This window comes from Daucus carota, chromosome 8 (genome assembly GCF_001625215.2).
Source record: "Daucus carota subsp. sativus chromosome 8, DH1 v3.0, whole genome shotgun sequence".
NCBI classification, from domain to species: domain Eukaryota; kingdom Viridiplantae; phylum Streptophyta; class Magnoliopsida; order Apiales; family Apiaceae; genus Daucus; species Daucus carota.
The window spans coordinates 11,067,045-11,138,720 of record NC_030388.2 but is presented as its reverse complement, the minus strand read 5'-3'; the positions used below and the strand labels follow the sequence as shown (position 1 = coordinate 11,138,720).

At 36.2% G+C, this 71,676-nt stretch overlaps 6 protein-coding genes across 10 annotated transcripts in view; 3 read left to right on the top strand and 3 right to left on the bottom strand.

Annotated features, from left to right (window-relative positions):
- LOC108197608 (lysine-specific demethylase JMJ32) overlaps positions 1–693 on the top strand; it is a 4,904-nt gene extending 4,211 nt beyond the window's left edge. Inside the window, exon 4 of the mRNA XM_017365270.2 lies at positions 1–693. This exon is cut by the window's left edge and continues 275 nt beyond it. The gene's annotated coding sequence lies outside the window, so the exon portion shown is untranslated.
- A 629-nt stretch (positions 694–1,322) lies between these two features.
- LOC108199383 (protein root UVB sensitive 1, chloroplastic) lies at positions 1,323–9,098 on the bottom strand. The gene is made up of 7 exons (XM_017367170.2): positions 8,346–9,098; positions 6,796–7,071; positions 5,864–5,920; positions 5,593–5,791; positions 3,929–4,044; positions 2,352–2,528; positions 1,323–2,154 (listed from the first exon to the last, which is right to left on the bottom strand). Exons 1-7 carry the CDS (start codon positions 8,967–8,969, stop codon positions 1,870–1,872), a joined length of 1,734 nt encoding a protein of 577 aa, XP_017222659.1. The 5' UTR covers positions 8,970–9,098; the 3' UTR covers positions 1,323–1,869.
- A 29,026-nt stretch (positions 9,099–38,124) lies between these two features.
- On the top strand, positions 38,125–38,847 carry LOC135148467 (uncharacterized). Its single transcript, XM_064083696.1, has one exon. The coding sequence runs from the start codon at positions 38,125–38,127 to the stop codon at positions 38,845–38,847; it is 723 nt and encodes a 240-aa protein (XP_063939766.1).
- Positions 38,848–39,779: 932 nt separating this feature from the next.
- On the top strand, positions 39,780–44,496 carry LOC108199421 (uncharacterized). Of its 2 annotated transcripts, XM_017367226.2 has the most exons (9): positions 39,780–40,282; positions 40,407–40,527; positions 40,683–40,760; positions 41,704–42,067; positions 42,223–42,335; positions 42,499–42,663; positions 42,801–42,940; positions 43,767–43,859; positions 43,934–44,496. In XM_017367226.2, the coding sequence occupies exons 1-9, from the start codon at positions 40,188–40,190 to the stop codon at positions 44,091–44,093; spliced, it is 1,329 nt and encodes a 442-aa protein (XP_017222715.1). In that variant the 5' UTR covers positions 39,780–40,187; the 3' UTR covers positions 44,094–44,496. The 2 variants fall into 2 exon arrangements, with proteins under 2 accessions (XP_017222715.1, XP_063939416.1); XM_064083346.1 differs by lacking the exons at positions 43,767–43,859; positions 43,934–44,496 and adding an exon at positions 43,028–43,189 and having other exon boundaries at positions 39,781–40,282.
- Positions 44,497–44,739: 243 nt separating this feature from the next.
- Positions 44,740–47,841, bottom strand: LOC108199422 (U-box domain-containing protein 36). Of its 2 annotated transcripts, XR_010286516.1 has the most exons (5): positions 47,461–47,841; positions 47,078–47,196; positions 46,898–47,013; positions 45,584–46,093; positions 44,740–44,816 (listed from the first exon to the last, which is right to left on the bottom strand). XR_010286516.1 is itself a non-coding variant. In XM_017367227.2 (4 exons), the coding sequence occupies exons 1-4, from the start codon at positions 47,738–47,740 to the stop codon at positions 45,823–45,825; spliced, it is 786 nt and encodes a 261-aa protein (XP_017222716.1). In that variant the 5' UTR covers positions 47,741–47,841; the 3' UTR covers positions 45,462–45,822. The 2 variants fall into 2 exon arrangements, 1 of the variants encoding a protein (XP_017222716.1); XM_017367227.2 differs by lacking the exon at positions 44,740–44,816 and having other exon boundaries at positions 45,462–46,093.
- A 1,186-nt stretch (positions 47,842–49,027) lies between these two features.
- Positions 49,028–53,648, bottom strand: LOC108199423 (uncharacterized). 3 transcript variants are annotated; one of them, XM_017367229.2, is made up of 7 exons: positions 53,407–53,648; positions 53,181–53,302; positions 52,082–52,217; positions 51,933–51,991; positions 51,628–51,847; positions 50,964–51,079; positions 49,028–49,386 (listed from the first exon to the last, which is right to left on the bottom strand). In XM_017367229.2, exons 1-6 carry the CDS (start codon positions 53,465–53,467, stop codon positions 50,970–50,972), a joined length of 708 nt encoding a protein of 235 aa, XP_017222718.1. In that variant the 5' UTR covers positions 53,468–53,648; the 3' UTR covers positions 49,028–49,386; positions 50,964–50,969. The 3 variants fall into 3 exon arrangements, with proteins under 3 accessions (XP_017222718.1, XP_017222717.1, XP_017222719.1); XM_017367228.2 differs by having other exon boundaries at positions 51,628–51,862; positions 53,407–53,596; XM_017367230.2 differs by having other exon boundaries at positions 51,628–51,862; positions 53,181–53,315; positions 53,407–53,573.
- Between the last annotated feature and the right edge of the window lie 18,028 nt (positions 53,649–71,676).

Genomic DNA, 71,676 nt, shown 5'->3' with positions numbered 1-71,676 from the left:
ACTAGTGGCTCTTGCTGCGCAGTACAAAGAGATAATTGGTTTTCCAGGACGAATGTTTTTGTGCACACACTAACCTCATGGTAGAATTACTACATCATCTACACCCGTAATAGGTGTTGCCTCTCAATCCAAAGAGGTGATATTAGTTTTTTGGAAAGTCTTCAGGTTCAAAATTTGGTTTGCATTTTATGAATTGCTGATGGCAATGAACCAGGATTAGGTAGTCTAATCAGACATTGACATTTGACCAGCATACAGAGAGTTACCAAGATTTTATATAGTTTGAGGATGTTAAAGTTATATATATTGCAAGGGACTGAAGAACCAGGCAAAGGTGTTGCGCGCAGACTGGAAGACTCCTGCACTCGGAGGATCCTTAGAAAGTCTGCTGAATATTGCAAACCTTCAAATTGCATGCGTATGTCTTCTAGAATCGTCATACTTAGGGTGATTTGTGTATGTACCATCGTCAATGTAAGGGTTATGCATGTGCTAATTCAGGTTACAGTTTTAAAATTTCAGGTGTGAATACAAAAGTGACTTCTATTAAAAATACTATAGAGCAAAAGCGTGTACAGAGGCTTGTTAGTTGCTTAACATTAAGGATATGGGACTGTTTAGCTTAATTTAAAAGTACATTTTATTGTTTATAATTAAGAAGTTATTTATAAATAAAGAGTAATTTTTATGTTGTGTTTTTGACTAATTTTTATGATATTCACAATTTATTAGATATTAAAACTATTAGTCAAATAACAAAATGTTATAAAATAGCTTTTAATTTGATCTTATACCGGTTTGTAAATTCAATTTTCAAAAATAATAACAAATAATTGAAAGAAGTTACCATTTCAAATTCTCATATACCGATTTACCTTTAAGTTAGCTTATATCTTCTTTACATATAAATGAACCAAATTCTAAACTTATAGTTCGGGCTCATATCTTCTTTACATATAAATAAAAGAAATAAACCAATTCTCACTTGCAGGTTCGCGTACATGCACTATATATTTATGAAGTGGCGTAAGCAGCTGATAAGTCATAAGCACATGAACTGAATTTTTACGAAGAGTGGCTGCGGCACAACAGTGGGGATGTCTGGCTCAACATTTTAATGGAAAATAAGTTCTAGAGACCTCCTTTAAGTATTTAATAGGAGTTTGCATTAATAAGTCACTTTTTTTAAAAAAATAAAATAAGCCGGAAAGAGTCTTAGTACACTCTTAGTTGCTTGCTTTGTAAATTGTACTGCCTGTAGACTCAGTTTAGATGCTCATCTTTTTTAGTTTTAGCAGCTATTAACAAGGACTGGATGAAAATTGGTAGCGCAAACACTTGGTATCGAATGGGTAAATATATGACATCTTCCCTTGAGAGTGAACCCTGCCACTAGACCATAAACATATAGAAAATTTTACAATGGACAAGATCTACATAGATAGGATACTTTCCGAATAATTCAAAATTGCGCCAAGTATAAACCCCAAGCATAACGAGGAATATTAACTTCCTGCGATGCTGCCTGCAATAAACCAATGGCCTCTTCAGTGAAAATGCAGATGTTGCCGAAATCTTGCATGTATCAGCACCATAAATCTTCCACATAACAAGCAATGTCCCATGGGTTAACTTCAAAGTGTCAGAGATGACTGAATTAGTTTAACAAGTTCAACCACCCTTAAATCTTCTAATGGAACTTCCATTTCTTTAATTCCATTACTCAAGGGTCATGTATGCCGAAACTTAGTTTACTGTTAGAAAGTTTTGACCACAGGGAAACTATGTAGGTTGTCATCTATATCTCCAGAAATTTACTTTTCACTACTTGTCAAGATAACTAAAGACAGGAAATAATCTAGTTCCATGTTAGCATTTAACAGCAGAGGATAGATAGCCTGGTCGGATCCTATGAGGTGCTGGTCTTGCTATTAGACCTTCTGTTACCCAACCAGCTAGCTCTCCATCACATTTGACATGGTTAAATTCACGTTGGACATACTCCAGCGAAATCTGGAGCTTCCCCCCTGGTCTACAATCATCCGATGCACCAAGTGATTTAATTCCAACATTCTTCTCCAACCAATACAGATAATTGACATGAAATAATGACTTCAGCATATCATGTGAAGAGGAGATCTCTTTCAACACCACCTAAAACATGCCAAGATCCACAAAGTAAGAAAATAATCAAATGAAATCTCATGTGATTATGTTTTGCTAGTTTTTGGAGTATACTCAACAATTTAGGTACCAACTACTTCCTCCAGTGTATTTACATACCAGAAGATCAACCACCTTAAACCAAAATGACCTAGTTTTTAGATAATCTGCAAGAACTTTGTACTTACACAAAATTTTCCCTCATGCTCAGTAAGAATGTAGCCTTCCTCTTTGTACAGGTCAAACAGTGCAAGTGCGTCCTCCTTATTTCTCACCAAACCAGATAATTTAGAACCTAGATGCAATCGGCGTTCAATATCAGCAGCTGCAAGCTTAGCTTCAGCTGATAGTACTGTTGGTTGTGCCTGTAAGGAAAAGAAAACATGATACATAATGATCAGCTTTGGACAGGAAAGCTTGGTGTTAAGCCAATCCTCTGATAAAAAGGTTAATGTGTTGAAAAGAAGTTAGAATTAGCCAAGTAACAAGGCACCCCTACCCATGGCCCATGGGCAAGGCAATGGGATTAATTACCCACTTCCTCCACACCTATACTAACAAAAATTATGTGACCTCTCAAAAAAAAGATACAAAGAGAGAGGTAACAAGGAGTACAGCCAAATCTAATATGTTGGAAAAATATCACAAAAGAGAAGCTCCACTGTTTTTTCTCCCAGTTGGAACAAAATAAATAAAACAAACAAGCTCTGCAGCATATGAAATATCCAATCCAACGCCATGTTGGAAAAATAATCACAAAAGAGAAGCTCCACCGTTTTTTCTTTAGTTGGAACTAAATTAATAAAACAAAAAAGCACTGCAGCATAAGAAATCTCAAATCAACACAGCCTCACATTAGCACCAAGGACCAACAACAAACTAAAAAGAGTGATACCTTGGTCCATAGTTACATAGGACTGGGTTCGATTCGAAACGGGGAACGAAATCGGGTACGTGGAACATTAGTTTTAGTGAATCTGGTACGATGGAACGTATAGGTACGATGGAACGTATGGGTACGATTGGTCCTTTTAAAAAGAATTCTATAATCATATATATAAATTCCATTATAATATACAATTTTAGTTGATAATTTATAAATTTATAATTTTTTATAAAGAAAAAGATATTGAATAACAAATAAAAGTACACATTTATTGATAAAATAAATTACTTATCATATGACATAGACATGGATCTATTGTTCAAAACAAGAATGAAGTGTGTTCTTGCGGGTCGTCACTTCCGGCGATCTGGGTCGCGACCCTGAACGTTTCCGTTCGCGTTTCCGACCGTATCGGGTACGAACGATCTAGATCGCGGTTCGTGGCAGCGTACCCGTTTCCTTGTATCTATGCCTTGGTCCAAAGTGAATCTCAGTGTGCATGAAAAATACCTCATGAGGACATATTGTATAAGGAATTGTGTTACCCCAATTATGTAAAAATGTGTATGGCCCATCACTTTGAAATATCATGAATCCTACATACCATTTAGAATTATGAATTTAAGTGGACGATTAGGTTAAATACACTGTCAGCAGTTTTTTTAAAGAAACAACTTCCACCTCGTCTGTAACATCATATTGGATAATGGGTGGCGCTCTTTAGATAATTCAGAATGCAGGATTTCAGACTCAATGACAATTCTAATATCATTACTGACACTAAGTGATATGCATAATGTTGTTCATTAGTTCTCCATCAAAATCAATGCAAATTTATATGCACTAAAGACTACATAAAGGAAAAGGGATAACAGATACCTTATATTCAGATTTGACATTAAGAACTGGAACAGCAGGAAAAAATGGTTCTTCAGCATTGACTTCTTTTACTGAAGGTACTAAACCACTGAGCAGATATTCACCAAAGACCAAGTCTGTAAGAAATAGGTTATTTAATAAATATTTTAACTTAAATGAAGAACAAGGAAATGTCTAAATTCGTAAGCAGAACAAATATGCGGTCTGTAAATTTGCAAAAAGATTTATAAAAAATATAAATGTGCAGTCTATGATTCTGAGTCCAGTCAAATTGGACTTAAATATGCATAATATTAACTCAAGATTAATAACAAAGAAGATCACTTATTCAAAAATTTCAGTTTTTGCAATCAAGTCAAATATTTGCCTACATCAGAACTTATAGTATATCATCAAAGGGTATAGTTTCCTAGTTGACTTTAGAGCGATAATGGCTTCAGTAATAGTCGACTAATCGACTTTTCATTTTGCTCGTCTCTTTTGTTAAAAATTCTCATTTTTCTGTCAAACGTCCTAGAGAAAAAATGGAAATGATACCAAAGGTGAATCGCATTACTCAAGTTTTTATTTAATTATCAGTCAACATGTCATCAAATGTCCATGATGCAGCACCTGCATTAGAATAGTTGTCCTACTTACCATTAATAGGTGGACCAAGGGCTGGAAATAGAAAGGTAGAGTTGTTGAGCTATGGTGCTTGCTTTGGATCCCTACAGACCCTAGCCAAATAGCAAATAATGCTAAAAAATCAAATAATCCTCTTGTTACCTGGTCAACACGTACGTCTTACATGACAGCTTTCAAGTCATATTTTTGAATCCTCTATTAATGATATTCACTAACAATACCTACAGAAACAGGGAAACTCTTCACATCCTACAAAACAGTACAAGCTGACAGCACTACATCAGGGACGCTACATATTAGATTCATGCACTTTTTTACTCCTTAATCCTAAACTCTTGGAGGCCTACTTATAATATGACCTGTCAAGGAAATGAACATTGATTAACGAGAACCGAACAGAGGTCCTACATGTTTGGACTGTTGCTTATATGTGCACAAGCCTTCGAGGAAACTTGGCACGTATAAAAACAAAAATCAACTAGATCAACAAGCACTACCTTAAATACAATCTATAAATATGCAAATATGGCAGTGAGGTTATCTTAAGCAGAATCAATGGGACCAATTTTCAGTATACCTTTATGTAACTAATAGTCCCCAAACTGGCAAGGATCAAGCAGTTATAGTGTTATACATTCAGGTCTATAAATCTTGAATAGATGCATACATTACAGAGAAGTTACTTCACCAGAATTCATGTAATCATTAGATAAGGTACATGTAATTTATTTTCAAAAATATTAAAATATTAAATAATTACAAAATTTTCAAATTAAGAGTATGTGGTTTTTACAAAGTAGGAGTCAAAGGTAGTCTTCTTGGATAAAAAAAATTGCTTTGCAACAATCCATGTCAACAACTAAGTACAAATTTTGATACTTGAGAGTCAACAGTGAGAGTTTGAGCAAAACAAGAGGCACTCAGCAGATTTTCACCATTGATACCTAAGCAAAAGCTACTTAATACAAGACCAATATACCAATTATGTAAAACGATATAAACAATATCAACTACACTGAGAGAAAGAAGATAAGTACTTGCTCGATATGGATTCAGAGTTCTAAGTTGGATGGACTGATATGACTTTAGATTACAGAACATGTGGATCCAGGTTATAACACCGAAAGATGCAAGAGAAAGACTGGTCGAAGACTGTATGCAGTTAGCAATTGCTATGCCAAGCATTATGCCAACAAATTTGCTGACCATACCCTGAGCTTCGCCCTTTGCTATTACCTGCCATTAGTTGTCTCTTTAGTTTCATACATGCTAATATGCATGACTGGAAACGGGTATACTAGAAATTACCTCTGCAAAATTCCTCTGAGCAGCAAAGCCTGCATAGAAACAGCTTCTTGTAGCAGCCTGTCATGAAAACAATCGCAAGAGATTAAAGTCTTTACTTGTGCATTTATGAAAGTGAGAAGTAATAAAGTTTAGAAAGGATAATGGTAATAATTTTTCAGAAAAATATACATATGTCTTCACCTGAATATTTAGCAACACAACACACCAGGTCCTAATCCCAATGAAATATACAAGAGCAAAAAGGTTTACTTCTTTTGTTTTTATTCAAATAGGGAAAATCGTGCAAACGAAATTTGCAGACAGAGAAAAATGCATAACAAAGATGGACAATCTGTAAAATCCTACATATATTGAAGACCTAACATTTCTACTTGGATCAGCAAAAAGGTAATTGTGATAAATATGCATAGCAATGAACCCAAAATGAGGCATAAAGTGAGAGTATAATGTGTAATTTAGGGCTGGTGAAGATCCTATATCTGTTCGGTAATTACAAGATGTTGTAACCGTTATTCTTGCTCAAGCCACAGAATTGGCTATGAGGCTTCAACCACAGAAGGAGTATTAATGATTTTATAAGAGACCAGAACAGAGTTTAATCTGTAAGCAGTACTGCAAGAAATCACTGAACAGTGGGAGGAAAGCACGTTTATGAGTCTCCACTTCCCATAAACTCACCATACACAATGCATTGGAGATGCAAAATTTAAATGAGCTTCCACCTTAAATACACAAACATAACATACCAACAACTACAATAGCATCGCTGATCCAGCATATACTTCCAACTGAATGTCTGGATCTACACAGACTTTACGAATCTAAACGGCAATGTGGGCCCAGAAGACATAAAGCTAGCACCACAGTTAAGACTGTAGAGCCCTATTGAAATACTATGATGCAAACAATTTGCCAACAATTATCCTATATACCTGGATCAGAGCAGCTGCAGATCTTCCAGCTCCAGCAGCAGCACCAATAGGAACAAACAAATGGGGAAATGCTGGAGTAAGAATCTCTAATCCATACGCAGCATTTTCTAGCAGGTCAGCAAACAACCTCCAGCCCTTCGGATTCACATCAAAATGACGACCGAACTTTGACAAAAATATTTTACTGAGATACCCAATTCCATCCTTCAGCACCCAATTGACAGCCGCAGCAGTTGGAATAGCCCCTTTACCCAATCCAACAGCGTAAAGCAAAGCCTATGTTACAGGCATATGCCGAATGCAAAACCATATAAGATCAAAGAAACATAACAGCAAACAAGTTTCTCCAAGAAAATGTGGCTTCAGCTTTAAATGATGTAAAAGGAAGACAAGTGGAAAAATAGGGTCACCAAACACCCTCGTGAAAATTGTCTGTCTAAAATAATTAAAAGTGGTCTTATATATTTAATATCTGGAACTCAAACTACACGACAAGCTTACATGTAAAGACAGTAGAAAGTTTAATATATAAAACTCAACTATATTTTACGAATCTGGCTTTAATTGTGTAAAACGATGATATATATCAGTTCAGACGATAAAAATATGAGGACAAGGAAGAGGTTTTCCTCCAATTAGCTTATAAGTAACTACCTTATATATAATCATCTCCCATACAATCACACTTGCAATACACGTCCACGACAGATTTATTTGTGTATAGTTCCTTCCACATTAACTATGACGTGGATCACCATGTACAACTCATTAATGTGTTTAGTCTCATTCATTAATAAGTTTGGTCTCATTCTACTCATTTGCACAAAATAGATATCACCGATTAGTTTCTAAAGAAGAAATAATAAAAATTATAATTTGTCATTTAACATGTACAAAAAATTGGTAGGTCAATAATAGAGGTTGGATAATAAATTTTAGAAACAAATAGTAGGCGAATCGTTGCCGCATCTATTTGACACATAAAAGCCACATCATTATCTTGCTAATTATTATTAATTAGATGTTATCTTTAAGGGTAAAATCAAAATGAACCAACATAATATTTGTTTTGTATAAAGCGAGTGGGACAGTGCATACTGCATATAGCCGTTGGATCACATAATCAAATTGATGAGAACCGTTAGTTTGAAATTTTATATTTCGGTAAGATGCTACTAGAACTGTAGTTGAATCCCGCCAACATACTAAATTAAATTACTCCCTATGTCTCATTTATATCGGCTCCAAAATTATGGCCAAATTCAGTGTATAGAAAGTTAAGTGTTAATTATGTTAAGTTATTTACAATAGAATATAGTTCCTTAGTAACTATTACTCTATTTGTGTGTTTAAGATGATTAAATAAAACGTGGAATTCGATTGATGGATAAAATAAGTAGGATGGAGGGAGTACTAATTCAAACACAGATAAAAAGAAGTATTAATTAAAATACAGCGTACATGGCATGGATTATAGGCTAGTATTAACAATTTAGACAAGCCAAAGTGTTGTGCTATACTTGTTTCGCTCAGTCGAGATTTGAATATACCTGAGTAGCAAGGACACTGCTGACTTGAGCAGCCACACCTTGAACACTTCTCCAAAGAGAGTAGTCCAAATAGTCACTAGTGACACTAACAGGAAAGCCTTCAGGCAGCATTAATCGCATAAACAAAGAGCGACATTGCAACCACACATTCCCTAACGACACCGACGTGGTAAATTTGGTAGCAGGAATAAGAAACACATCTTTGAAATAATCAGGTATTAGCCTAACTCTATTTCCTCCCTTGACTTGATACAACATAAATTCATCATCCTCTTGATCATCATTATTATCAGCTGCTTGTGCAGCATAAGCAGAAGCTAATTGAATAGACGAACAGATGAAAAATATAGAATAATTGTGGTTAGGAGAGTTTTCATCCGAATCACCGTGGTTATCGGGATTAGAGCCGCCGTCATCTCCGCCACCGCCGAAAAAACCGCCGCCGCCGTGGTTATTGAAGAGAAGAGTTGTGTGTGAATGTGAGTGTGAGAGCGATGAGTTGCGGAGGCGGAGAGACGGCGGGGGGCGGTGGAAGAGGAGTGATGTGAGTGGTGGCGGTTTGAAAAGACGGGGAGGCGGAAATGAAATCGCGGGAGAAAATGATGGTGCGGAAATGAAGTCCATCGGAGCTAGGTTTTCATGTCCTTTTGTGTTGAAAAATGAGTCAATGTTTTGCAGTGGACTCGCGCTCCTTGATATCTTGGCAGGCCTGCATTTTAGGGAACCTTGGTTTTGGGGAGGAGGGTATATTTTTTGGGCTTAAACCACCGTCCACTTGAGTAGTGCATACTTGCACACCCGGTTGATTTTTGTTTGTTTCATCCCAATTTATTGACAATATATATTTGTCCAAATAAAATTTGAAATAATATTAAAAACAGAAGAGTATGGTGTATTTTATGTACTTGCACTTAAGCGATATGCCGCTTGCAATAGTGCATTTTCAAAATTACCACATATAATATCATAATTATTTTTTGTTAAACTTTATGACAATCCGTCAATCTTCTCTCACGTCGTTATTTGTCTCCCCAAATATAAGGGTTAGACATGACTATACAACATTAGCATTTCGCGGGCTTTTACTAATCAGATATTAGTCGCGTTTCCTTTTTCATCATATAGCAATTGTTTTAAACTGCCACACCAACCATTCAACTACTCCCTCTGTTTGGATATATTAGTTTCTTAACTTTTTTGCACGCACTTTTAAGAGTTTTGACCGCACATCTAAAATTATTATTTTTAAAATTTTCTTTTTATGAATAAAAATATTAGTGATATATTTTTATTCACAAAAGAAAAAATTTAAAAATAATAATTTTTTATATGTAGTCATAATGAGAGGATGAAAGATCAGGATATATCAGTAATATCAGTAAATGTTAGAGGTAACAATGTACATTCAGTGTGAGAAGTTTGTTAGAAGGTGGTGGTGTTAGCTGTTAGTATAAATACATTTGTGTGCTTTGTTAGAATCAGAACAGTGATGCTATCATGAAAGTTTGTAACTGAATCTCAGCTCATTTCTATAAATCATCAATGGCTTTTGTTTTCTTTATGGTATCAGAGCTGCAATTGATTGAGTAAATAGATTGAGCGAGTGATAAGTACATATCTCTGTGTATCAGCATCGTAATTTTGTAGTCAATTTACATCTCAGAGCTAAATTGAAGCTTCACAGCTTGATAATGGCGTCGAGTAGTAGATTTTCGTTTACGGATCTTCAGAATCCACTGTTCATGCATCCAAGTGATGGTCCTACATCAGTAACTGTAACGAAATTGCAAGGAGCTGATGACTATCGAACATGGAGGCGATCGATGGAGATTCAGCTTTCATCAAAGCGTAAACTAGGGTTTGTGACAGGTACCGAACAACGGAGCCTAACAGATGCTACAGATGCTGTGCAATGGGATACCTGCAATAATACGGTAATCTCGTGGCTTCACAACAACATTTCTGATTCAATTAAGAATTCGATCTTGTTTGTTAACTCTGCTTCTGAAGTTTGGAGGTTATTAGAATCTCGTTTTCATGTTGTTAATGGATCTCGTAAGTATAAGCTGAATAGAGATTTATTTAGACTGAAACAGAGTGGATTGTTTTTAGTTGAGTATTATACTGCAATCAGTACTGTTTGGGAAGAATTGGACAATCTCAATACATTACCTGTTGTAACTGTGCTTAGTGATGAGATTAAGGTTTTCCTTAAGGCTCTAGATGAGCAGAAACAGGAAGCATCAGTTGTTTCAATTTCTGAATGGACTTGATGATGTGTATGCTCATCAGAGAAGTCAAATATTGATGATGAAAAGGTTACCTAGTGTTGAAACAGCTTGTTCGATGATTCAGCAAGAGGAGTCTCACCGTAGTACACTCAAGCAACAAGACACTTCTACTAGTCATGAGATTGCAGCAATGTACAGTAAAAACACTGGTTCTGAGCAACGATGTTATGAGTGTGGAGGCAAAGGTCACACTAAGGCATCTTGTTGGACAATTATTGGATATCCAAAGTGGCATAGCAAGCACAAGAAATCTGTTTCAAACAAACCTGTAAGCACTGGAAAATGGCAGGGGAATAGGAACTCTGTTAATCCTAAAGTGGCAAATAATGTTGTTACTCAAGAATCTGAAGACAATAACATGACATTGTTAGTAAAACAATTTGAACAACTTCTCAAGCTTATACCACAGGAGGAGAGTTCTGAGCTTGATAGTCCATTTTCTGGCATGGCTATTGGTACTACTGGTGTAGTTATGTGTAATTCAGCTGCTTCTGTAAGTGAAAATGACTGGATAATTGACTCAGGGGCGACAGATCACATGACAGCAGTTCTGGATTTGCTGATAAATGTGAAGAAAATGTCAACCTATACAACTATCAAACTACCTACAGAAGCAACTGCTGAAATAACTCATATTGGAGATGTTTGTCTGAATAATGGATTGAAATTGACTGGTGTGTTATATGTTCCACAGTTCAGTCACAACTTGTTGTCAATACATAAGCTGGCACAGGACAATGATTGTCAAGTGATGTTTTATCCTGACAAGTGTTTGATATTGCAGTCAGCAACCAGAATCATTCAAGGTACTGGAGTGCTTAAGAATGGACTGTATTATTTGACAGACTCATCTTCCAATGAGTGCAATGCAGTGTCAAAGAAGAAATCTGATTATGAGATGTGGCATAATCGCTTGGGACATGCTCCAATGGCAAAAATATTGTCTATTCCTGAAGTCAAGAAAGAGGTTCAACCTGTTGATTCTCATATTTGTGTTACTTGTCCAATGGCCAGGTTTGTTAATCTGCCATTTGATCTCAGTACTTCACATGCTGCAGTTGCATTTGATCTGGTACATGCTGATATTTGGGGACCATATAGAGTAAATACCAGGGGTAAATATAGATATTTCTTGACTTTAGTTGATGATTACTCTAGAATGGTATGGATTTACTTGCTTCAAATGAAATCTGAGTTTCTGATGAGCCTGAAAGCCTTTTATGCCTATGCTGTAAAGCACTTTGAGGGATATATCAAAACTCTAAGAACAGATAATGCCTTGGAATTTCAAGATCAAGCTTGTAATGTGTTTTATGCTAAAAAAGGAATTTTACACCAAACTTCTATTCCTTATAAACCTCAACAGAATGGTAGAGTGGAAAGGAGGCATAGGTACATTTTGGAAATGGCTCGAGCTCTAAAATTTCAGTCAGGTTTGAGTAATGAGTTTTGGGGAGAGTGTGTCTTGACATCAGTGCATATTATGAATAGGTTGCCTTCCTCAGTTCTAAAAAACAAGTCACCATATGAGGTATTGCACAAACAACCACCTGACTATTCTGAACTGAGAGCATTTGGATGTTTGGTGTTTTCTGCTAATCCTAAAAACACAACAGACAAATTGGAGCCTAGGGGAGTCCCTTGTGTGTTTTTGGGATATTTACCTTCACAGAAGGGGTTCAGATTGTGGAATTTGGCAACAAAGTCAATGTTTGTATCCAGAGATGTTGTGTTTAGGGAAGATGTATTTCCTTTCAACAAAAATTCACAGTCTGCAGCATACTTGAATCCCCTTCCAATGTCAATGCCAGATTCTAAACCAGTGTCATCAGTCTGCCATGATTTTGACTTTGACTATGAGATGATTGCAACAAATGATTCACAGGCTGACAATTCTAATGGTAACTCTGAAGAGTCAGAAGCCTCTACATCTGAGAATAATTCAGATTCTGCAAATAATTCAGATTCTACAATTTCAGTGGCTGTTAGAAGATCTGACAGAATCAAAAAGCCTTCTGTGTGGCTTCAGAATTATACTACTAATCTGGCACAGTCAGAACCTTGTAATGTATCTGCAGTTATTGATCAAGAGGTGCAGCAGGATTTTTGTTGCTTCATGACATCAGTGACAACAAATGCAGATCCCACATCATACAAACAGGCTGTAAAATGTGAACAATGGGTTGAAGCTATGAATGTGGAACTTGAGGCATTGGAAAGGAATGGTACCTGGATAATTACATCTCTTCCACCTGGGAAAATTGCAATAGGATGCAGATGGTTATATAAAACCAAATACAAACCTAATGGTGCAATTGAAAGGTTTAAAAGCAGGCTTGTCATTGTGGGATGTAAGCAACAGCAAGGGATAGATTATGGAGAGACTTTTGCTCCTGTTGCTAAGATGGCAACAGTAAGAACTTTACTTGCAGTAGCTGCTGTACAGAATTGGCAGACTTTGCAAATGGATGTTACAAATGCATTTTTGCATGGAGATCTCTCAGAAGAAGTGTATATGGCATTCCCTCAAGGTTATACTGGTTGGGTAGCAGAATTCAGGTGAATAATGGTACAAACTCAATCTTGTCTGATGCAAAAGGTCAGAGATTGGTATGTAAACTTATCAAAAGTTTATATGGATTGAAGCAGGCTCCAAGATGTTGGTTTGATAAACTGTCCAGTACCTTGCTAGCCAATGATTTTATTCAGTCAAAATCTGACTACAGCTTGTTTACCAAAGTTACTCAAAATACCATTGTCTGCACATTGGTTTATGTAGATGATTTGTTGATAGCAGGTAATTCATCCACTGCTATTTCTTGGCTGAAGAACATGTTGTCTGAGAACTTTCATATGAAAGATCTAGGGGAAGTAAGGTACTTCTTGGGACTGGAAATTAGCAGGTCACCAGATGGATTTTTTGTGTCTCAGAAGAAGTATTTACTTGACTTGCTTAAAGAGTATCATCTGTCTAATGCTACTCCTAGCAAAGTACCAATGGATACACAGTTTAAACTGGAACCAGAGAAGGGGGAATTGTTGCCAGAAGCTCAACCATATCAGAAGATCATGGGTAAACTGATATATCTGATTGTCACCAGACCAGATATTGTGTATGCTGTGCATATTCTAACTCAGTACATGCAACGTCCTACAACTGAGCACATGACAGCAGTAAAACGATTGTTGAAATACTTGTCTGGAAATCCAAGTCAAGGCATTTTACTGGCCAGTCAATCTGCTGCACAGTTAACAGCTTATTGTGATTCAGACTGGGCTAGTTGCTCATTCTCAAGACGCTCCACATCTGGGTATTGCATTATGTTGGGTGCTTCTCCTCTGTCTTGGAAGACGAAAAAACAGAATGTGGTAGCACGTTCAAGTGCAGAATCAGAATATCGTGCAATGGCTTTAGCCAGTTGTGAAATTACATGGCTGAATGCACTGCTTAAAGACATGGGATTGCAGGATCTTCCTCCAACTGTGCTCAACTGTGATAATCAGGTTGCGTTGGCTATTGCAGCAAATCCAGTGCTTCATGAACGGACTAAGCACGTGGAGATTGACTGTCATTACATTAGAGATAAAGTGCGTTCAAGTGAGATTGTGGCTCGACATGTTCCTTCATACGCACAGGTGGCTGATATGTTCACTAAGCAGCTTAGTGCTAAGCAGCATGCATATCTCATGGGAAAGCTGGGCGTTCAGACATCCAAGCTTGATGTGTAGCACTATCAGCTTGCCAGGGGAGTAATGAGAGGATGAAAGATCAGGATATATCAGTAATATCAGTAAATGTTAGGGGTAACAATGTACATTCAGTGTGAGAAGTTTGTTAGAAGGTGGTGGTGTTAGCTGTTAGTATAAATACATTTGTGTGCTTTGTTAGAATCAGAACAGTGATGCTATCATGAAAGTTTGTAACTGAATCTCAGCTCATTTCTATAAATCATCAATGGCTTTTGTTTTCTTTAAGTCAAAGCTCTTAAAAGTACGTGCAAAAAAGTCAAACGACTATTAAATCCAAACAGAAGGAGTACAACAAAAAAAACACCAGCATGACCTAAAACCTAGACATGGCCTAAAACCAAGATAATGCAACACCAATAATAATATGCACCATTCATAGTGACTTACACAGACTCTGGAGAGTCTTCATTATATATATAGACGAGCCAGGATTTCTGAAAACTGAGTTTCAAGAGTCATATCCTTAATCACATCACATTAAGCATTCAAACCAACAAGCGTGTTCTCATGTTTATGTTTTTCAACACTCAACCTAACTTCATACCAAGCAAACAATCGATCTTGGCGATGCCGCGCCTGACCGATATTCTTTGCATTGCGCTTTGTAGTTCTTTGATTATCTTAAGTGTACGAGCACACGGTGGTTCATCAACCCATTTGCAATGTTATGAAAAGCGCAAATCGGTTTCAAGTGGTGAAATGACCTTCTAGTGCTTAACCGGTAAAGCGGATGCTTAAATAAAATTTTAAGCGGATCCATAAGCGGATTAATAAAAAGGTTTGTCTAGTGTGTGCCCATGGGCACATGCTAAACACTAAAATTCATAATTTTAGAGAGTTTTGATTGGTGTGGTGGTTGTAAATGCAGGGGGGTCGACCATTATTAGAGAGAGTAAGCCAATCAAAACCCTCCAAATTGATGGATTTTAGTGCTTAGTATGTGCCCATGGGCACACACTAGAAAAACTGTTAATAAATATAATTAAATATTTAATCATAATATTAATACATTTTAAAATAATATTATGTATTTAAAATTTTAATTTTTTTGATAAAATGTATATTTTAAATTTTTTAATATAATTTTAGTTATATTATAAAAAATAATATTTAAAAATTAAAAAAAAAATTAAAAAGTCAACATCATTTTGACAACTTAATCCGTTTAATAGTCCGCTTAATTTTCAATAACCCGTTTAGTACAAATCAAAGCATTTTAGGGCTGACGGACGCTTAATCGGCCGCTTAATGCGCTTTTTTTATGCGGCACTGTCCATTTGTGAAAGCCGTAATCGTCATCAGAACATTCTCTAAACCTCCTCCCTGCGTTTGGGCCATGCCACCTAGTTCTTTCAACACTCATACGAATACAATTACACATAAGATCGAGGTTTACATCACATTCTTCAAGGGTGCATCTCATTTTTAGGTTTGGGGATTCAACTGCTTGAAAAATTAGGGTTGCGTGAGGTTGTCGAATGATGTGGGGCTGCAGCTTCGTTAAATAGCAAAAAGAAGCACAGGAACACACAACCTCAGTTGGTGTAACTGATGGATATGAACACTGGTCAATCACCGGTTTTTTATGTGCGAAGTTCAATTGTGATTCTACTATTTTCAGTGATGTTGGTGTCGACTAGATTGCTCGAGAAACTTTTGTAATCATTTTTATCATCAAGAATATTTATATTCTATCTCTTAAGCAATCTGAAAACAAAACGGCTATTTGTTTAGCTCGATTTTTGTTTCACAATCAGTTGTAGTTGTCAGTTTGGGGGTTTGTGCCGACTGTATTCTTATGTTTTATGTTCAATAAAATCTTAGTGTTCGTCAAAAATAATATATTAATGTTGATGGGTCAACTATAAATTAGTTATTATTTATAAATAAAAAAATTACTTATAACCTGAAATCAACTTTTTAATATATCTTTCTGGATAAATCAATTAATAATTTACAGCTTATTGTGATTAAATTTATTAATATAATAACAGAATATATAAACTATCTTTTAAAACAATTATATCCATTTATTTGAGGTCAAATTATCAAAATTAAAAATAAATTTGAAAAAAATTGAATATATTCGACTTTTCATATTTTAACTTGAAAATCAGAAATTAAGTTATAAATCAACTACATAAATAATATAAATAAATCGATTATAACTTTTAACTAAAAATAAAGCTAGAAAAGTCGTGATTTTTGTTATAACTATTTTTTCCCGCTTATTAATTTTTTGGTTCTGAATTGTCGGTTGTTTTATTTGGTGGTCGAGTTTGCTACTTTAGTGTTTCGTGCTCGACGTGAGCCACATTTGTTTAACAGCTAGCGGGGATAATAATTTTCATAATTGTTTTACTACTAATCATTATAAGTTTTCCCTGAAAAAAAAAATATTATAATTTTTCTGAAGTTATAAAACGAAAATTGTGTTATTTTTTTATTAATTAATCAATAAAAGACACAAACATTTTATGTCCGGTATTCACGTTAAATCGCCATGTAATTAGCATATGGCTGATTGGCATGCTTACTTCATACGCGACACGCGAGCAGCATAGTTTGATAAAATTGAGAATCGTCCAGAAGTGAAGTGATATACTACACTGCATGACATTTGCAGTACAAATAATTGAGTTTATAATTGAATATGATATGATAACGAGAGACGGTGGGGAACAATTGGAAGCCATTTCATTGTCCAGTCAAGTGGGACAACAACATTGTGTTTTCGATAAGCCTTGCTCATCTAATCATCAACCATTATATATTCTGCCTCTCTTTTTCCACATTTTATTACTTGTTAAAGGACTCGTTTCCTAATTTCATAAAGGCCGAAAGGAGGGCAAACTAAGTGAATGTCTATGTTTGTTGTCGAATATCCAAGGCATCCGCTAAATAATGATTCTCTAGCTATGTTGCTTATTTGATAAAAATAAGTGTGATTGACACTTTGCACCTCTTATGTTTAGCCGCTTTTTCGATTCGGTCTCAAACAATTGTTTTTGGCAGTATGCACCCTAAAGTTTGAAAAGCGCTTCGCTTTGCACCCCTTTGACCACTCTCCGTTTAATTGACCGTTAAAGTTAACAGATGTAAGATTTGCACTTTGCACCCCACAATTTTAATTTTTTTTTATGAGCATTTTAAAACAATTTGAAGCAAATTGCCTGCATACACCATTCTACCCCTTGGTATTACTGTTAATAAGGGAGACCTTTATAGTTCACCTAATCACGATAAGGTCTATTTGAACAGCTAAAGGTGCGGAGACTAGCAACTAAGAGCTTGTGTGCTTAATATCCTGAGACTAACAGTAGCTTTTCCTGTTAGCAACTCCAATAGCACAACCCCATAGCTATATATATCACACTTTTCCATCACCTTCATTGTGTAGGTATGAATATTAATTAAATGATAATATTAACGCCATCAAAACAATGAAAATGAAATTTTTTACTTAACTAATCATGTTTTTGGGAAACATAGTTTGTAGTTCCTACTTCCTCCGCACATATAATAACTAAATATGTAAAAAAAAATACATCTATTGTTCTGTTTTGTTACAAATTAAATCTCTCTATTACTTATAAAATTTTATCTCTACCCGCGCTAAGCACTTGTAAGCACAGATTATTAACTTTTATATATTATATCATATTTATACATTTTTAAATTTATATATAACAAGCGATAAGGTGTAGGAGGGATCTTTAATTTGAAGGTCAGAATCTTAAGGATTCAGGTGCAGCTGAGTTTCTAGTGCAACAGATTCAACACATATGTAAATACGGAGATTCAGGTGTCAGGGATTAGTCTTGTAGCTTTGCATAGAAATATAAATCTGATTTTATATATTATAAAATACATCAACGAGAAACAGGAACTTAATTCAAAATATTTAGGTGAATATAAACATCAGAAATAAAGATGTTGAAAATTTTAAAATGAATAGAGAAAGGGGATAATAGATTTTTTTACCATTCAACTTATAGCGTTTTTAGAAATTTACCACCCAACTAATTTATTTTTTCTTTTAGTCACTAATGTTAGGTTTGATTTTTTTTTAGCCACCAACTTAGGTTTTTGATTACTAGTATTATGATATTTTTTTTGTCACTGAACTTATTGCGTCTTTAGAATCCAACCACTCAACTATAATTTTTTTTATTTTACTCACTAGTGTTAGATTCAGCTTTTTTTTTTTGTCACTGAAGTTAGGTTCGGATTTAATTATTAGCATTACATATTAAGTGTATCATTATTAAAATATAGTGGTAGTCTGTAATATTTTGATGATTTGATATATATTTGTATATTTATATATATTACTTTTTATGTCTCCAAGGTTGTTTACCTTGGATGATAAGAATTTTACACGCATTTCATGGCCTTTAAAAGATGTAGTTTCAAATATAATTTTATTTTTTTCTTCCGAATGAAAATTCAGCGTTTGAATTTTCACACAAAAATAAGTTATGGAACTATGTTTTATAAGAGTCTTAAATACGTGCTAAGCAATTGAAAAAACTGTAAACTAATGAGAGGGATGGAGGGAGTAATAATAATATAAAATGATGCATTATATATAGAGGACAATCATCGAAAATTAACACCTCTATTTATTTATCCTGAAAATGGTAATAAGATAAAGTTATTAAAATTTTTGAAAATAAATTTAAAAGAGATCTTAGACTGAGCTAGTCGATTGAAACTTTAATAGCGAAAGATGATGCGTCATATCACTCAATTACACTTTATCTTATGAGAGGAGGTGAATTGTTTGAAGTATTAATTTCATATTCATGATATATTGAATTTTTAGAAAATAATTACGATTTTTCCTGATTTTAATTTTCATCGGCTCATTTTATATTATTATTGCTATATATAAAGATATAAAACATACGACACATCATCAAAATATTACATACTATCACTATGTATAATTTATGCTACAAAAAATTATCATAATGCTAGTAATCAAATCCGAGCCTAAGTTGGTGGCTAAAAATAAAACCAAACCTAATATTAGTGACTAAAAAAAAAATAAATTAGTTGAGTGGTAAGTTTCTAAAAACGCTATAAGTTGAGTGGCAAAAAAATCTATTTTCCCATAAAGAAATTCAGAGGGCATGACAGGGGCTATGTATCCGTATGATCCTGCAATTGCTGACATGGACTTGGACTGAGGCATGTAATAACCTTCGCCAAACCAAAATCACCAACATGAGCTTCAAAGTCATCATCAAGTAAGATGTTATTGGATTTTATATCACGGTGAATAATCCTTGGCTTGCAGTCATGATGCAAATATGAAAGTCCTTGAGTATCCCAAGAGCAACGGTGAAGCGTATTGGCCATTCCAAGGTAAAAGAGGATCCATGAAGTAAATCTCCAAGGATACCCCTTGCAAGGTACTCGTAGACAAGCAAATTGGAACCCTGGTGATAACAGAAACCAAATAGTTTCACAATATTACGATGTCTGATTTTTCCCAAAGTCAAAATTTCAAAATACTCATGAAAAAAAATTAAAAGTATGGGGTGCAAAGCGTAAATCCCAAATTCGTTATCTTTAACGGTCAATTAAACGGAGAGTGGTCAAAAGGGTGCAAAGCGAAGCGCTTTTCAAACTTTAGGATGCATACTGCCATAAAATTTGTTTGAGACCAAATCGAAAAAACGCCTAAACATAAGAGGTGCAAAGTGTCAGTCACTCTAAAAATAGATATGCAAAGTATAATTAATAGGCCACAAAGAATTTTGGTGAAGCGGAGACCCTATTTAAAGGTAAAAATCGTGGATGGGTATCCCAGCCAAGTAAAAATATTCACCATGAAATTGTTGCGTGTACAAATTGTTTGTAATTAGGTTAAATTTCAGTCAGGCTACTCATTGCAGTCCGATAATTCAGTTGATCATTAATTGAAAAGGTGACTCGTTATACTCATTTACTTATTTAAAATGTACAGTCCGTCAGTGTCAACCCGAAAACTAGTCAACTTTAACATTAAACGTTAAAATCTGCCATCAGCAAATGACGTGTCATCCAATAGGATCCAAATGACGCTGAGTAGATAAAGAACAAAAAAAGGAAGAAAAAGGAAATAAAAAGTTTAAGGGAAATCCCCTATTTCTATCTATTGATGAGACAACTTTCTAAGAGGAATATCCCTTTCAATTCACCTGATGCGGACTCCTCCAGTATATCACTGGCAGTCCTTCGTGAGTGCGGCACAGGTGCAGGAGCTATTAGAAAGCATTACTCTGAAGAGGATCACTTGCTTGTAGCCATGAAAGCGTAAGAACTCAACGGGACCTCCCCCCTCAGCCTTGGGAGACGAAGGCCGGTGCGATCGGACGGGACATTTACTTTCTCGTCAGGATACCACCTAAATAACTGCGGCTAGAGAGTAAAGTAAAATAGGTCGGGAAGAAAGAGTCTGGGGTCGGGCCGGACGACATCTATGTCAGAAATTCATTTGATAAAGCAAATAGGTCTTTGATCGTAGGCTTCCTATTCTTGCTTTTATCGTTCGTATACCGTATATAGAAAAGGTATACTCACTTGCCATAAGCATATAGAGCCAGTACAGCAAGTCTTGCTATTGACTTTATATAGCTTATATAGTAGCTATGCCATAGTTCTTTCATAACCTAGCTCGACCAGTTGCAACTAAAGATTTTCTTATTGTCTGTACATCTGGTCGCACAAATTGCATTGTATCATAAATAGCCACTCCAGGGATAACCCATCCGCCGGGAGAGTTTATAAACAAATAGAGATCTTTGGTATCATTCTCGATACTGAGATATACCATAAGACCAATAAGTTGGTTCAAGATCTCGCTATCAACCTCTTGTCCTAAAAAAAGTAATCTTTCTCGATAAAGTCGGTTGATTAGGGTAAAATTAGATCCCTTACGAACCGTACAGGCGCCTTTTGGTGCATACGGTTCAACAAAAAATTGCAAAAAAAATCAATGTGCAGATTCCAATCCTCTTTCTTTTTTCATATCTGTATTCTGTATAAGGTTCTTTCCAACTTCTAACGAAAGGACCTTTCTTCTATTTTTCAAAAAAGACAGGTTTTTACTCCTTTTCGTAGAATATTCTTGTAATAAGGGCCATGCGGACTTGACGTCATCCCCACCTTCCTCCAGTATATCACTGGCAGTCCTTCGTGAGTGCGGCACGCACCTTTTTGTTTGTTTCAGAGCCGTTTTTGGTGGGGCGTACTAAACCCACTACGTACCACACCACCGGGCGGCTCGCCTGAATGCCGAGTCTTTCTCTGCCGTCAACTCACGTCGTCGTCACCACTCTGAAGAGTTGACCCGTTCTGGGAACTACGATTTTACAGGCGCCTTTTGGTGCATACGGTTCAACAAAAAATTGCAAAAAAAATCAATGTGCAGATTTTAATCCTCTTTCTTTTTTCATATCTGTATTCTGTATAAGGTTCTTTCCGACTTCTAACGAAAGGACCTTTCTTCTATTTTTCAAAAAAGACAGGTTTTTACTCCTTTTCGTAGAATATAGTTTTGTAATCAGTTACTATTTCTGAATCTCAGATACTCTTTTTGGATCTCAAAAAAGAGATAAAAAACTGGGGATATTATGTGATTCGTTGGTATTCAAGAATTGAATTGGTATTATAAATATATATAGGATTAAAGTAGTCACGTACTTAAAGTAAAGAAAGCACACCGCTTGCCTATTCCGCCTAAGCGGCCCGGTGCGAGTTTCAATCGATTAGAGCTGGGCTAAAGCAAAGCACCTACTCGAGCGGGCGGCTCAATATATCTCTCAATAGATTCGCTTGCCACAACGTGGCTATACTCCATACGGCCTGTTTTGGACGGCAGAACGGGGAGAGGGGGAAGGGAGAAGCAAGGCTCGAAGAAGAAGCCGAGCCGTGCAAAAGGGCGCGAGGATATAGCAAGTAAGCAGCAAGGTTCTCCCTTTAGGACCGACTACAACAAGCTCGCGACTCTAATAGAAACAAAGGGTAAGCTCTCTGCTCTATTTACTTCTGTCTTTAGGTAGGACAAGAATGCTTTTGGATTGATGAGACGGTCTTCGCTTCCCACTCCTCTACTGGAGCGATTAAGAATACCTTATAGTCGGGCCCTTAGGTTAAGCAAGGGGAAGTGAAGGAGAAGTAGAGGGAAATTCTACTATTAGCCGGCGCTTGTTAGCAGGTTCAGGAGAAATAGAATCTATTATGTAGCTCACAGAAGGAGAAAGGTATGATTAGAAAAGCTCAGACAGAAGTACTAATTCAGCGGGCAGGCGAGAATAAATAGAATAGGGGTTAGTGCTCAAGTCCAACGATGTGAGCGAGTGAGTCTTTTATACTTATTCAGCTGCGCAAAGAGACAGAGAGAGTTTCAATCGATTAGAGCTGGGCTAAAGCAAAGCACCTACTCGAGCGGAGAGAGCATAAAAAGCTTCTAAGGTACGAGCTTAGAGCCTTGCGTCACTCTGGTTTGCTAATCACTTCGTTGTACGACTCTGGAAGGGTAGTCGCTTAGTACCACATCACTACGGGATGCAAAGAAGCTTCGTCCATGTAGCTGCTGCGCCCGCCCCCCTCTTAGTCAATGGGGCAGCAGGTTCGGCATCTACTACAAAAGAGAGAATCCACTTCAGATAACCACGCCTCTGCTAGGGCAGCGCGTGGAATGGCCGAGAGCGGACCTAGCTTTGGTAGATTTCCCCCAACGCAATCCACAGAAATTCCACGAATCCATTGGTGGATAAGTCCGACGACTCAGCAGCAGTGCGGAATTTAGTTTATCGTCTGCTGGATCTGATCCATAGTTAGGGGGCAATACATCCGGCATACCAGTCCCCCTAAAGTTGTTAAGCCGGCTGTGGAAGAATTTACAGTTAATCATCCCAGTGCTGTGTGCTCCTGGTAAAAGCAAAAGATGAAGACACTGAGTTTAGTTTCCATTTAGTAAAGGATTGGGCCGAGTTTAATTGCAATTCAATTAATAGAACAAATAGTCGTCAGGTGTCGCAATCACATTTAGATTGTGGTCTATGAACTCGATACCAGATAAAGAAGCAGCTAACAACTGAAAGAATAGAGGGAAGGTAGCATTGCTTTCACACTTCTCTCTTCGTCATTCTAAAGCAAGGAATGAAGTAGCCCGGCCGTTACGGAAAGCAGCCAAGTAGCTCGTCGTTCCTTAGCGTATAACACTAAGTAAATAAACTTCCTGTAGCTCTTGTTTCTTGCTATTTCCTCTGTAATATAGGACGGTAGTCCGATGTATACATTGAGTTACTTATAACTCTCATTCTGTAGCCGAAAGGGAGCTAGGAGCATACATAAGCTACTTCCTTTTGTTGCGGCATGCTCCTCAGATTTACGGATTCGCAGGGGGCGCCTTGGGCCCTACTTAGTTGACTGACAATGACAAAGGCTTGCGAAACTAAGTAGGGCCTTTTGAATTGAATCTTAAGTAGTCTATCAGTGGTGCAAAGCGGCTTTGCCCTTTTTCAGAAGAGGAGCAAAAGGTTAGACCTTCGAAAGCCAGCGAACAGCGGTTCTTCTATGTAGGTATGGCGTTCCCCCTTGACTCTCCTAACGTCCTATTCTACAGAGGGAAAGCCTGTTACGAGTAAGTGGAGAGGAAAGAACTCCTCATAAGGTTGGGTCGACGCCCGCCTCCCTCCAAACTGTACTTGCAAGTTTCCCCGCAAAAAGCTCTCCACGCCTACTCTTAGAAAGAACACTATTTATCTTTAGGACGGTTGGGAACAAAACTTGTGAGCCAGACGCGCCCGGGGGTCACTTCACGGTATAAGATAGGAATTAGGGTGCTGCTCTTTCTCTTGCTTCCATCCGAGTCAAATCGATCTTCCCTGCGTTCTAAAGTGCCATCGGGTGCATAATCTCTTTTGAAGCTGTTGAGCTCTTAGGACTTTTTACTTTGTCTTCGAAACTGCTCCTCGAAATGTAGGAAGGCTTCTCTTTGGTCTCTTCTATTTCCTGGCCAAGAATCTCTAGAAAGAGCTAAGCTAAGCTCAGGAAGGACCCGGGGCCAGAGCAAGTTGGGTTGGGGTATAGAGCCGTAAGCGCGGTGGGGGGTGACAGAGGACGTGCGTTCGTTACTTGCCTTTGTTTGGTCATGCGAATCGCCTTTCTGGGAATAGGGAGGCAATCAGTCCCACATTCGGGGAATAGGGAGGCAGCAAGACCCATATTTGATGTGTTGTTTGCGGGCCCGGACGCGGCTGTTGCTCCGCGGCGATATGGACTCGACCCGCTCCTACCCACCACGGGGCACCATAGCAGGGACTTGTTTATCGGCAACTGATCTAGCTCCTGAAAGCATATAGCTAGCGTTCCTTCTGAGCCACTTTTGCGAGAAATTGTGGGCACGAGTAAACGGCCAAAGAAGCTTCGGTTTTTAATCTCATTATTACTTTATAGAACTATAAGGTACAAGGCGCGGTTAAGGGAACTCAAGGCGCCACCCCTGCCCAGACGACCTATCTAAGATTAGGGGGGAGATCCTCAGTAGTGGTGCCCCTTTCACTCTTCCACGGACTAATACATGTACCGAATGCTCATACGGGAAAGTTGACTCCTGGGTCCGGAACCTGGGGGGTTGCTCCGATAAATCCTTTCTTTCTCGTCCACTCAGGGGGGTGCAGACACACCTGCGCGGATTACAGGTGATAGTTACCGCCGCTAAGCAAAGCTATTCTATTTTTGTTGAAGGCTCCTAAAGCTATGGAACCTAAGCTCATAGTAAGAGCCGCAGCAAGCTAGTAGCCGCTCGCTACCCGCTTATGCATTCATAGCACAAGACTTTACTACTCAAGTTGCGTTTGCTCATTCGCAATGACTACCACAAGAAAGTCGCCCTCCCGCAACGCAAGCAGCATTGTTCGCCACCACCCAAGAAGCAAAGCAAAGCAAAGGATTCGATAATCCAGGTGTGTCTGAAAAACTTGGTTGCAGACCTCAAAATCTTTTATCTTAGTGCTAAGACCTATTGAATGCAGCTTTTAAAGAGGCTTGCTGCAAACGGATTTTTGCTCTGTTTTCTTTCCCCACCAAGACTAATTAGAATGAATTGCAGAATAGAAGCCAAAGCCAAGTCACTATGGTATCTCCTACTACAGGTATGGCGCTAGCTAAGCTTGTAATTACTGTAGCTCCCCAAAAGCTCATCTGACCCGCGTCTTGACCCCTATCCAATTTTTGGGCCAATTCCCCCAGTAACTAAGGTAAACAACGTAGAAAAAGCACCCATTTCTGTACCGGTTCCGGAAGAGCGAAGAAAAAGGGGATGTTTTGTTAATAGGAACAAGAAAGTGTTTATAGCCGTAGCGATATAAACAATAATACTCATCCGAGCCGCAGAAATTTGAGTTCGAAAATTCGATTAGGGTAGGGCGAGCAGTCCCCACTAGATAGGCAAGGAGCAGCTCGATGATAAGTATCGGAGATGGAGCAAACTCCTCACAGCACCCAACGGGCAAAAGGGGCGTCCGCGATAAAAGAGCTCTGTTTCCAAACAGATTTGTCCATCAGTAATGGGGATCACATTGGTGGGAATATAGGCCGATACGTCTCCAGCTTGTGTTTCAATGACCGGTGGATATCTCATTCGTACACATCTTATCTTTGTTTCCCGGGCCTCTAGTGAGTTACAGATAGAGTTTGAAAAGGTCAAATCTTTGATGATTTCATCATATATGATTGAGTTGCGAAAACTTCTGGATAGGTATCCTACATCTGAACTGAATCTTTACTGAACTATGACCGGCCATCATATTAGCAAATAAACGTATTCCTGAGCTTAATGCGCGAAAACAATGAGGGATTAGCTCAAGGAGTACTAAAAAAGGTGCTAACGGCAGTGGGACTCGCGATGAGAGTGGAGTTTAAATTGACGTGAGGACCTACTCGTGACTTTAGGCATTTCTTTTTCCCGCGTTTTGAACGGGTTCTTGAACAGCCATGTCATTCCTTGGAACGTGAAAGCTTGTTAATCGGTGATGAAAGAAAATCAAATAAGGAAGATAGAAGTAGCTGCAATTCTTTTTTCGGTTTACACCCATTATCTCCTTTTTGTACCCCCAATACATCTTGCATGCATATAGTCTCATAAAATGAACGTAAATAGGAAGGAGGAGCTCCCACCACCCAATGGACTACTAGCTTAACCCGAGGACTTTTTCAAGATTCTTCTACTTGATATTTTGAAAACGGGCAGGTTGAGCTTGAAAATTCGCGATCTGGAGGCCCAGAAGAGCGCCCTAGTCCAGCAGCAGCAAGCACTAATTGTGCAAGCTGCTATTGATCGTGCCAACCGCGGGGGAGATTAGAGGAGTGGAGTCCGTCGACTCTTTTGAGTTTTAGAAGGTTTAAATAAGTGTCTGTAGACGCAAAGTAGTGTGTTTTCATTTATGGTGTTCTTTGTCTTTGTTGGTGGAGATCTAAGGACCTATGGAAGTCGGGGCGCGCCCCCGGTCAATATTGGTGTGTAGTGAGGTTTATTATCTTATCTAGGTAAGTAGTCTTTACTTAACGCACTTGGAACGTTCAGTTCAATCGCTGCTCACGGAATTTTTACATATAGCTCCCCCTTATAGCTTATGGGGTACTTCACTCGCTCAACACCTCGACCTTTTCTTTTATATGCTTCTCGAGAAAGAGGAAAATCTAATTATATATAAAGCTCCAAATCCTGGCGGGCGCCCAAGCTTGGGGCCAGTTCAGTTCACTTATCCACCGGTCCAATGCACTGGGCTCATCTCAAAAGAAAAAATAGGGCCTATCAATCATTGGTGGACCTTCCCTTGAACCCTTTTGGGACGCAAGACCCAGACCGAGAAATCAAATTGTATACCCGGGCCCGCTTACTCGAAAGCCGATTAATCGAACGGGTACCTCCTCAACTTAACTTCGGCGAATACGAAAACTTGGTTAGAGACAACCTCAACCAAGCAAGAAACATCCTGCACTATACTATCAAAGCAATGGAAGAGAAACATCTTATCTGTCCTTAAAAAGGAATGCAAGTACTCCACGCACACAGACCAATCAATCGTATCGGCCGTTTCTTCCTCATCTGAGGAATGGGCCAAGCCGATCCGTTGTTGGCTCAGAAAGTTCATTTGCTAGTTCGAAAGAAGCTGAATCCGGGTGCAAATGGGATTTCAGGGAGAATCCAGGTTATTCAGGAAGAATCGCAGCAATTCCCCAATCCTAACGAAGTAGTTCCTCCGGAATCCAATGAACAACAACGATTACTTAGGATCAGCTTGCGAATTTGTGGCACCGTAGTAGAGGTTTCTTATTGTTTCATGCTTGTATTATACAGAGTAGACTTTGATTCGTTGGAATGAAAATAGAATTATAGCGGGAAAGCGGCGTATTGTCAGATCCGAACATAGGGCTACTTTCACTGATGGCTCGGGCCCCCCCGGAAGGAGGTCAGAAATCCATAATAGAGTCCGACCACAACGACCGAATTGATTATCTTGGTCCCTGGGTTCCTTTTATTGGAACAATGTTTCTATTTATTTTTGTTTCTAATTGGTCAGGAGCGCTTTTACCTTGGAAAATCATACAATTACCTCATGGGGAGTTAGCCGCACCCACGAATGATGAACTGTTCGGCAGATTCCCACGCGTTACGCACCCGTTCACCACTTTGTTCTCAACTCTTCTAACCTCCTGGGCGAGACAAGCCGCCTTTAGCTAGGAGCCTCTTTTCCTTCTGTCCAGCTCCCCGAAAACGACTTGGCCCGGGCCTAAGTGAAAGTTAAGTGGTGGGCCTACCCATCCCAACCTATTATATGTTTTTCCCGAAAGCGTGCCAATCCCGATGTTGTGCGGAGCTGAGCATCTTCTATTCGATGGGACCTTTTGCTTTTCTAACGTAAGCTCCAAGTCTTCACACCAAGATCTATCTCGTGTCTGGTACTGCATGGTTCCACTCTGCAAGAACTCCGGATAACGGTAACCCCACCATTAACTACTTCATTTATGAATTTCATACTAGTTAGTGATGACCCAAGAATTTCGCTATTTCGATTCTGCGAGTCCTTGGGAACAGAGGCGAAAGGCCATGGGGAGATACCGTCTGTGATCCATGGATCTCCGATCGGGAAACCGTATCCAAGCTCCGTGGCGAGTCTGCGCTCTTTGGACTTTTCAAACTTAGCGAACTGAAACATCTGAGTAGCTAAAGGAAGGGAAATCAACCGAGGGGAGCAGACGCAAGCTTTTTCTTTCAATAGCCGGCCAAATGACTGTTGAGTAAGTTGAACCAGCCGAAGAAAAATAAGAAGGTAGCAGCTACTTAGAAACGGAGACCCGGGTCAGGGCATATGCCTCAGATGTTAACGCTGACGGTGACGAAGGTTGCCGACTTTCGGTGGACGCGGAGCCGCATAGCATTGCAAGTAAATAGAGCAGAGAGCTTATGAACTTTTGAGGTTAACCTAACCGGCAACAGAAAGATGCCCTGCCCCTTTAATTGTTGGTTCGCTTGAGTTGCTCAACCGCCCCTGAGCCCGGTGCTCATGACGTGCTACGGAACCTCTAGAGGGAGCTTGCAAAGCTGCTCAATCATAGAGAGGCAAGATGTACGACCATAGGTTCCATGATTTGGAATCATCGGGCTGGGACGAGGCTCGAGAGAACCAAATATGGCTCTCGGGTCGTAGCCCAGTTCCGTGACAAATATATAAGTTTGAGTTCTGGACGTCTTGGTATTGGATCCGCTCGTCGGTCATATAGAACACCAACACATAGAAAAAGGGCTGAGGGAACCAGTAGTCAAGCCTAAAGGTAAAGGCCCTGCAATCAAACTAAAGCGACCGGTGAGAAAAAGTCTTTGGCCGAAGCCAAAAAGAGGTTGACCCGCTTAATTCGCTTGGCGAATGATCTTCGCCTCGCGGGAACAACAAAAACCACCATCTCGCTCTTTCCTTCTTCGTCATTCTAAAGCAAGGAATGAAGTAGCCCGTATAGCGTTCCCATGGTTCGATCCTTCCCAGTAAAACGCGGCGTGTTCTAATTCTGATCGCTTTTACGCGTTAAGCCTCGCAACCCTTTCCTTTGTATCGGACCTTTCCCGCTTTCCTTACTTTCTTTCCTTGGCTAGTTCTAATTTTCCTTTTTTCGTTGTTGATACCGGCAAGACCCAGCCAGATGATGTGGAGCAGCCCCTGCGTCCCGGCGTTTTTGTGAGTCCGCCCTTACAGCCTTTGATCAGTAGATTATTTAGAACTTCGGAAGATGGTCAAGGTAGCTTACTTCCAAGCCTCTTTTTCTTAAAAAAGGAAAGGGCTTTTTCAGCTGATGCGTCTTTTTGGGACGCAAGACCCAGACCGAGAAATCAAATTGTATACCCGGGCCCCGTAGGTTTTGAAAGATGCTCGACCAGCGGGAGTAGGTAATTTTTTGAATATACAAAAACATTATAGGAGAGGGCTTGTAATGATCTTCTCAAAGATCACAAGGTGCTGAAGTGGCAGAATAGGGGGTCTACTTATTTCTTCAGAGTTGAAGAAAAGGCTACCGATTTCCCACTGACTAGGGAGAAAACTCGAATTCTATATTCTTCATTTTTCTATTGATAGGGATCCCCATTCATTCCTAGATTCCCGTCACTCCTGTATGCGGCGAGACTAGAGACACGAAGTAGAATGTTCGAACATATGGTATCCAAGGGAATTGGGTTCCCCTCCCCGCAAATGCCTTAAGCCTCAAGGTGGGGCGCAGGCCCTCAGTGCTATAAGGTGGTGGCAACGCTTTCCGTTCCCCAAGATTTTAAAACTGCCTGCTTGGCAGATGGGCCACAGAGTTGACTGTTTCTATTCTGTCCACCCGCGGCTTGGCTTCGTCCCGAACCAGGGAGGCGTTCTTGCGGGCGCGTGCGTGTAGGAAGGCCGGCGACTCCATAAGCTAAAAGACTACGACTACAAGCCAAGCCGGAAGCGACTCGCTTCTATTCTCGTTGGGATTGGAGGGGCACTTTTTTTGCCTTCCTTAATAAGTCTAAGTCCAGGGATGCCCCCTATGTTTTTTCATGGAGCGCATAATTTTCCTTAATCGGCGAGAGTATATACATTTCACTGGCCAACGAACAGGATACAGGTTGAGAAGGGGGAGTTAGCAAAGTTAGACAAGATTGGAATGGGCATAGGAACATGTATTGATGTACCAGATCGGCTAATGCTCCCAGGTTGATGCGATGTATTCCACCAGTTAACTGAAGACTTGATTATTGGTATATCGATCGGTCCACTTGCTTGAAGCTCTCTTCCCGTGTCGATGAGGGGCTATTCCTTTCAACCAAAACAAGTTGAAACCTATCTTCTAGCTTCTAGCGTAACTTTCGCAACACTCTTTTTTTTCCTGCCGGAATGTGCTTTCTGTTGCTGCATCCGGCTGGGCATTATGAGTTCCTTGTGATGTCTTTTGGGTTTCTTCCTTCTGTTTCTCTTTTATGAAAAATCCTGCTTGAGGTTTGTGTGTAGCGACTATCCGTAAATATTCATTCCACCAGGCTATCGGTTTCGCTATGAAAATCTTTAGTTGCAACTGGTCGAGCTAGGCTCTCTTATCTGTAAGGTTAGTAGTCAGACTCTCAATCTCTGTTTGCTGAGAACACTATCTTATGTGGGCCGATATCCAGTGACTGTTCTAGCCGTTTAGTCCAGGGTCCGTTGGATGGTTGGTGCAAGGCCAGAAATTGGAACACATTGATTCCGCTCGTTCGCTATGAGAATATAGCTTCGCTAACGCGCGGCGCCTTTTTAGTGCTAGCTGAACGTAAAGCCGTGAAATAACTCGAATTTCAAATCATTCACTTGCTTTAACAATACCAAAGAGAATGCAGTCGAGACAACCACAAGTGTAGGAACGAACGACACAGCATAGGCAATGTCCGGCCGTGTACACGTCTGGGCGTAGTCGGAGAATGAAATACCTTATTTTCCAACCAAAAAACGATCTTTTTTGAAGGAAATGTTGGTTCTTTCGGGCGGGAAGCAAGCCGGGCCGGGCCCTACGGGCGGGCATCTCCCGCAACGCAAGCAGCATTGTTCGCCACCACCCAAGAAGCAAAGCAAAGCATAGCTTGATCCTAAGTTTGTGGATCTAAGTACTTCATTTCAAGGGAATCCCGAAGGGGCTCATTAAAAGCAGCAACCCAGCTTCAACCTGCAAGGCTGATAACAACCCACCTTTTGCTTTTCCCTTGTCCGACTTCTCTGTAATGCCTTTCACAAAACTAAACTCTAGAAAGTTGGACATTCGATCACAGAATCCATTGACGAGTCGGCGTGGCGTAAAGTGAAGATTGGGGGAAGTAGAGCCCAATTCCCTTCTGGGGTATTCCGAAGGTGTAACCTAGGCAACGAAAAAGGGGCCCGATACTTCAACTAGAGGAGCGACCTGTTGGTTCACCAAACCCCGACCCGATCTTCCTCTCAACAGTGCTTCTCGAGGCTCCACTCTCCCCCCTGAATAAGTAAGGCCCCGTTAGCCTGGGAAGCCTTCGTAAACTCATTGTCGGGTTCTAGCGTAGTGGAGGTTGCTGTGAGGAGATCCTTGTGCCAGTGAAGATTGCTTCTAATGATTGGGAAATAATAAATAAAAAAACCATTGCTTTCTTTCCAACACTCCGGATAGGCGGAGCTCTCTAGGTTAACGGCAAGGTTAAGTGCTAGCATTACAGCCTATATGATGTTGTCTACGGGTCATCTAGGTCTTTGATCCGCTTAAAAGGTTCTTTCTCTTGTGTAAAATCAGTCATCTCTTCTCTTTCTCTTCTAGAATCATTTCTATCCCGCTCTCGGATAATGAAAATACATAGTCAGTCCAATAATACCACTCACTGGTAAATAGCGCAATACTTCTTCGTGAATCTCCGCTACAACCCGCCTGCTGTGGCGGGGCGGCCTTTCGCAAAACTCCGTTTCCATCGAGAATTGAATGGAGTTTTCCCGTATTTCGACCGGAGAATCTAACAGAGACATTACTGTGGAGATTCTGAACAAAAAATGAGAGTTCAAACCGCACTCAAAGTAGGGCATTTCCCATTTTTATAGGAACTTCTTTACCAGAAACAGGACCGGCTCAAGATACTTTGGGATCTTAGGCCAATCATAAAAGTGAGGCCTATTTTTTAAAAAAATCTAATATTATATTAATAATATAAATACAAATTTTTGCAATATTTAAATATTACAAACATGTATAAAATCACGCTCAACACATTATCATATATAATATTTCATAATATTAATTTTACTGATTATGTCTCTTAGTATATAAAACTAATATTTTTATTTATAATTCGAAATATAAAATGATTCTAATAATATATTAGAATTAAGCATTAATAAAATAAATAATTTAATCTAAATAAACATATATAAATATATTGAAATCAGAAGCAAAAATAATTAAATAATATATATATATATATATATATATATATATATATATATATATATATATATATATATCAAAACTAAATTGATTATATAATATTTATATATTTATATAATTTACTTAGGATTCCATTTCAAAATAAGAATTTGTATTTAATTATCATATTTTAGTATTCAAAATTTAATTCTATGGTTTTGATGTTAATTGTTAAATAAATATTAAGTGTTTTAGAAATTAATAAATAAGATGTATAAATTAAAAGAAATAAATTTTGTAGATAATTTTATGAAATATTTAGATAATTTCTAATAATGATAATAATTATGTTATTAAAATCAAATTTGAAAAGGTAAATAAACCAAAGTGAAAGGTGAAAATAAAATCTTTATTATTTTTTAACAACTAAATTTTATGTTCTTGAAAACCAGGTTAGAAGTAGAATTTATGTTCACCATATATATTCAATATAATTAGGTTACATCTTGTAAAACAAAAATTTACATATTTTTAAGTTTTAGATTCAAGTCAAGTATTTATTAAGTTAGTACAAAAAACAAAACATGATTAATACTACTAATATTAGTATTTTAATTATTTTTTGATAAAAATTGATCACACAATTTTTTTTCTACAAGATTTAAATATTAATTTTAATCTTTCTTTTAATATTATGAAATTATTTTTTCTTACATATACATATTACATAATAATATAAATTATGGGGCCTCTTGCAGACAGGGGCCTTAGGCGATCGCCTAAATGGCCTTCAAATAACGCCGACCCTGAGTACCAATGCCTAAAAGCACGCTCTAAGTACGGTTATATCCAGAGTTTACAGGTGTCAAGATACGATGGGAACTACACTGACATGACAGGAAGTACTAGCAACACGATGTGTACTAGCACATATGGATAAACACCAAGACCAAGTCATAGCATCCCACCTTTAAAGCAATTCAAAATAGTAATTGTTGTAACGGAAGCATTAAAGGAAGCATTAACAAGCTCAGGAGAAAGGGAAAGAATTTTGAGATACAACGAACCTGGACACTTAGAAAAAGACATATATATTAGCATAAGAGATCAAGTAAAAACAACTCAACTTCACTTTGTGAAAGTTATCTTCTACATTCATACTTGTAACTCATCAAAAATTCTAGTGGAACTTCTTTTAGGCCGGGTAACCAATCCCGCCCGCAGTTTTTTACCTTACTTTGGGGTTTTCCGCATCACCAATTTCTTCTTTGATTTTACTTTCTTGCATTATTATTTAGATTAATTCACTTAGTTTTCACCCATACAATTTTTTGGTAAAACAAATTGGCGTCGTCTGTGGGAAGTTTGCTAAGTGCTGAATTGATCCTACGATGACATCCGACAACACACGCCCAAAAACATCAAAGCCCCACTCGTCGGGCTGACATCTTTGCCGTCCGTCAGTTCAACAGTACAACCACCTAGCGGGACTGACGTGAACAGAGAGATGGTGGAGACCATGAAGAAGATGCAAGCTGAGTTGGAGACCCTAAGGTCACAAAATGCCACACTACCGAAGGAAAGAACAACGGGTCTGTCACGGCCAACCGCTTCGAGTAAACAGACTCTACAAAGCGTAGCACGACGCTTGGATATGGACGATGTAGGGGACGAACAGCCACATGAGGAAGACGGAGAGAACGAGGAGCCTCTTAATAACGAGGAAGAACCGACAGCTAGAAGAAGAAAGGAACACGACGACAGGGGTTGGGGAAACAAAAACAGAAAGGCATCGTGACAATGACCGAGAGGATCATGACACCGATCGTGACCAATGAAAACCTAGAGACAAGACGTCTAGATCGCGAAGTGACGTCCCAAAGGCAGTACAAAAGGAATTACGAGACCTGAGAGAGATGATTTAGAGAATTTTTGAGGTGCCTAAGCCCCTGGACAAGGCGATGCCAACGAGCTATGCTGATTCACCTTTCCGCGACGACATCGCTTTAGTGGAGATACCTAAACGTTTTACGATACCATATGACAGATCGACAGATCTTTTAGAGCATACTGCTCAATACAAGCAGAGGATGTTTACGATACCAATCACTAAGGACTTAATGGAGCCGTGTATGTGAAAGGATTTTAGATCAACGCTGACGGGACCTGCCCTACAGTGGTTCCTGAACCTACCAAACGAGACATAGAGATGTTCACCGATCTGGTGGACACATTTAGCTTGCAATTTGCTAGCAACAGGGTATTTGAAAAAACGATAAGTGACCTTTACAAAATTGTACGACGACACATGAAGCTGTTGCGAGATTACTTGACAAGATTCAATAGGGAAAAGATTACAATAACGAATTGTGACGTTCCGACGGCAATTGACGGCAATTGCACCCACTCAATTCTATACATTTCAAATTTCCCCAAAAATAGTAACTTTCTATAATATAGAAATCTCAACCACCCACTACTTTCATCCACTTTTTCAAATCTATCTCTTAAATATTGATGTGTCTCATCATTTTACCCACTTTTCTTTCTCTTTCTCAGTACTTTATATTGTTTTATATTATTTTTCTTAGTTTCTGTCCAATCGGAACGTATATAACCCAGAGGTACGAAGGGAGTATACAATACATGATAGATAGATAGTTAATATACTCAAGTGTTTTTGTGATTGACACATGCAAATATGCGATACATAATTTAACTTTTCACAATGTTATATTATTCATTCATAATTTTGCGAAAATGTATCGAAGTATACTATTTTTTGGATTTATTTGTACATTCTCTAAAATCTTGCAAATATACTATCTTTTATAACATAAATTACCAATATACTACCTTCATCTTATTTTATTACTTATCTCTCTTCTCACTCTCTTTTCTCTCCCACTCACTCTTTTCACTCTCCTATTATCAATCCAAACACTGCCAATCTACACTTGCTCCCGATTCAGACAAACTCCTTTCAGAATCCTCTCACTCGGTGACACACCTCGCTCATCCACATACGATGGTTAATTCACTTGCGCCTTCATCTCACGTTGCTACTTCATGGCAACAGACGTCACCAGAATAGCCACTTCCGAATTGAGAATGATAAGAGTTTGTGTGTGATTGCGTGTACAGTGTGTGTGTTTTGTTTTTGATTTGTTTTGTTTTGTGTGAGTTGATTCCTGAATTGATTTAGTTGATTTTGTAGTTACTTTTGTGATATTAATACTGGCCCCGCAACTATACTCATTTTTCATCATTTGCAACCACTTGCAATTAAATGTAATTCAACTAATTTTTTCAAAGTTGCATTTCAGGTTACATATATGGTTGCTAGCAGTTGCCGATATGGTTGCATATGCAACCACTGTATTTTTACAAAAAATTTTGCAATTTGTTTTAAAAAATGACAATATTTTAGCAAAAAAATTAAACTTGATTATCTATATAAAAAGCCCAATTTTGCCACCTAATTTGAAGCATCAAAGTCAAAAAAATTACTTTATACATAAAACATAGAATATATATTTCATGTATCAAATATATAGAATAATTAACATATTAATACCTACATTGATATATTTTTTTAAATTTCATTATTCTCAGCATTCTAGAATATCGAAGAAATGGCCGAATTTGGCGAGGTTACTGGTATGTTTTGTTTTATAAAATTTACCTAATTTTTATATTAATATATGTTTTTGAATGAAAATGTAAAATTTTATTCTAAAAATAATATTTATAAATATATTATTTTATTTTTAAAATAGGTAAAAGACTATCATTGTACCTCTAGAGCTGGGTTTAAAAGTCTAAATTCTGACTTATACGTCAAAATTAACCTATTCATTTTCTATAAAAAAAAATTATAAGTCAATTTTAGATTAATAAATAAATTTTCATATTATTAAAATTTGAGTTAACATAATAATTTATGATATTTATAATATCATGTTATTATTACTTTCATATTGTGATTAATATCAAAATTATCACTTGTTTGGTTACATCTATACACCCAAGTTAATTTTAACCGCCGACCGCCAAACAAGTGATAATTTTAATATTATCAAAATTTTAAACAAATGATAATTTTGATAGATGTGTCCAAACAAGTGATAATTTTGATATATCAAAACTATCACTAGTTTGGCAGTCAGCGACCATAACAAATAAAATAATCAATAAATTAAAGATAAATAGATGATAAAATTTTAAAATTCTAACAATATTATCTAAAATATTAGAACTTAAAATCTTTCATTTGGATGAATATTATTCATAAAAAATGTGCGAAACTCAATATATAATATTTTAAGGATTTCGACTAACGATAAAGTGTTATTTTTGATAAAATTTCAAATGAGTGACTCATTTGAGTCAGTTTTGTATTCAAAGACTCACTTAATATATTTGGACGAAATAACCGATCTATTTAGATATGTTGAAGTATGATGGTATCTTATAAATTAGACCTGAAAATATTGTATTTTACAGCGAGATGGGGTAAGTATTTTTTCTGAGTTATTTAATGCAGCTAGAGGAAGGGAGATCGTATGTGACCAAGAGATTGTCCATGTTCCTGATAATGATGTTGGTGCAAGTCAAGATATTACTGTGGTAGAGGTACGCGCAGCCTTATGTATGATGGGTAAAGGTAAGACAGTTGGGTTAGATGAGATTCCGATTGAGGTGTGGCAGTGTTTGGCGGAACAGGGTGTACGCTGGTTGACGGCTCTTTTTAATGTAATATTTCGGACATCCAGGATGCCGAGGGAGTGGCGGTTAAGTGTTGTTGTACCCATTTATAAAAATAAAGGTGATGTTCAAAGTTGTAGTAATTATCGTGGTATTAAGTTGCTTAGTCATACAATGAAACTCTGGGAACGAGTTATTAAGAGCAGGATTAGAAGAATTGTTACCATTTCGGAGAATCAATTTGGTTTTATGCCAGGCAGGTCAAACATTGAAGCGATTTATCTGATTCGCTGCCTTATGGAGAAATATCGAGAGCGTCGTAAAGATCTTCATATGGTGTTTATAGATCTTGAAAAAGCTTATGATAGTGTACCACGGGTTGTTCTTTGGAGATGTTTAGCAACGCGAGGGATTCCGGCGGTGTATATTCGGACCATACAAGATATGTATTCAGCGGCGGGAACATGTGTTCGGACACCTGTTGGTGATACTCAGTATTTTCAGTTGAGGTAGGGCTTCATCAAGGGTCGGTATTAAGCCCCTTGCTTTTTATAATTGTATTGGATGTGATTACTCGTGACATTCAAGCTCCTATACCTTGGTGCATGCTTTTTGTTGATGATATTGTATTAGTAGCTGAGTCTTGGACCGAGGTTAATGTCAACCTCGAACGGTGGCGTACATTGCTAGAGGGTTATGGATTGCGATTGAGCCGTTCTAAAACTGAGTATTTATGGGCCAATTTCAGTGTGGAGATTCATGAGGAGGATGTAGCTGTATGCATCGCGGAGGCCCGTGTACCACAAACGAATACTTTTAAATATTTGGGTTCGATCATTCAGAGTAATGGTGATATTTCTGCGGATTTGACTCATCGTATTTTGACAGGATGGTTACGCTTGAGGTCTGCTACTGGTGTGTTGTGTGACAAAAATGTACCGTTGAAGTTGAAGGGTAAATTTTATCGGGTGGCAATTAGACCGTCATTACTATATGGTTCTGAGTGTTGGCCATTGCGAAAAGTTCAGGAGCGTCGACTAGAGACAGCAGAAATGCGCATGTTGCGTTGGATTTGTGGTAACACCATGACAGATCATATACCGAGTGTTACTTTTCGCCGTCTTTTAGGTGTTGAGCCTATCTCTAAGAAAATAAGGGAGGGGCGTTTACGTTGGTATGGACATGTTAGGCGTAAATGTAATTCAGCGCCGGTTCGAAGAGTTGAACACTTATCGGTTCGGGGCAAGAGAAAGAGAGGTCGGCCCCGTCGCATGTGGTCTGATCAATTAAGTTTGGACTTGGGAGCCCTAAATCTCACGAGGATATGACATTTGATAAGAATGATTGGCGACGGCGTATTAAAGTAGTTGAGACTCGGTCTCGTGGTGTACAGAGGTTTTGAGTATTGGGGTGTTATGCTTTAGGAAGAGGTTTGCTCCAATCTCTCTTCTCCAACGCCTTTAACCTTGCAATTGTTTCCTCCACCGGACTTTGCCACTGCTGATGGGTAATGTTTCGGTAAGTTTCATGTGAATAAGGCCATGAGCTAAGGTATTGTAATAATATTGTATCACACACCTTTTTAATTATTGTGCACTAAGCCGGGGGTATTCACGGAAACAGCCTCTCTACTTTAAAGGTAGGGGCAGGGCTGCGTACATTTTACCCTCCTCAGATCCTGCTCTAAGCGGGAATACTGAGTACGTATGGTATGGTATCCTAAATTACAAACTTAGGACATGTTAGGACATATTTATAAGACATCACTTACCCTTGCTCGTGTTGATGACATCCTTGTAGAAAGAGAAAGGAAAGGAAAAGGAAAAGGAAAAGAAATGATCCAACCCCATCAACATCCCCTTGCATAATATAGTGCATATATACACAATCTTCTACAGATGGAAAATAAAGGCAGGCAATCTTCAATCCAACTATACAATACTCTATTCTCTGTACCTTATCCCACAACTCCCCTCTCTCTCTCTCTCTCTCTCTCTGTACATATTACTCTTTCTGTCCCATTTAATTCTATACGTTTCTTTTTCACTGCTCGACACGCACTTCAATACTCTTATAAAATATAGTTCTATAACTTATTTTTAAAATTTTCTTTTTCTGAATAAATATATAACATTCAAACTTTTATTCAGAAAAGAAAAATCCTAAAAATAAGTTATAGAACTATACTTTACAGGAGTATTAAAGTTCGTGTCGCGTCCCCGTTCCCCAATGTATATAACTTAGGGGGATGGAGGGAGTACATGGAGTGAGAAAGAAACAGAGATAAGAAGGCTTAACAAAACAACAAAAACAAAATGTTAAAGTTTTGGCTTGTTTAGCTAATTTAATACACACCCATTAATCAAACATTCATTCCCACTAAATTAATACCATGGATCTCGCCCTTCCTTATTTCAGTGTCATCTTCCATTACAACTTTACATATCTTTTTATATTTCATCACTCTCAGCTGCTTCCTTGTCCTTTGGAACTACAAGTCCCTGCTTTTAACCATTCTTTATGCTCTGTTTCTTTAGTTTCACCTTTTTCTTTAACTTGCTAATCTGCCTACTCACCAGGATGCTTCACTTTCTTCTCTCTTTCGATCTTTCTGCTAGTTAGTTTTCATTTGTAAGCCCACCCCTTTTTTGTTTTTGAGAAATCAAGAATGTTGCTCTTACCATTCTCTGGCTTATCTAGTCAGAAGATGACTTGTAGTATTGCTGATGCTTCAATGGGGTCTTCGATTTCTGGCATTTGCAGGTATGTTCTTTCTTATCTCAACTGAATTAGAGACCCCTTTTGCTTAAATTTAGATAATTTTGATACTACTGCTTTTGTTTGCTTCTATGTCATGATTTATATTGTTGTGTGTTGCCACAATCAGGCCTGGTTTTGATTTGAATGGTGATCACACAAGAAAAAAGAAAGGGGAGTTCAGGCTTTTCGCTTTGGCTGATCCTCCTGCTTATACCGAAAAATTTTCGCCTCCCAATTTTTACCAGGAGGTATAATTTTATTATGTCAATTTTTTTGTTAGTCGATTTTTATGCATTCTTAATCATTTAGCTTCGCAATTTTGATATTTGTGATTTATGTGCCGGGGCTGGTCCTGTTCAAGTGTTGTCTGTCAAGTAACATATTAGATGATGTATATTGCTAGGTACTTAAGGTCGCAAGGGAAAAATTTACACAAGAGATATCTTTCAGGTCCAAGGACAAAGACATCTCACTCGCTAAGGTATTTTTCTTTCATTGTCATTTACTAGCAACTCGATGGTTATAAGAGCATCTCCAATGGGGGTGCCAAGAGAGGTGCCAAAATGCCATGTGGCATGACATGGCATAACAATCTTTTTGGCTACCCATTGGAGTGATAGGGGTGCCAAGCAAAGTTGCCAATTTTTGGCACCCTTTGGCACCCTCCCAAAATGGGAAAAATTCATTTAGATAAACAAAATTATAGTATTTTTGACAACTTTAGTTGCCAACCATTGGAGTGAATATTGATAAGAGGGGTGCCAAAAGTAACTTAAAAGAAAGAGAAAATAAAATATTGATATTTTTGATGAATAAGCATGTTTAGCAACTTTGGTTGGCACCTCACATTGGAGATGCTCTAATGGGTCAAGTTATCATCATAGCTGTTTGGTACTTTGCCATGATAGAGATTTCGATAGGAGAGGCATTTAAGATAGAGGCATACTGTAGTGTTTTTTTAAACGCAAGCTGATATTGAGGGGGCATTGTTAATTGTCATCCTTCTGGTCCCACCAGTTCTGTTCTTCTCTGGAATTTCTGGGGAAGAAGGTGTAGACTTCTTTTTCATATAATTTTTGCTTGGAGTATTGGGATTTGGGAATTTATATCGGCTATCTTGAGGTCTTGAGGCTTGCACCTCTCTTTTCCAACAATCTAACTTTGAGAAGTCTCAGTTTCTTGCCTCTTTGTTAACAATAACCCATACAAATAAGTGTTTGGATCAGGGTCTTGGTTTCTTACCTTTATCTACCTTTCTTGTCTTACCATCATAGCGCAACTGCAATACCTGATCTTATGCTGCAAGACTTTGCATTCAGAATTCATGTTGTTTAAAAACTTCTATTGTATTATGATCTCTGTACTGGGTGTGTTTATTTAGTTTTTGTTAAAACATTTCTGCTTTCTTTCAAATCAATTCCCAGGCCTTACTTTATGTTGGTGCTGAAAACGAGGCATTTGTGGCCTATAATCGGGAGATGGATGCCTGTTCTCTCCAAAATGAAAGACGAGGTGCGTCAGGTGCATCTAGTTCTCCAAAGTGGGATACTATTGATGACATGCCTTTGGATGGAAAAACAATATCCCAGTGGTTGGAAGAATTGGATGCAATTGCCAAAGAAGTTCAGGCTGAGCTAGTTTCAAGGGATATAGGTTGTCATTTGGTTGAAGTATTGGAGGCAGTGAACATAGTTCTTTTTGAATCCCGAGGTTTTGAAAGGTCCCCTGTCATAGTGGATTCGAAGTGTTCCTACATGCATACAGTGTTAAGCTCCGGACGTGGAAGTGGTAAGTTTTTCTACTCTTTTTCGTCCACATATTTAGCTTGTTTGTTTATAGTTTTTGTAATCCATATCTTAAAATTCTAGAAGATGATTAATGTATTTGTTCTATTGCATGATATATATAAACCATTGCTAACTTTGAGATTAAATCATTGGCAGCAATTATGCTGAGCATTATTTATATTGAGGTTTGTCGAAGACTTAATCTAAATATTGTGGGATCTCGAGTTGGAGAAGAATTTTTGATTTGGCCTCAAACAGGAAATCCTGAGGTGTGTTGTTCTGAGCTGCATAAGTGGTTTTCTCTTTTCTGTTAATAGTCATCTGTTTTAAAAACTTTTTAATGATGTGTGTTTCAAGGTATATAAGCCTTGGACACCTTTGATCACTAAAGCTTACAAACTTATAATCATCTACATGCTTATCAATTTGTAGGAGCTTTTTAAGATATCCTCGGGACGGAGCCTGTTTGGGGTTGTTAATGGAAGTTGTGTGGCGGACCCAAGATCTAAGGCCTCAGACCTAAATAGCGATTCTCTTTCAGGGCTTGATATTGCGACAAACAGAGACATCATTGGAATTGCCTTGGCCAATTTGATTGTAAGCATTAGTTCCTATTGACCACAAATACTATATAGGGTTTTCAGGGAGAGTGACAGTCCGTTAATTGCCTTTGTCATATTTATTAAATAATTATGAAAACAAATATGATGTTGACAAACTTGCATGGATTGTAGAGGCTTCATTGGAAACGCGCTTCGAGAACGAATCATGGATTGATGCTGACATCTCCGCTTAGACGTGTAAATGATACAAATGATAAATTTAACAAAAGTGATAGTTCAAATGTCCCTTTATTGAGGCCTCGGGATTTGAGGTACACTTTTGATACTTTTGTTTATCTTTTATAATACAACTTTTCTATTTCCTGATTATGCAGGCACTGTTTGTGTTGTCCCTACAGGTTCAAGATGCTAATATTGCAGGATTGGCTTGAGAAAGCGGAGATTCTAAATCTTATATAGTTCAAATTTTCCTATATGTTTTTGTTTTGTCCCAAAATTTTACCAATCTAATCTGATGCTCGAGAATCTAATATTAACTCATAAAATACGAACTTATTTCAGTTGTTGCCTCATTCTGCTTTTTCTATAGGCCTTCACTGATCTAAGGATCTATTTAACTATATTGTCGATCTAAAATAAAATGAAATCCGTATGACAACTAGACATAAGTCCATATTTAGCTTCCAGTGTGTACTTTCCCCTACAATGCCTCAGGCTTTTCAGGTAGATTACAGTGCATTAGTTGCACAAGCATTCTATTCTTTGTGCATATGCATGATCATGATCATCTAAACTACAGTTGTGCTTCAATATTATATATGCACAAATGATGAGAAGTTGGAAGTTGGATAACTTGCTGGTATATAAACATAAAAAGCAGGATCTACATTGCCTTGTGACTAACCCAAGCATAAATAGGTAGTTTCACCCTCTTGTTTTCCACTAAACCATGATGCATATGTTCTTTTTGATGTCTTTATGACCAGTATGTGGAAAGGATTTATTGCTACGTATAATATAATTATGTACAACTTGATTAGATATCTAAAAAGTGTTTGCGACTGTTTGAAAATCCAAAGTGTAAATTGTTGTGCACTCGAATAACACTATGCATGCAATGCTGCATTCTTTGCCTAGGCTGGCTATCATGGCTTCAGAGAAATTGCTTATCCTGCAGCCACATAACTGGGCTTTAAGGAGAGACCATGGCATGATGTTGTATTTTTATAGGTAAGTTTCTTGATCCTACATCATCTGCTTTGTTATAATCCATGATCTCCGGTGTTAATAATTATGAGCACCAGGGACTATGAGGAGGCGGTTCAAGAACTTAGCATCTGCATGGCCTTTGCCCCAGAGGAAGAAGCAGAAGTGCTTGAACCTTTCGTAGAGAAATTGCATTTGTTGCGGCTTGAATCATCATGGAAATCTTTGGGGCATAAAGGTCGGTTAACAGTTTCTTGATAAGTTTGCCCAACATCCTATGCCCCTCAACATCGAAGTCCATATTATAGAAAAGTTACTGAACCACTGGCAGTTATAGCTGTAGTATTCTCTACCCTGTCAGTACTCACCAACCTCGTATTACATGGTCTCAGACATCAGATACTAAATAAAACTGAAAAAACTTCAAGTCGAGATCTTGGTTCCAGACTGGAGGATAATTTTAATGTATGAGGCCTGTACTATCCTGTATATATGTTGAGACTTTAATCATTTCTAGTTGGTGGTTTATAGCAGCTATGTCCCTGTGCTATAAAATGTTGCTTTTATTTTGGTTGTACTATTTGATATGGAGGTAGTGTGATCCTATAATATCTATGGTCAACCTGAATATATTGAAGAGGTTTCTCCTGTTAATTTCGCACCAAGTCTTCTTTAGCACCTTATGGTCCAAGTTGTATTGTGCCTTCTAGTGATGGGGTTGATCTGAATGTAATTCTTTCTACTCCAGTGTTTGGATAATATAATTTGCTCGGTCCTGAAAGTTGGCCTTATCATTTGAAGAGTCGAGATGTAAGAGTTGGCAGTAAGAAACTAAGAATTGAGGCATGATAAAGATTAATCATGGATCAATGCAAGGTTAGAGGATGTGTCTGGAGTAGGAGAGTAGTAGAAATATACAAACGTTTCTTATAAATCATGTTGACCATAATTTGGCTGTATCAAAGTTTAAGGAAATTCAGCCTTGGGTAGGGATGGCAATCGGGTCGGATCGGGTCGGGTTTCATGAAATCCATATCCAATCCGTTATATTTCGGATCGGATCGGGTTCGGGTTTGGATATTAAAATGTAAAATCCAAATCCAATCCGTCGGGTTTTTTCGGGTTTCGGATCGGATTCGGGTTTCAACCGGATATCTTAAAAAAAAGTTAAAAATTATAAACCTGTCTGAACTATGATAATTAAGTATTTTTTTCCAAAATTAAGATTATTGGATTGGATTCTATTGGTTTAAATTAGAATAATATAAACTTAAACCATATTAATTTTCATTATTACCAATATACAATATATTTTATACAATATATTATTAATGAAGTATTTGTCTTAAATAGAAACCCTTATTCCTTTAACCTAGTCTATTGATATTGAGAGTATTATATTACATTCATCCAAATAATTAAATATAAATATGTTATATATATAGACACACACACACACATTCATATTAAATTATTTATAATATATATATATATATATATATATATATATATATATATATATATATAATATTCGGGTTTTTTTCGGGTTTCGGGTTCGGATCGGGTTCGGATAGGATTTCGGGTTTCGGATCGGTAGAGGTCATATCCATATCCAAATCCAAAAAATTTCGGGTACAAAAATCAAATCCATATCCAAATCCAAATCCAAAAATTCGGGTTCGGTATATCCAAAAATTCGGGTTTCGGATCGGGTATCCGTCGGATCGGATTATTTTGCCATCCCTAGCCTTGGGGCTATAGCATACACAGTTTATATGTCTACAACTCACAAATGGGAAATACAAACAAACCAAAAGCAATATGAGCACAAGGATTACTCCAAGCTACAAGAAAGTAAGTTACACTTCTAAGTGCTAGATGATTTTCTTTCCCATATTTAGAAGGGACCGTCGCCCAATTAGGTCGATGCTAGGTGGCGACAGTGTGTCTAGGGATTGCCTCCTGCTAGGTCCGGGACTGAATTTAATCAAGCTCTTGCTTTAGGTGTAAAACAACTGCATGCGAAGGAGGCGTTGTTTTGCATCTGATCTTCCATAAAGTTTTCGGAAACATCATTGTTATTGTTCTTATTGTCCACAGTATTAATATTGTGGATGACTCCTGAAGAGGGAGATTCAAGTGTTAGCTTCTCAAGCACCACTTGTTTCCCTTCACATATGATGTGAAGCTCACAGAATTCAGGTACATTTTGTACCACCTGATCAACCGTCTCATTTCCTTTTCCAGACCTCAGTTTCCTGCAAATTGAATTCAAGATACTAGATTAACCCTTAGTTGTTCGTATCCCTCTTCGTAACACTTCAAGATTTTAGGACAACTCTTTCTCCTAATACTTTAAGAGGTTATTTATATTTGGCTGAGGTTTCAGAAGCAGAGTAACGTTCCTCAATATATGATTGTTGGGGAGGGTTTAAACACCAAACTATTTTTTGGCCGTCGGATAAATATCCAGCAGCCAGGATTATAACATCTTCTTTATCACGTTCGGCACTTTTTAACCGCTGGACGGGATCATTTTACCCGTTCAGCGATCAAAAAGCATAATCTTGGCCGCTGGATGTTCATTGTGAAAAATAGCTTGTTGTTTAAACGCTCCTCAACAATCATATGTCGGGGACCGACACCCTTATGTTGTGTTTGGTTGGGGAGAATGGAATGGAATGGAATGAAATGAGTAAAAATACTTGAAACTAATAGAAATAGGAAGAAAGTTTCGAGAAAAAATTGAGAGAGTGCAAAATTGCTATGATGAGATATGTGAAGAAATTGAGGATAGGAGAGAATGGAGCATTCCATCTCAAATTGGAGGTGTGATATAGAGCCTATGATGTAAGGAATGAAATGGAGGAGGGAATGAAATTTTTTAAAATTTGTGCATAAGATAGTTCATTTTTCATTCCATTCCTTCCGGAATCATTCACCCCAACCAAACACAACATTAGAAGAATTGGCATAATAACATGAAATCACAGCATGGCAGACCACGTCAGAATCAGTTTCCTGTCAGCCTAAAATTATTATAATTTGACAAGTGATTGTACCTTAAACTGGATTTGGGGGCTCCTAGGACCAATTTCTTGACGTAAAGAACAGGAATGAGATCTAGCAAGGCTTTTGCTTCCATGTCACTTTCAATCAATATGGTTTCCACTTTAACCTGCAACACTCATATTAAAGAGAGAGGCCAAAACACAGATATGTCATAAATTTTGTTCAAGTACCTTTGAAACAGAGCAGATATCCAAAAACTTCTGAAGAAACTCTCTCCTCTTGCCTCTCTCTTGAATCATGTACCTCTCCTTCTGCTCCGGATTCACCTGGCTTATCGGAAGCTTTCCTACTGATAAAAATCATGACAAGCATAAGTCCGAATATCGCGAATAAGATATTGAGGCCGTTTCGACAAACTTAAAAAAAATGACTTCTAGCTTAAAGTAAATAAGTAGATTGGAAATGAGAAGTAAATAAGTTAATAAAGTGTTTGGAAAAAAACTAGAAGCTACGAGAGGAAAGCATTCTCAACTTCTTAAAAGTGCTTCTACTTAGAAGCAGCTTCTACTTCTCTTAAACAAACGGGCGCATTAAAAGTGGGAGACGGGCTTACATGGAGTAGGGATGTAGTGAAGCTGAGGAAAAACATGGATGAGATTGACAAGAGAGGAAGAGAAAGGATGAAGAAGATGGTTGAGTGTCCAAACAAGAGCATCCATGTCATGACTACCAGTCCCAAGTAATGCTACATAAACAACATCTTCTTCGACTTCTTTTCCTGATTCTTCGTTGATGGATTCTAAATGCTTGATCTCGAACAGCTCCTCACTCCTGCTGTACCATTCATCTTCTTCGATCTCGCTCACTCTACTGCTAGTGCTGCTGCTCATCATCACGCTCTTTGTATCTTTGTTATGTGTGAGTTGTGTTACTTTGTTCGGGACCTTGTTCTTAAAACCCAAGCTGGCTTCGACTTGTGAATATTTATAAAGTTGTTATCATGACTATTCTCTTTGTTTCTCCCTGTACTACACTTTGACTTTGGGACATAGAGTGCCGACAAACACCAAAAGAGCTTAAAAGAAGTGACTTCTTACTTAAACTAAGAAGTGTGGTAGAAATTAAAAAATAAGAATTATAAGTTATAAAAACTGTTTGGAAAAAAAATAAAAATCACGAAAGAAAAGCTAACATTTTCAATTTTTTATTAATGTTTCTAACTTTTTCATACAAACGGAATAAAAAGAGCATAAGCTATTATTAAGCCCATACTTCTCGTAAACAAACATGCTCACAATCATCTTACTTCCCTCCAATCGGACATGTCTGTTGATGCTTTTTGCACTTGCCCATTCCCGATTACTCATTTGGTAAGGTAATTAATTAAATGTTGTTGTTATTTTTGTCAAAATAAAACATCAACCATTACTATAAATTATTATTCTAAAAGGTAGTGAATAATTATTTTTCATAACTCGTGATTAAATTTCCAAATATTTGATTAATTTGTGTTTTGTTAAACGAAACAACTACGGCAGCAGTGAAATCGTTGAAGGCACGCAAGAGAGTCACAAGTACGGTCATCGGGTGCAGGTATTTTATTGTCAACACAGTGGATATCCCAAGTATATACTAGCAGCATAGAGGTCAATGCCTGCGTGGCTACATAATATAATATTATACTGTTACATCTATTACCTGTCACGCCTTTTGTAATCCAACGGAAAGTTACCGTACAGTTTGGGGGAAAGTTAAAAAATCATAAATATATTGTATCGAATATTTTGTGTATTGAATTTTATAACTAACTTGATGAAAACAAATGCCTTCATTCAAAATTTAAAATTTTAGTGGTCAAAAATTGATATAAAGTTACCACATAATGATTTCTGAAGAAAAGTTTGAGGTGGATACTGCAAGCCTGCAACAACCAATTACTCTTCCTGCTTTGCAAAAATTTGAATGTTAAAACAGGAAAAATATTGGGTTGTTTGGTTTAACTTAAAAGAGGTGACTTCTTATTTAAATTAAAGAAGTAGAGTAAAAGTGAGAATTAAATAAGTTAATAAAGTGTTTAGAAAAAAAGTAGAAGCTAGTATTCTCGGCTTCGGTGCTTCTACTTATTTCCACAAACTGGTCAAAAAAAGCAGAAGTCAAAAGCAGAAATATGCGCATTGACAGGATCCTACAAAGATTCACACTTTTTCTGCCATTACATATCACCGTGATTACTTTTATCACTCATATAAAGGTTCAGACTTGTAACATGCAAATTTTGAATTGTGTACAAAATCTACAAACTATATAAGCCTAATAGTTACCAAAATGGAGTACAAGATCCATGATCTGCAGAAACATATGCAGAAGTGTACATGACTTGATACATGTACAGATATCCAGATAAAGTTCCTACTACTGCAGACTGACAATTTTAAATGATTGTAAGTTTCACTAACTAAATATATAACTTCAATTACTGTAGCCAGTAGCTAATTCATAGAATTAGTCTTCAACAAATGAGCGGAGATGTAAAACACACCTGCATATACAAATATAATAACTTTAGGCTCCTCATCTTGGGTAAGAGTAAATTAAAGATGTAGACATTCCACTAAAATAATTTAAAAAAAAAAACACGCACACACAAAACCAAGTTCAGATAGAATTTAAGAATCATGCTTACCTTCCAATATCTACGTACCACCAAATTTACTAGCCTTAATTATTGTTCAAACTTCAGAACAGTATTAGGTACTGAAAGTTCTGAATATTTCCCAAAATTTCTTTCCTCCTGTCAGTTTATTTGCCGGAAGCAATGAATTTCTATATAGTTCTCACTCGTGAAATCAAAAATTTCTTAATCATTCCTAATTCCTGGCCAAGAGTGTGAAATTAAAGATCTCAAATTCGCATACTTGAATTAATTGTCATATCTCATATATTTTAAAGTTTGCAATTGAAGGGCATCTAGACCTTATGTAGTGAATCAGCTATAGTGGCCAAACTTTTTGAGGTCTGTTATTATAAAGCCCAGGATTTGTCAAAATCAGAGTTTTGAAGGTTTTTTAGGGATATATACACGTAATTTCCAAATTGAAATATTCTTTTGACTTTTCTTTCAGGATGATGTAGCTCATTATGCTCTGCCCAGTTTTTTTTGGTGAGGTAGTATGTAATATATGGTCAACTTAAAGCATAAACCTATAGACAACTACAAGATGCTCGGTCTATAAGTCATTATCCACGAACCAGAGACGGTCCTCACTTTAGCTCAAACTAACCAAATCTACTGCACAAGCAAGCTACTAGTTGATGTTAACCAAGGAATTAAAACATTGATATGTATATAATATAAAATTATTATCTAGGGATTAAACTAATCAGAACTTGTCAAGAAATTTAATTACAAGTAAACGGTTTATTAGAAATATTCTAGTATATGGTAGTATATTAGTCGGATGAGTTTTCTTCCATAATTTATGTTTGTAGATCATGAAAATAAGGTAGATGTTTAGAGTATTTTCCTTATAATCAAAATATTATTACTTCTCAGGTAAGTATTAAAGCTATACCTCTAAGTCCTAAATAAGGAGATGTAATCTTTTACTATTTGTCAGACTTATATAAACTATATTAGTGACACTTTCCGTTTTTCATGGGTTTAAAGTCGCAACCCACAAATTGATCTCTTTTGTTGTTGAGATTAGAGAAATACTAGGCATAGTGGTTAATTAATAACAGGAATCCAGTAGATATAAGAAAATTTTATAACACAGTCACCTAAAAAAACCAAAAACACCGGTTCAACCAGCAAAGAGAGCCAAGAAAAATCATTAAATATTTCCCTGGCCATACCATTAACCCAAGAACCTTTGGAGGTAAGTGCCAAAATTTGTATGTCCAATATAGAAACTGCAATATTCTAGTAATCTAATTTCATATTTTATTCCTTTTTGCACCTGCAACACTGCAATGACATCTAGAAGGCCCTCATCTTTGTTTTTTCTTTTTTACTATTTATTTTTGTTTGCGTGGGAACTCAAAGATGACATAAGTACAATTGAAATCGCAAAATTATATTCAAAAGACAGTGACGAATATAAATTATGAACTCACAATCTATTACTCCGGTTTCAATTGATTTTGAGGTTGTGCAAAGAATTCTTTTGCATTGTTTGCCACCTCTGCCTCTACAATAGCTTCCAAAACTAGGTCAGATCCACTGACAGTTCCTGGCATCAAACATAATAGATAATAAGAACAGGACAAAAAAAATTGCACAGACAAGTCTTTTGACAGAATCAACAACAAATTATGAAAAAAAAGAAGCAATAAGTACGACCTTGCTTGTAAAGGAAGAGCGCACCACATCTGGGACTAACTAATGTCTAATTATATTCACCATATAACTTATGCCTAAATTTAGGTTATAATTAAACTCTGCTTAGGATGCTAATTCATCTTACTATAGACGAGTGCACATTGAGTCACCTCATGAAATTAAAGGTACCCATGATAGGGATGAAGGCCTTTTACAAAAATTCAATTACACAGATAAAATCGCAAAGAAGCACAAATTTAAATTGCAAGAGGACTTCTCATAGCGAAGCCATCAATCACACATATAAAACAGATTTCAGATATTCTATTACACTTATCTGTCATGACTCATGAGCACCTGACTAATGCTTAGAACCAAACTTGCAACATGTAAAGAATAAGATAAATGTTGGGTAACAGGTGCCACTTGGCCCAAAAAAAGTGGGAAAAAGTTTTTCACCCTTGCGATTTGGTAGCAATCCAGCACTTTCTGCTGATACAGGAAGGACGGCAAGAAGACCAGATTTATCACTTATATCACTAGTCCCAGGCCCAGAATTTAAAGCAGAGGATTCAGCCAAACTTGCATAAGCCGTTGCTTTGCTGTATATATCAAACGAGCTTGAGGCAGTTGCTTTGCTATGGATATTAAACGAGCTTGAGGCTTTTAAACCAGAATCCTGCAAATAATCAGGCTATGTAGATGTTAACAGAGGTGTCATATATATTCAAATAAGAAAACTATTGCTTTTGTATTGCACCAACCTTGGGAGTAGTTGTCCTTGATACGTTCTCTGTTATTACTTTTTCTGATTCTGTGCTTTCTAATCCACCCCACGTAAAAAGTGTAACTAAATTAGGTGCTCACACAAGATATAAAAAAGTCTTTTACAGATTATAACAGAAGCTCATACCATTTGCTGCGGTTGTCTGATCAAGATTATCTACCAGTCTTGTCGTCAATTGACCAGGATTCATAAAAGAGACGGTTCTAATTTCATGACGTATAGCTTCCAATTGAGCCATTGTATCTTTTAGTTCTTTATGCACCTGTATTCAAATAAAGCCGTATAACCAAATTGCAACATAAATGTAGCAAAACTCTGATATTAACTTTACGTACTAACAAAAGAAAGCCAAAACATTATGGTACTCAGAAGATTAGCAAAACTACTAGTAGGTCCATGAAACATGCCTTGCAAGAGAGATTCATCTAATAATAAATAAAATATATTATATTTTATTTACTTTCCTCTCCATGGTCAGCATAATGCAATATGTTCATTAAGCGAGAATATGATCCTACAATCACACTCTAGAGTAAATTTGTCACAGTTGATAAAATACAAAAACTACTTTAATTGAAGAACAAAATTCCTTTATCTTTAACTTGTATATAGTCAGAATTCAGTTTATCCTTTTGAGTCATAAATAATTACAATGCACTTTACTAATTAGTAATCCCCTGGAATTTTTATAAATATATACTCACTGAATATCTCTGTAGAAACAAGTGAAGATGAAAAAATTTACTTAGTATACACTTGGTTATATGCAGAAAAATAAGAAGGCCAGTGTAATATTTTAAAAAAAAAATTAATGACTGGGGTAAATGTTATCTTCTGAAAATTAATCTTTTTACCATTTCTATATTCCGTTAACAATTTTGAAATGGGACAGAAACTTGTATGAGTCCAGTAATTTGGAACAGAGTACACAATTCACTTCATTCAAAGATAGATTTGATCATAATATTCAAGGTCTGTTAATTGAAAATGATAAAAATGATAAAATTCTTTCGTAAACAGGAACCTTGAAGCCTAATAAAATGAAAACTAGTACTTGCCAGTTGCCACATTAATAGCTCGAAAGTTGCATAAATCTTCCAATATCAACAGAATACGAAGTGAACTCCTGACGAAAACTATCTAGGAATTGCAATAAGTAAAAATAGAAAGCCGATGAATTGAGAAGTAAGAAGATAATTATAGGCAGGGATTAGAGAGGAGAGACCTGCTGAGCTTGAGACTGGTGCATTATAACATCAAACTGACCACGAGCTAATTGAACATAACCAATGGCACGACCAGCCATCCTCCCTGCTAATCTCGATACACGGGGGAAGTCCTTTGGGCCTAATAATTGATTCTATTCAATTCAATACAAAAATAATGATAATATTGTGTGAAGAATGGAAGAAAGAAACAGAGAGATAGACATATACAATTGAGGTAGGTACCTGTAAAGGCAACAACAGCTCCGATCAAGAGGAGGAGCTGTCCATAGGAGACTCCAAGCATATCAATATGAGGCGACTACAAGAATCAATGCTCTGTATCTCTATTCGCTTTCTACGTTTTTCTCTACCCCTCTCTCTCTCTCTCGACCTTCGTTTATTTTGTTTCAAATAAATATCACTTTAAAATTTTCTCAATTTTGTTGAGAATGATAGCCCTTTTACCGTCCAGGTGCCGCCGTTTGGGTCGGTTGTATTCAAAATCTTAACTCACCTCATTTTATTCAACTAGTTCGAGAAGCCGCGCGTTGCGGCGACCTATAAAAATTATATTAATGATTTAATATTAATATTTGTATAATAAAATAATTTTATGATTGTCTATAAAATGTATATTAATGTTTCAAAATTAATATTTGTAGGATAAAATAAATTTTATATTATAATAATCTTAATGTAATACTAATATTAATATATAAAATTGCAAAATTGGACTATAATTCATGATGAAAAAATGAAAATAAATTTATACACGTAATTAACAATTTAAAGCACGACGAATCTTAATTTTATTTGTGTGGTTTTTTTAAAGTAATCACGTTCTTACATTGTCACCTCCCTCCAATTTTTTTGGATTGATTGTGCACAAAAACATCTAACTTAAATCCGTGAGATAGCGGTCTATAACTACACTTGCTTGTAACAACCTTTATTTTTTAATATTAGATGAACAGCTTTCACTTAAAAGTTGTTTGAACAGAGCAAACAAATTATGCATGAATAATTTTTTCCTATATACAAAGTAAATCGTATAAAAATTAACAACAACAAACATTCTGATGAACAAAACAAATATTATAAAAGAATAACCAACAAACATACATCACTAATAGTTAATCTATTGATATCATCCATCAATATCATGTCAAGACTATATTTTTTTCCCATGTTTGGATTTGTCGACTCCCACGTAGCGGTCTATAACTATCTTTGCTCGCAACAACCTTTATTTTTTTAATACTGTATAAACATGCTTCACTTATTGTTGCAGAAGAACAGCACCATCGAGTTAGAATTCGTTGCTTGCAACAACTTTTATTTTTTTTAGTACTGTATAAACAGCCTTCACTCATCGTTGCAGTCGAACAGCACCACCGAGTTAGAAATCATTGCTTGCAACAACCTTTATTTGTTTAGTACTGTATAAACAGCCTTCACTTATCGTTGCATAAGAACAGCAACACCGAGTTAGAAATCGAGCAAGAGAACTATAAGAGGTTGTGTTTAGATGATCCAAAACCTTACAATCTATAGGGGTATTTATAGGTGCAGAGAGACTTGTGTGCTACTCTTTCCCATAATAAAATAATCTGAAACAAAATCAGATTAAAACTTTCAAGATACTATATTCCATAAATAATATGAAAAAAAATCAGATTGTGAAACTTGCTTCTAATATACCCGAGACTAAAAAAGGTAGTTCTAATTTTTGATATTTTTCATCCAAAAATTCCAGAAAATTAGAAAAATAGAACGGAGCGATGTGAGAGGCGCCACATACACGCCCCTCGCTTCTCCTTTATATAAATATATTGATTTTAATAATTTTCAATCCAATTAAATTTGAGTTTAAATTTTATCGGTTTAGATCTGTTAGAATTTGGTTCGGTTTAGATTGGGTCGGGTCGGGTCGGCTAAAATATGGTGCGAAGGTCAGCAACTTCTTTTTGGGGTTAAATAGCTAATTCGTAACTGAGTTGGTTAAAAACTTGCGGTTTGGTCATGTTGTTGAAAAAACTTTCAAACACGTAACTTTGTTTCATATAATTTTCAATCGAACTATTATGCTAATAGAAACTTACACAAACGTTAAAAGTCATTGACTTTTAACGTTTTCCGTTAGTTTACCCGTTAACCTGACCCGACCCAATCCTATTTACCCGTTTCTCTGCTTTTATCTAGAATTACCAAACACTCAGCTTCAATTCCTTCAAAACTCTGCTGCAGCTAGAACTTGGGTCCGAGATAATGTTCAAAATTACATTCCAGGAGCTATCTAACAACTCCTCAAGGTGATCTTCAGTATGCACTGTTCACAGCACCGAATGTGGTCGTAACAGATCTGGTTAATAATGATCAGTACAGGAACCTATTTGATGCATTGTTGGATACTTTGTATTTTGGCCACCACTTGCTTCAGGGGTTAGATAAAATTTTGAACATAAAGGGGCGGAAAGAGCTTCCTGGGAGAAAGAAAATATCAGCACAATCAACTCCGTTTTGAGAAAAATCTGATATTAAATGGTTCCCATCTTTTGTTCCAGCTTGTAAGCTCAAAGATCCAACGTGATTATGCATGTATGCACTCCACAGTCCACATAACCAAGAAACCAAATGTTGATGAGAGGACTTATTATCGGAGAGGCTGTCAATTAAGCAACAGGGGGTGATGTTAATTATATTTGGGATGATGTTTTTGAATTATTGTTCTTGTTAGTGATCTTTTTGCAAGGCTACTTATTTCCGTTAATGTTTTTAACAGAGCTCACAGGAGTTACTGATATGAAAGTTTTTAAATACTTCATTAGTTGACTGTGAGCTTTTTCAACAACATGACCAAACTGCAAGTTTTTAACGAGCTCAGTTATGAATTTGCTATTTAACCCCTTCTTTTTGTGAAACAACAAAATCGTCTCATGCCAGTTTGAAATAATATGCGAGCACAAAACATAGACTAATCTATACTATACTATAATAAGCCAACATGGGTATAATTTGTAGTCCAAGATTTTAGTTATATTTTTTGGTTTGGTACTCTCCTTTTGGTACTACAAGTCTGTCTACAAATGTGGAGTCTATCTATTAGTCTTACATTGTTAAATAGTTTCAAATACTAAAAACACTCATAACAATATATTATCATATAATATTTTATTAAAAAAATTATAATGATGTTATAAATAAAATTATAAATATACAATTTTGAATATCTTTTTTTAATAAGAATCTTTATATAACTTCTTTTAAATTTAATGTGTTCTATTTCAATATAAACACGAACCATTACATAACCCTTTCAACTTAAAAAAAACCAAGATTACAAAATTACGTTGAAATTCGATTGATTAGATCACTGAATCTTTCAAAGGCATTACACGATCGTCTATGTTTGGAAAAGATTTGAATTTTCTGATTTTTTTAATTTTTAAATCTACGTGTATTAAATTCGGATTAAATGTACTAAAATCCTGATATATATATATATATATATATATATATATATATATATATATATATATATGGGTTGCACTCTACACAGAACACTTTAAAAAAAAGGGATCTTTTTAAAAATACCCATCTGTAAAATTATTTTTTTAAAAATACTACCATCTTTTTCATTGTTTTTAAAAATACCTTTTCATAAATTTTTTTTTTCAAAAATACGATTTGCAACCTTTGCAACCTCATTTGCAACCTTGGGCGGCGCAGCCGTAAAAGTTGCAAATGAGGTTGCAAAAGTTGCAAATAAAAATGGAAATGAGGTTGCAAAAGTTGCAAATGAGGTTGCAAAAGTTGCAAATAAAAATGGAAAGTTGCAACAGTTGCAACTGCAATTGCAACTAGTTCAACTGAAAACTGTAAGTTGCAAAAGTTGCAAATGAGGTTGCAAAAGTTGCAACTGAGGTTGCAACTGCAGTTGCAAAAGTTGCAACTGCAGTTGCAACTTTTGCAACTTCATTTGCAACCTCAGTTGCAACTAAATGCAACTGAAAACTGTAAGTAACAACAGATGTATGTTGTGCCCCTGGCGGGGCCGTTAGATTACAATAGAATCAACTGAATGCAACCATATGCAACTGAATACAACCATATGCAACCATATATGCAATTACAAATCCTGATTTCAAGTTCCAGTTTTCGAATGTCATTTTCGACCTCATTTTCGGAATCGATATATATATATATATATATATATATATATATATATATATATATATATATATATATATATATATATATCGATTCTGAAAATGAGGTCGAAAATGACATTCGAAAACTGGAACTTGAAATCAGGAATTTGGTTGCATATGAAGTTGCAAAAGAGGTTGCAACACGGCTGGCGCCGCCTGGAGTTGCAGATGAGGTTGCAAAAGTTGCAAACAGTATTTTTGAAAAAAAGATTTTATGAAAAGGTATTTTTAAAAAGAATTCTGGAAGGTAGTATTTTTGTAAATAATTAAAGAAAAGGTAGGTAGTTTTGTAGATTTCCCTAAAAAAAAGAACAACACAGAACACTGTCATAACAATTCATTTTTCACAAATACTTATTTGTTAAGGTTATAACTACACAGCTAAACAATAATTAAACTTAATTTATGAAATCTAACATCCAAATTATTGATATGAAATATTATAGAATCCAGAACAGAATCCAGAATAGAATCCAGAATAGAATCATATAAATATATTTTTTGCACGATTATTTTACATAGAATCATGTTATTTTTAATAGATATTTATTATTAAACATGGTGGATACTATTATCATTCATAATAAAACGTTATTAAGCTTAAAATTTGAATTTAATTCAAGTTTTAGATGAAATTCTATATTTGATTCTAAAGTGTTCTGTGTTGTTCTTTTTTTAACAGTGTTCTGTTTTGAGCAATGGCCTATATATATATATATATATATATATATATAGGGGAGGGTTCTGGTACAAACTTACAAACTTACAAACTTTTTTTGTTCAACACATATATAACTTGAGTTCAACATTTTTTTAACATATTTTGTTGAACATCGATTAAAATAGTGGTGGAGAAGTACATAAACCAATTTATAAATGTAAGAACTAAGGTAAACATGTTATATAACTGATATTTATGTTTCTAGACCCTACCCAAACCCTAGAGGTATAATTTAAACATCTTTTTAGATATATTCAACACAATGATAATTAGTGTTCAACACCCGATGTTGAACCCCAGTTATATATGTGTTGAAAACGCGATTTATTTATGCGTTATTTTTAAAAATTGTGATGTTTTTTGAAGAATTTTCAACATGGATACTTTATATAACTAAGGATTAACACGATGGGAGAATAAAAAAAAGTTTGTAAGTTTGTAACTTAAAAAAGTTTTTATTTGATCCTATCCCTATATATATATATATATATATATATATATATATATATATATATATATATATATATATATATATATATATATATATATATATATATATGCCATTACTCAAAACAGAACACTCTTAAAAAAAGAACAACACAGAACACTTTAGAATCAAATGTAGAATCTCATCAAAACCTTGAATTAAATTCAAATTTTAAGGTGATTAACGTTTTATTATGAATAAAAACAGTATCCACCATGTTTAACAATAAATATAAATTAAAAATAACATGAAAAGATATATCTATATGATTTTATTCTGGATTTTATTCTTGATTCTAGTCTGGATTCTATAATATTTCATATTAATAATTTGTATGAGTTTGGATGTTAGAATTCATATATCAAGTTTAATTACTACTTAACTATGTAATTATAACCTTAACAAATCATTTTTTTATGAAAAATGAAGTGTTATGATAGCGTTCTATGTTGTTCTTTTTTTAAGGTGTTCTGTGTGGAGTGCAACCCTATATATATATATATATATATATATATATATATATATATATATATATACATATATGTGTGTGTGTGTGTGTGTGTGTGTATTTATTAGGGTATTTTCAAGTAATTGGGAGAAAATATAGTCAGTTGAATAATATAATTTAATTAAAATTCAATCCATTAATATTAACATACTAATAGAAAGATGTTAAAATTTAAATTATAAATAATAAATTATGAACTATATACCCGCCCGTGCTTCGCATGGGTTAAAGGCTAGTTTGTGTAAAAGAGAGAAGTTAAAATGATAACAAACAAATCTTCAAATTCAGGATTACTTTCTCTAAACTAATGTGTTCTTTTTTTCTTTTTTCTTTTTTTGTCACAAGATACTTTCTCGTATAACGAATTGTATCAGAATACAAAGCTGCTGCCAGGAGTTCCTTTCGTTGAAGAAAGTTTACCATCTAACCCTCAGACATGCAGAGATAGCTGGGGACACTTAGACAATAAAGCTTTAATGTTCGGTAAGAAAACACCCATAAGAGGTCCCGCTATCATTTTTCCTTTCAACGTAGCCTGAAAAATACAATACAAACAAAGAGTATAATAAGTTCATACAAACAATAAAATGATAAAACTATCTAAAACCGATAGAGGAAAAGAGTCAACAAACTCATAATACAAAATAAAATATCAATATAATTTACAGAATAAAGAAAGTAAAATCAAAAATTAATGTGAAAAATCAATGAAAAATCTACACCAAAGAGATAATGAGATCTCTTTGGTTAGATACCTAATAAAACAATAACTAATAAAATATAGATTTCACCAAAAAATAACTGACTAGTAATATCAATAAATATTTAAAATAACAAAATATAAATCTCACCAAAAAATAACTGACTAGTAATCTTTATTAACACAATATAAACTTGGTATGCACCAATCTACCAATCAACCATTAATGGCACAATAATACCTCATTAAGGCACAATAATACCTCATTAAGGCACAATAAAATCATCTTTATGGCCCCCGTGAATTATGGAATTCAGGTACAATAATCAGCAATAAAATTCTATCATTTACTCTTCTAGTGAAAATACAAAAAATTTCAAATTAAACCATGCAAAGAAAAATCACATTCCAAAGACAAACAAAATAAAAGAGTGTCAACTGGCCAATCAAAAACTATTAAAACCAAATAATATCCAAGAATACAAAGCTACAACTAAAATCATGCAATAAGTCAGAATAATCTAAATTCATCACATGCACTAATTAAGCCACCACTGCACCTCCACTATCACAACCAAAGAACTACACACATACATCATGAACACTAACCAAAACTAAAAAAGAAACAAGGATGCATAAGAAATAAAGAGTAAATAATCATATAAAACATAAGATTGATTACACATATCCAATCTCTACACATTCAGAAGAAAAAATTATTGCATAATTATATCTATTCATGAAAAAATGACATATAAATCACGCCACAATAATCTATATAGTAAATCAATCAATAATCACATAAGAAAAATCACGTAGATTTATGTTATGGGAAGATCACACCTGTTTTTCCTATTTTTTTCTATTGTATTTCCGCATATCAGCATCAGTAGTGAACCCGGAACAGATGCCCCGGAGAGAACCTTCGTTTATCTTAGATGGTATAAGAATTACAGGGGAATAGATCAGGAAGAGGTGCGTATGCCCAGAAAGAATACAAAATCTAAATCGGCAGAATACTTGATTAATATCAAAACAATTATCAAGTAAATAAAATGGGGAAGCCGGCAAAACCACGAGAATCACAGAACATTGAACATTGAACAGCTCTCGCACCATCACACTCGGCCAAATACACAGGTCTACACACACACGAGACCCCACGCACACACCCACTAGTACACACACCAACGCACCCATACACACCCGAATACACAACAGCTGAATAGGGAGGGAAAAAGAGGGAGAAGAGACACAGCGGTGGTAGATATTGATTCGAGTCTTCTGTACCCAGGGCCGTGCCTGAGATTTGAAGTGCCCTGTGCAAAATATAAAAAATGTGCCCTAATAGTGCCCTAATAATCTAAAAATATACAAGTATATGAAATGATAAAAACTGGTACAAAATTGTAAAAATCTTGTTACAATAAAAGTGCATAAAATAATTTTTTCCATATTATAAAAATTAACTGAAAATTGTAAAGAAATAAAACAAGTACCATAGATAACATAAAATTATATGTATAAAATTTTTCTAAAATAAATAAAGTATACATATACAATTTTAATTTATATTATATGTATACTTGTTTAAAAATTATATAAACCCCTTACTTAATTCATTTTATATTTAAATTACTGCTTTCATATTTGATACACACACACACACACACACACACACACACACACACACGCTACACATGTATAAATTAAAAATGAATATAATTTAAAGTAAATTAGTTAATAAAGATTGAATCATTATTTTAGTGATATAATACTATATATGGTTATCAAGAAAGAAAAAAAAATAGTATAAGCAGTTAAATTAATTAATTTTAATGAAGTCATTGAAGTTAGCAGTTAAATTAGAATTTTACCTCGAAGGTAACCGTGACAATTTTCAATGCAAGTATTTATTTCTATTAACATGATTATATATTAGTAATTTTTTAAAGAATTTATATAACTTATTCAAGATAATATTTAAAAATTATTGAAGTGTATAACATTTTTCAATTTTTTTTCATTTACAATTTTTTTATCTTAAAAATAAAATTTTCTTTTTTTGCTATTTTTTCATTTTGACTATATATATATATACACCTACATAAAAAATGTGCCCCTAACATTTGAGGGCCCTGTTCCGTCGAACAACCCGCACACCCTCAGTCCCGGCTCTGTCTGTACCCCAGCAAATTGATACAATCGCAATCAACTAATGTGTTCTTCTTGATAATGCTGTAATCTTGGTTAACTGCAAAGTAAGCTTCCTTCAATCCCTCATGTTACGCTATAAAACCATAAAAAAAAAAAAACACAAATGCATGTTCCAATAGTCCTAGCGTTGTTGTGCACTACAATACATAAAGTAATATAAATACAAGTGTACTTTTTAAACTAGATAATAGATAATTATTAATATATAAGTGTCCTATATGGCTATGTCCAATGTAATTTGTATCAAAACACATCGGTTAAATACTAATAAAATCCTAACCTGGATCGGTTAAGTCGGGTTTGAAACCCATAGGCACCCCTATTTAGTTCATGGTTGAGAAAAAAAAATCCAATCCACCTTAGACCGTCTCCAACGCAGGCCTGAGTGCTGCGCTGGCGACCTGTCCCTGGATCCATGTTTCGTTTATTGCATTGGAGGAAAAACTGGACTTGGCCGGGGCCCGAGTTGGTGGCCAGCCAACTTGTGCAGCTTTTCTATTTTTTTTTGTTTTGTAGCACATGGGCTTGTGTTTATCAAATATAATATATGAAGTGAATGAATGAAATCATTCATTTATGCGGACTCGGGCTCTAATGCGGTGGAGCAACACAGACAACTCCAAAACCAAACTACATTTTGCTTGCGTGGCTCAGAAAATGGGTCCTACAAAACTTGGATCCGGGTTTTGCGTTGCTGATGGTCTTACTGACCGGGTCGAACCGTCCAAATCGTCTTTTGCAATACTCCTCCAATCCCATTTTATATGTCTATTTTGATATTTTACAAGTTAAATTGACCATACTTTAATCAAAATTTACATGCACCATATAATTGAAAAAAATAACAAAAATTATATCATTAGAAAATATATTTAGTCTATATTAATATGTAATTTTCAGATTTCAAAAATAACAAATAGATAATTTGTAATGTTTTTCAAAAATTGGTCCAGTTGACTTCTTGAAAACCAAAATAGACATGTACAAGTGGACAGAGGGAGTAATATTTAAGTGAGATTTTAGTAAATTATATATGATATATAAATTTTAATGAATTATATTATATTTTAATTTTATAAGGATTTTATATTGGAAATTGATGTAGGGACTTTAAGATTTAATCAGTACAATACTTTAAAATTTCAATAATTATGGCGATATTTCAAAAATTATGAAATATACTTAACAATCTCATAAATCCATCATTTTATGAAGTCCAAAAAATTCACTAATATATGCATACCATCTATTAGGATTTACAAGTGATAGATTGCAGTCAACTTAACATTTTTATGTACTTAAGATTTTTTCTAAGTAGAACATATTGTCACAGTCAGAGTATGTCTTTGTAGTGTCTTTTTCATAATTGTCAATGTAATACAAGTATGCTTGGAAGAAGTTCAATTCATATTGTTCATGCCCCAAGACGCAAAAAGGAATGACAACAAGAATAAAGGATTGCTACCGTCAGATGGTTGACAGCAGCACTACTCAAGACAGACAGTTGCAAAGTCACAATAGCAAGAATAAAGGACTTCATTTAAAGTACTGTTGATAAAATTGAATTCTATAAAATATTAATGACTCACATTATACTTGTTCAAATTTATGTTGCTGACATAATTTTGGGTCTATTGATGAAAAACTTTGCAAAAATTGGTCAAACTTATGAAAAGTAAATATGAAATAAACATGATGGGAGAACTGACATACTTTCTTGACTTGCAAGTTAAACAAGTATATAAAGATATTTTTATAAGTTGAACAAAATATGGTCTATTAATTAATTTTTAATCAATTCCTCAAATACAACAACAGTTTCGAAAATCGACGAAGACGACTTCATGATACCAATGCATAAGTTCGAGTTTGTTGACCTTGACGATCTATTCAAACTTGCAAGTTCTTATGCTAAACCAGATAGTCCTGACTTTTTAAAAGGTAATAGCTTCTAACATTTCCTTCAAAGTTTCTTTTTATATGATTTTTTAATTATTTAAAGCTAACCTTCAACTTGAATTTTAATCAGATGTCATTGGAGTCGTGGAAGAATACCAAAATTTGAAAGTCATGCAAATCATGTATGGACCGCCGAATATTGTGAAAATTTCGGATCACAGATGGAAACCTTATCAATTTTTCCAACAGTTTAAAACATTTAGGAGTCTTAAACATTATTGTGTTTTGTTCTCTTTCTTTGATATTTTAAAAATTCTACAGGTAATCGGTTAAAATAACCATTTGGGGTGATCTTGCCGTCCAAACTGAAGCTGCCTACCAGAAAGTTGACATAGATACGACTGTGATTATTGTCAGTTGTACTAAGTCCAAGACATATATGAGCAAGCCCTCTTCATATTTGTTTTGACCTTGGATAATCTAATATATCCTGTTGATTTATCGTATCATTTTACTTCGAGATATTGATCACATTTCTATCATAAATTCTACGATTGAGTAGATTTTTGTATGAACTAATATTGTCTCTTTTTTAAAAGTTTATATAAATTTGGATATCGATTTAGTAACTGAAATGAGGCACAAGTGTGTATGTTTTAAAATCAGATTAACACTTATTCACTAATTAAGAAAATTGGATTAACGGGATGTTGCATCTAAAATTTCCTCACTCAATATAGGTTGATCCAAAAAATCTACACTGCTAGAGAAAAGCTCTTGGTAACAATAGTGGAAAAGCCTGTTGTTGATGTTTTGAAACTATGACCTTGAAACAATTAGGTCATATCACAAACGCAACATACAAGAAGGTTGGACAGAAAATTTTATTATGGTGAACGCAAAAAAAAAAAAATACCTGATGCAGAAAAAAGGTTTGAGGACATTTTAACAAATATACAAATGGATCGTCATTTTGGTATTGAGATTTTATATAATCTAAATATTCCAATGTAATTTTGAAATATAATAGGTTCAGGATAGTGATATTTAGAGAAGATTTTAACGGCAACAAAAATGTTGTCGGGCATGATAAAGGTATGATAGATTTTGTTCAAAATCCGTATCTTTGCTTCGATACTAAAATATTTTAACAATCAATATCCATAATTTCAGAATCAAACTATCATTGTCTTTCCTGTGAAGATCAGGGCCCTGTTCGAAAATATAGTCATGCTTAAATTAATATTTTTCGATGATAACCTGTCGTTAAAGAATCACTTATACTCCGCAATGAATGCATATGATCCTATCGTTCAAAGTTCTCGCGGTCAGAAACATTTATGTATTATATTCTACTTCAACTATTGGGTGAACGCCCGATCTAACCTTTTCTACTCAAATATTGTCTATAATAACCACGGACGAATTAGATGTCCAAAATAACCAGTGGCACACACATGTGACAAATGCGTGTACCGTATACACATACATGAGATGCGGAAAGCTGCACCAATAACTTGTCCTCCTCACTTAATCCCCAGTCTCCACATGCTGAATCTCTATAAAAGCTCAATAGAGTACACGCATGTGTAGTATGCGACTCCCCCTCTTAATTTTTGTTTTGATTTTATTCCACCCAGTGTACGCATTTGGCACATGCGAAGTGCGGATACGCATACAGTGAATATAGCTGATATTCTAGAGTAAAAGCACATGAACGTTAGTGAGAATGGTGTTGCCTTTAAAGCAATGTCTTTTTTCTGTGTTCGTTTCAACATCTGATGTTTTGATTTTGAATTAAAAGTGGGGTCATTGCACGCATTCACCAAATGCAAAACTGTTTGGGTAAAAAAGACACTTAGCCCAATAACTGATATTTTGGGCAACCTATATATAAAATATTGTTATTTTGAGCATTTTCTCTCAACTATTGGGTAAGTAAGTTAAAGACAAAAGAAATTTAATTATAATTATAAGAGGCTACTTTGACAATTTATATTCGTATTGCATATAAGTTTTGAAATCATTAATTCCCGGATAATTTTGATTTTTCTGTTAATCATGGCACCCCAAGTTTCGCTAATTCCACTTAAAAAAAATAAAACTAGTTGATCAATAATTGGTTTGGTCAAATCTAATCAAATTTTCATGTGATTATTTTTTTAGATATTATTTAATTTTATTATGTTTTTTCTTATGATATTAAACAGAAATTTGAGCTCTTTTGAAAGTTGGCTATCATTTATAAATGAATGGATGAAAGATTTATCATCTACATATTCAGTTTGATTTCTAGTAATTGGTGTATTTATGTATATAGATTTATGTAAGTAAATAGTCATCATTTTATAAAATTTTAATATCTTATTTAAGTTTATATCTTCATAAAATATAATTTATTTAATGTGATAGTGTTATTTTACACCAACTATAAGAAAGATTGTAGAAGGGGGGGGGGGGGGTTGAATACAATCTTTTACAAATTAAAAGATTCAAGAAGCAATACACTTAATCACAGTAAAACAGAAAACACCAAGTATTTAAAAATACGGGTGGATTGAATGATCCACCCGTGAGATTTTATATAGAAGAATCTGTGGATTGATTACAATTCGCACAGCTGCTGGTTCATCACTCAAACAAGTTCTAACTCTCAGATTTTTCTCTCAAGTAATTTGAACAAGTTCAACTGATGCTTCTAACTTGGTTATATACTCCAAGTTTTACAAAGCTTTTAGCTAGATTACAAAATGCACTCTAATCTAAAAACAATGCTGCACAACTTTGTCTTATGCATGCTTTCTGAGATGTCTTCATCTTTGACCATCATCTTGATTTGATCCAGATTGCACTGCATGAGATAAGTATGTTTATGCTTCTTCTTTATTTTCCTAATTAGGCTTCCATGTCTATTTTAGTGTAATTCGATCCATGTGATTTGTCAGACTTAAGCTCTAGTCACTTTCAACTGCTCTTTGCTTCATCAGTTGAAAGTTCTGGTTGCTTTCAACTGCTCTTGACTTTATCAGTTGAATGCCAGGCTCATCAGTTGAATGAATTACAAACTTCATCAGTTGAATGCTGTTCCAGTCTCATCAGTTGAATTCCTCAACATCATCAGTTGAACACTTTGTCTTCAGTTGAATGCTTGATTTTCATCAGTTGAAACATCATCCAGTCTTCATCAGTTGAATAGTTACATCTCATCAGTTGAATATCCTTCACTTAGATAAAATTACATGGCATTGGATATTTACAATTAGCCATCCTATTCTACCCATCCGTTGATAATTCCCAAAGACAAGAGATATAACAATTACAACTGAAATTTGATAAAGATTCTAAGTAAGACATGTTACAAAATGTTTATGTTATCATCAAAAATTATTGATTCCTAACAATCTCCCCCAATTTATGACTGGAGAAGATGCAGACATAAATTCTACACTTGATGATAACAAAACATTAATAAAATGAAATGCAGAATTTAAATACAAGAGTTAGAAAAGTTTACAGATGATTATGCTCCTCTAGACTGAGCAGTTACTTGTTCCTAGAAGATCTTCTTCTTCTGGACTTAAGTTTTTCTTCAAGAATATTAATCTGTTTCTGAAAGATCCTGTAGAACCATTCTTCATCACTATCTTGTCTGTTGAGCTTGGATTGGAGAGTCTTCAGAGTATTCAAGCTAGCAACCTTGAGTTGATCTTTAGGTCTGAAAAATCTCCTAACACCTTGATTGTCCCTAAATTCCATGACTGGAGTAGGTTCATGGTGAATTTTCTTTCCAGTGTAGGGAATTTTCAGCCTTCTTTGCAGACTAGCATCTGAGGACCATTCCTTCCTGATCTCAAGGATTCTCTTTAGTACCATTTGCTTTGCAGGTGGTGTAAATCCTCCTGTCCTCTTCATAGATCCATATATTTTTGTTAAAGAGCTGAATCCCTCAGAATTCAGAACTCTGTGAAGAGGCCAGATGACATCACCTTTGTTTTTGTAAGAGAATACCAATCTTTCAGGTAATTTTGAAGTTGCTTCTATTCCTCTTACTTCTTGAAGATCATCCAGCTCCAGCTCCAACTCAGAAATTTCTTCAATGTTAGCAATAATGAGATAGTCATCAGGATTTTCAGGTTCTTTTGGAGGTTTAGGAGGGTTAGCCATCCTCTTAGCCACAGACTTGACTTTCTTCTTAGGCTTGGAAGTTTCTTGAACAAGAAAAGCTGGAATTGGGATATCTTCCAAGTCAATTGGCTCCTCCTTTGGCATTATTGGCTCATCATGGAAGTTGACATCTGGATGTACTACTGTGGTGTCCTTGATTGGATAGGAAGGCTTTGAGATAGGCTTTTCTGGCACTTCTTCTCTTCTCTTGGCTGCCTCAGGCATCTTAGTTTTAGATTTGACTCTCTTTTTCTTTGGAGAAGATTCAAGAGGCAATCTTTTCTTATTTAGAAGCTCAGCTGCCAACTCCTCTTCCAGCTCAATAGCATACCTTTCATCAACCTCTATTTCTTGATTTAAAGAGAGTTGAGATTCAAACTCCTCTTTTTCACATTCTCTGGTCACCTCTTCAGCTTTTGCAAATGAGTAGTGAGGATGGCCAGTTCCAATAAACAGCTTTTGGCCTTCTCTGTAGATGATGGCAAAATGAGCTTTTAAAGCCACATCTGTACAGTCTTTGTAACTTTTGATCTCTTGGCCCAAAAGCTTGTATTCATTTTTGTCAGGCCTGGCTAGTGGAAAGTAGATTGAGCTTGAGTCTTTTCCAGGCTTGGAGTAACCACGATTGCTTGGAGATAGAATGGCCTTGAACTCATTCAAAAATGATGGCTCACCCTTTTCTATCTTGGAAGGAATGACAATCTCAGGTGTAATCACCCTGAGAATTGTAGTTGTGGTTGGAAAAGAAATTTGAGCTGTGGTGGCTGTAGAAGATTTCTTGCCCAGTTGAGCCACTCTCTTTGCAATAGAGTCCAATTCTTTCATCCTTTCAATCTTTTGCTTTTCCCTTTCAGTGTGGAAAGGAGGAGGAATTTGGCTGATCAATTCTGCAGGAGTTGGTAATTCTTTCTCCCTCTTTTTGTTAGCAGCAAGTGTAGGGGATGGACTGGGAAGTGAAACACCAGAGGCAAGAAGAAGATGTTGAAGAAGTCCAGTCTGAATTCTTTGATGCTGCAACATCTCTTCCATTCTAGAGTTTAAGATATGGACATTTCCTTCCAGAACTTCCACTTGCTTTTCCAATTGGAGTTGCTTTTGCTCAGATTCAGAAAGAGCTGATTTGACTTTAGCTGGAAGCTTTTCATCAATTTGCTTGGTCAGATCAGTCTTAACAGAGGCAATGAGAGAATTTAGATGCTCTATCTCATGCTGAAAATGGAGAGATTGATATTTGTGAAGCTTGAGATTGTCTAGAGCCTGACTGGCAATAGTGGTAGAGATGGCTGGAGAGGAGGATGAGCTTCCAGATTGTGGTTGAAGAATGGTGGAAGCTTGCCTTTGCAGCTCCATGCTAACAACAATTGCATTGGCAGACTGCATGGAGAGCTATGAAGGTAGAGAAGTTGTAGGTTGTTCAACAAGAGATTCCTCAAGAGCATCATTGAGGTCTTCATCACTATCATCATAATGAAAGTCATCTCCAGCATTGGCAGGCAGAGCTGTAAGTGCCTCCTTTGCTCTAAGCATAGAAGATGTAGTGTGAATCAGATTGAGGTGCCTCTCAGCTGCTTGGTTATCCAATCTGGCAAAGTCTTGAATAGAAGACATCCCATGAGTAAAAGTCTCAGGGTCTAGTGAAACACTATCCAATATGGATCTGTATTCAGCTTGAAAATCTTGTTCACTAAACCCTTCATTGACACCTGCATTTCTCTCAATTTCTCTCTTTTCTTGCATCAAGGGCTCCCCTTGGCTCACCACACCACTTACCTCTCCCTCACTTACCCTTACTAAAGGGTCACTCTTATCCTCTCCTTTTTCCTGGCTAGAAGAAAATGCCAGACTCTCCACACCCTCTCCTTTTGCCAGCTCACTAGGCTGCCTCTCCACTCCATAGCTCACTCCACTCAATCCTAGAAGTGTTTGTGCTACTATGTGATCAACTGCTGTAGAAAGAGGTAAATTAATTGAAGTAGCAGCAGTTGTCAACTGATGAGGGACATCAGTTGAAACATGAGTAGAGGAGGCATTCAACTGATGAGAGCTGTTAAGCAGATCAGTTGAAGGACAAAGACTTTTCAACTGATGAGGGAGATCAGTTGAAGAAAATGAAGAAATAGGTTTAGAGGCTGTGATAGTTGAGTCTGTGGTGATTGATTTTAAAGAAAAATCCACAGAACACACTGTCACAGAAGAAGGAAGTGGAAGAGAAAGATCCAACAAATCATCAAAATGATGATGATCAATCTCAGAGGGGGGCTTCTCCATGAAATCCAAAGATGGAGAATTTACAAGTGTGGTGTGAATTAATTCCACATCCACAGAAGAGGTTGGGGATTGTGTTTGAGTAGTAGAGATGGTAAGATCATAAATATGGGTGATTTGTTGAGATGAAGAAGGGGGCTGTGATTCCACATTTACTGGAGTCACATCAATCTGACTTTGAGAAATTACAGGCATAAAATCCAGAATAGATGCCTGTGTGTGTGCAGAGTGCTTAAGTTTGTCACTTCTCATCTTCTTTCTCCCATAAGCTTTGATTGGTGAAGAAGTAGTGTCCCTCCCCTTTTTTATCTGTGTCCCTGGTTGGGGACTATTTTCAATAGCAACATCCTTTTGGGAGGATGCTGCTAGGGATGAGTTTAATTCCATATTAACATCTACAGTCTTTTGGGAGACTGCAGAGTGGCCAGGCTGGTCAGCACACACCTCTCCATCCTTATGCTTAGGGCTTCTTTTATGTTCACCCTTTCCCTCCCCCTCACAACCTCCAATCACACTCCCCTCAGTTTTGTGTTTCTTGGATTTTACAACAGATGTCTTTTGGGAGGCATCTGAGGTTGGTTTAGAAGATTTGGTTTTAGAAGGTTTTGCCACTTGTGTGGACTGTTGATGGGCCTCTTCAACAGCCCTGATGGCAGAAAGCAAAGAAGGTGAGGGTTGAGAAAGAGTAGTAGGAAAGCCATGTACCTCTTTTTCCTTTCCAGCCTCCATTATTGGCAGGTACACCACCTCCAAGGAGGGGTATAGATTCATCCTAAAGAGGTCTTTAAAGACTCTCTTTTCCTGCACAAAACTGGGAAGCTTGGCTTCCTTGTTAGTGATAACTAGCTTTTCATTGAGATGATTAGCTAGCATCATAAGAAATCTGACATAATAAATATTCCTAGGTCTACCAGTTTTATCACCTAGTTTCTCCCCAATTTCTTGGATCATCAAACCACCAAAGTTGAAATATTCATTAGTCAGGTACATGTAAAGCATTTGTAGAATCTGGGAAGTAAGAGCATTGAAGTTACTAATTTTACCAGAAAATGCCTTAATAAAAGCATCACACAGATAACTCCATTCTCTCCTAAGACCTCTTCTTTCTATTTTACCTAAGGCATCAGTTGGCAAAACATAATTCATGGCATAAAGTAAATTAACCAACTGAACATCACTAGGCAAAGATAAAACAGTGTCTTCAGGTATTTTAAAGCATGCTTTCATAACATCAGCATTTGTTAGGAATCAATAATTTTTGATGATAACATAAACATTTTGTAACATGTCTCACTTAGATTCTTTATCAAATTTCAGTTGTAATTGTTACATTTCTTGTCT

Coding starts and splice junctions, on each gene's coding strand:
- LOC108199421 (XM_017367226.2), top strand. CDS start 40,188: ATGTTGCTCTTACCATTCTCTGGCTTATCTAGTCAGAAGATGACTTGT. Junction 40,283..40,406: donor TCGATTTCTGGCATTTGCAG/GTATGTTCTTTC, acceptor TGCCACAATCAG/GCCTGGTTTTGATTTGAATG. Junction 42,336..42,498: donor CTCAAACAGGAAATCCTGAG/GTGTGTTGTTCT, acceptor ATCAATTTGTAG/GAGCTTTTTAAGATATCCTC.
- LOC108199383 (XM_017367170.2), bottom strand. CDS start 8,969: ATGGACTTCATTTCCGCACCATCATTTTCTCCCGCGATTTCATTTCCG. Junction 5,792..5,863: donor CTCAGAGGAATTTTGCAGAG/GTAATTTCTAGT, acceptor AACTAATGGCAG/GTAATAGCAAAGGGCGAAGC. Junction 2,529..3,928: donor ATGTCAAATCTGAATATAAG/GTATCTGTTATC, acceptor TTTTCCTTACAG/GCACAACCAACAGTACTATC.
- LOC135148467 (XM_064083696.1), top strand. CDS start 38,125: ATGCTTTTTGTTGATGATATTGTATTAGTAGCTGAGTCTTGGACCGAG.
- LOC108199422 (XM_017367227.2), bottom strand. CDS start 47,740: ATGATGAGCAGCAGCACTAGCAGTAGAGTGAGCGAGATCGAAGAAGAT. Junction 47,014..47,077: donor ATATCTGCTCTGTTTCAAAG/GTACTTGAACAA, acceptor TGAGTGTTGCAG/GTTAAAGTGGAAACCATATT. Junction 46,094..46,897: donor GCCCCCAAATCCAGTTTAAG/GTACAATCACTT, acceptor TTCAATTTGCAG/GAAACTGAGGTCTGGAAAAG.
- LOC108199423 (XM_017367228.2), bottom strand. CDS start 53,467: ATGCTTGGAGTCTCCTATGGACAGCTCCTCCTCTTGATCGGAGCTGTT. Junction 53,303..53,406: donor AGCTGTTGTTGCCTTTACAG/GTACCTACCTCA, acceptor ATCAATTATTAG/GCCCAAAGGACTTCCCCCGT. Junction 51,863..51,932: donor CAAGGACAACTACTCCCAAG/GTTGGTGCAATA, acceptor ACATCTACATAG/CCTGATTATTTGCAGGATTC.